The following is a 69,920-nucleotide window of genomic DNA, read 5'->3' on the forward strand; positions in this document are numbered from 1 at the left end:
GGCACTAGGGGGCGCTGTGGACTGGCGTCCACACAGAACTGCTCTCAAGCAGCGCTTCTAAGGGGTGTGGCCAACGGAGGGTGTGCCCAGCCAGAGCCCTAAAGCCACCCCCACCCTCCCACCCGAGCTGCCCTCCCTACTGTCCCCAAAGTGTACTGGCCAAGGGCACCAGCCCAGACACTAAAGGAGCAGGGCTCAGCCTGGGTGTGAGCTTATTTCTCCGTGGATACCAATTCTCTGGTTCCTGCCCCTCCTCTCTAAGGCTCAGGTCTCAGGCCAGAGCCTGGCACCAACTCTGTTGGTTGGGAGGGGGCTCAGAAGCCACCAAGCTCCTGGCTGCCCTTGGCGCTGCTCCCCCATCCTCTGGCGCCAGGGAAACAAAAGATTAGGGGCCCAGAGGGACTTATCTGGCCCCACCACCACTGGGTGGGGGGAGGGGGCAAGAGGGGGCACACCTCTCCTCTCCTCCAGCACTACTGATTCTTCGAGACACTTTCACAGGCGGAAATTCCCAGAGGTCAGAGGAGGGAAACGGTTAATTCCTTTTATTCAATGGCCCCCCTCTCCACACCACCCCCTAGCTTCCTCCCTCCACTTCCCGCCCCCCCCTGTGTGAACAGGAAGTGGAGAGGAAAAGGCTCTGAGCAGAGCAGCTGGGAGCAGGAGGCAGGGAGGGAGTGGGCAGCAGGCCCGGTGCCAGCCCTCCCCTCATGGTTGTTTGTTGGAGGGGGGAACACTGTGGCTGTGTATAGAACCTGAAATCTCGATTGGCAAGGGGCACCTGAACTAGGGCAAAGCCCAGCCTCCAAGCCCCTGCCCTCCAACCTGTTGTCAGGCCAGAGACTGGTGTCCTGCCAGTGCAAGCCACCCTTTGCCCAAACCCTGGCTGCCTTGGCCACTGTATCTTACCCATGCTGCTGGGCTGGTTACCTCAAGGCTGGAGGGCAGCAAGCAATTGTACAGCCTCCAATCCTGGCACAGGGCTCCACCAACTCAGCCCCTTGGCCCTGCCAGTCCTTTGAAGCTCAGTCAAAGCTTCCTGTTTGGGGCAGGCGATGCCAAGGCCCCTCCCCCACCATTGTTCTGTAGAGACCATAGGTCCATCTGTTGCCCCCATGGTGGGGCCCCTAGGCAGTACCACACGGGAGCAGAACCACAAAAGACCCTGCTGGCAGCTTTTCTCATTGGGAGCAAGACTGTCCCCACAGCAGGTTGAGGATAAACAGCCTTCGGAAGCAGGCCCTAGAGGGGCTGTGGGATAGGAGGATGCCAGTGAGTAGCTCTGGAGCATGGTGGGCATCTCCTGCCCTCTGCTTCCTCCTACACCTGCGCGTGGAGAGGAGGAGGTGTGAGCCGCCAGGAAAGGGTCAACATTTTCCTGCCCAGATTTCAAATGGGAAAACTGACTGATGGAGGGGGCAGCCTTTGATGGAAGAGATGCCTCATGGCTGGTGGCTTCCTCTCCCTGAATAGCGTAGCCTTTGCTCAGTTCTTGCCTTGAAGTGATCCTTGAGGCAAGCAGCCAGTACCCATTCCCAGAAATCACAGAATGTTAAACGACCCCAGGTTGGTGGCCAGCAACTGATGCCCACTGAGACCAAGCCAAGGCAGGAAAAGGGAAAAGGTCCTGATTTGGCTCTCAGGACAGTGGGTACTGTTCCTGGTTCCCAGGCTGCTGTGGCCAAATGTGCTTCCCAGACACATAGCAGGTGCCACATTGTCTCTGCATCTCCCTCTTGCTCCTAACTCCCTACCATGGGCTAATTTCACATTGTAGGCTGTTTTCCCCCTCACTTCTCCATAGGAGTTAAAACTCTAAGGTCTACCCCACATCTCTCATCATATCCCCAACTCAGAACTCATCCTGCTCCTGCCTCTCAGAAGCGGCCAGAGCCCTGGAACCTTAGCTAGTGATGTGGAAACTCACCCTCAAAGGGTTTCTGTTCTCTTCTTCCACCATGTGTTCCCGGGGATCAAACCCAGGTTGTCAGATTTGGTACCCAGCACTTTTATCCACTGACCCTCATACTCGGCTTCCATCAGCAGCCAAGGAGGCTTGAGCTGAGGGCTAGGGAGGTGATCCAGAAAGAATAGGTAGAAACCTTTCCCCTGGGTTTATCAGCCTAACCACACCCTGAATACAGTTCTTTTCTCCTGCAAGAGGAGACTATAACTGACCTTCAACAGCCAATAGAAAGCTTCACTGAGTGCAGCAGAGCCTGGTTGGTACCTGAGCAGTCCAGGTGCCCCTTTTCTCGAGGCCCATAGCAACTTTTTTTTTTAAGATTTATTTATTTTTTCATGTATGTGAGTACACTGTCACTGTCTTCAGACACCAGAAGAGGACATCGGATCCCATTACAGATGGTTGTGAGCCATCATGTAGTTGCTGGGAATTGAACTCAGGACCTCTGGAAGAGCAGCCAGTGCTCTTAACTGCTGAGCCATCTCTCCAGGCCTCCCCATAGTAACTCTTGCTTCACAAACCTCTTATCTTGAAAGAGGCTTGCTTGGGAAGGCCTTTCAGGTTTCTCGTAAAATAGTGACTCTAGGAAAGAGAAGTCCAAGACCAGAATGAGGAATCTCTCGGGCATGCAGAGTGCAGCCCCGAGGTGGCATAGGAATGCTCCCTAGGGCAACAGGGTCTTGCTTTCCAAGAGGAGCACAGGGCATAACTCCAGCTCTTCAGGCTCGGGGCCGGGCAAGCATCTCTCTGGCCACTGACCAGGCCCAGCCCCTCTGCCAGCCTGTCCTTGTGGTCCAGCCCAGAGCTTGCACAACAGCCTGACTGGCGGGCACTCCCCTGAGAGCTTCAGGAAGTCCCCCTCATCCCTCTTTGATCTTTGACTCTTGGGTCTGCAGACCGAATTCCAGACAGATGTCCTTTCCTTTACCTTGTGTCCTTGGTCCTTCCTCTGAAGGCTGGAGCTCAAGTTATCTCAGACCCCAACTTACTTCTTTTCCTGGGCCTTTCTCTATAGTTCACTAGAACCTTCAATGGGGAGACTCACCACACAAGCCAGTGAGGCTTTTTGGCATAGACATTTGGTGTGTGATTCTCGCTCACTTGCCATGGGTTCTCCTGACCTCAGTCATTCTCTCAAGTTTTCTGCCCATCTGTGATCCCTGTTCCAAACTGCAACAAGGAACAAGACAGGACCAGCAGACAGAGCCCCTTCCTTCTGTATCCTCTTAACAGTCAAAGCCCCTTGATGCTGTTCCATGCTCAACTGTGCCGAGCCTCATTGGTGGGCGGTTTCACAATCAAATAATTCCCTTCGGTTTTCGAGTGGAATTTTTGCTTTTATTTTTTAGGGTTTCTTGTCTTTTTCCTAAAAGCAATCAGTCTAAATTTGTCATCACACCCCCCATTTCCGTACCTCAGGGCCTCCTTTTCATCCCCTGGAATCTGGAAACCATATGTGTGGGCAGAAACCCCCCAGCATCCCCCAGCACCCTGGCCTAGCAAGGCCCCCATAGAGCCAGCACATTCAATAAGGAAGAGCCTACAGGCCAGGCTGGGACTCAGAAAGGGAGTTTCTCTTTGGACCTTCCCAGCTTAAACCGTGGATAATCCGTGTGGTCTAGTGGTTAGGGCTAGAACACACGAGGTCTGTCCCCAGTAATCTCTTTGACTAACGCCTGAAGTATGGGGAAAGTCCGCTTGTCACCTAGGGGAGACTCAGTTTCCCTACTCATTCAGGGACTCGAAGTTTCCCTACATAGGTCATCTCTTTACCTGCCTGGGTAGAGAATTTTCATCCAGAATATCTCATTACACTCTGGGTCTTACCTGGTGGAGAGGCTGAGGCAGAGTTGAATCACAAATTCATGTCTCACCTGGACATGGAGTAAATTCAGGACCAATCGTGACATCTCAGTGAGATCCTTTCTCAGGATTTTAAAAACTGGGGCGGGGGAGGGGGTGGGGGGAGGAGGAATGGGGCTACAGGCGAGTAGTGTGAGACCCTAGGTTCAGTCCCTAGTACCCCCAAAAGAAATGAAGGAAATAGATTATTTTTGCCAAAGTGTCCCAAGTAGTGTGACAAGCGGCATGACCTGGAACATGACTAAATTGCTTAATCCTGTTTCTGAAGGGAGCAAACTTACTTGCAATGTCCTGCCTTCCACCCCACCCCCACCCGCCACCACCACAGGGACTGAACCCAGGGCCCTATACTTATGAAGTGAGGTAGGCACTATACCACTGAGCCACACCCCCAGCCCCACTTTCTGAACCTCGGTTTTCTTATCTATAAACCAGAGAGTGTTACTGTTACCACTTGATTAAATAAGAACAAATATCCGAAAGGGCCTAGAGCTAAGCATATTGTAAAAGCCCAATAAGTGATAGTTATTCTTAGTGACATGTCAAAAGCCTGACAGACAGTAAGTAGTGTATTCTCAGTGCCTCCCAGACTTTCCTGCTAGGCTGCCCTACCCAGATATTCCCTGGGCTGCCCCCACCCTCCACTCCCACCCCCTCCACCCCCACCCCCACCCCTATCTCTTAGCTTTAGAGACACAAAGATGCAGCCCTAGCCCTTGTGGATCAGGGCTGAGGCCTGGCTGGTCTGTCCAGTCTCCATGACGACCAGAGCCCCTCCCCTCCTTCCTTCCTCCAGAGCTTTCTGTTTACTGTAAACAGCTGGCCCAGCTCAACCCCAGCTGATCCGCCCAGGACCAGCCAGACCCTCTCTGAACTAGGGCCTGGCTTGATGGATGAAGGTCTTATGTTCTGTGTCCCCAAGAGCCATAGGCCTTGAACAGGCCACCTCAACTAGCAGGGAGGGCAAAGGGACTGGGAGGGGAGCCTGTCAGCTCAGGCCTCAGAGACAAGAAACAGATGCAGTGTAATTAAAGAGGAGCGCTCCACTAGAGCCTGGTGGGAAAGCTCTGGCTTGGCCTTAGGTTGACCTGGGTGCAAATTCTGTTTATTGATTTGTAAACTGCAGATAATAATACCTTCCTTGAGGGGGAATGGTTGGCACATGGGCAGATTGGTGTTTACGCCTGCAGTGCTGGCTTGGGTTTAGGTCACACTAAGACACTGGCTGCATTTGTCATCTGACTGCTCCTTTTCTCTTCTGCACAGGGCCCTTGCACAAGTCCTGGCTATTCTTTGACTTGGCATGCCTCAATTACACAAGCCTTTATACACACACACACACACACACACACACACACACACACACACACACACACACACGCAGACGACAGAGAGAGAGAGAGAGACTAGACATGTGTCCACAGCGAGCATGCACACACACTCACATACTACACGCTGGGTATGAAGGGAAGAAGTCAACATGAGAGACCCAAACGGTCTAGCTGTTTCCTGAGCCCATATCTAGCCCAGAGCATGCTGACGTGGGTGATGGAACACGTGTGTGCCATTTAGTCTAGGGCTTCACTCCTTTCTAGGGTTGTACCCACCCTCTTAGTCCGGTGAGTACAATATGGTAGAACAAAGTAATCCTGTTAGGGTAAGGGTTAAGTATTCAGGGCATGATGGTCTGGAATGTGAGGCTGCTGACTCCCAACTTCAAATGGGGTCGATGCTCCTGCAGCCTTGAAAGTGCTGGCTGGTTAGGAGACTCCTGGCCTGAAATTTAGATTTGCCCATCTAACCACCAGACCCACCCAGCAGTCCTGGGGCAGAAGCTGGGGTTAGGCAGGGGCATTCATTGATTTGACTCACTCCCCACAGACCCATGAGTAAGTGCCGCTCTGGATTTTCAGACCCACTCTGCTCCCGGACATCTTGTTTGGGGTCTTCCAGGATTGGGTCCTGGTGGTTCCCACATACAGCCCTGGGGTTCCCTTCAGAGGAAGACTTGGGGGCTGGAGACTTGTGGGTCTAGCTGACTGTGCCTCTCCCACAGCCCTCTTGCCGAAAACTCTGCCCAACTGGAGTTTCTGCCCTCACACCAGCCTAGACTACTTGAGAAAAAAAGAGGAGCCCCCAGAACTAAAGTCAGCTGCACAGACTGGACTGGAAATCCCCCACTTCTTACCTTGGCCACTTAGGGAAATGGCCTCCGAGCAGAGGGCTGCCTCCCGCCAGGGACTTTTCTCCTAGTGATGACACACAGAATACAGGGCAGCCTTAGGGACCCCAGCATCGACAAGCTGTACTTCACATGGTACTGTGGCCTGAGGGGAGGCAGGGAGAAGGTAGGCCCAGGGAACCAGTGAGGTGCAGCACGGCAGCCCCTCCTCCTTGTAGCCAGTCTGATGGGACAGAAATGGCATCAACCTTGCAGGCTGTTGTTTCAAATTATTAGTTTATGTTTAAAGACTTATTTTTATTTTATGTGTATGAGTCTTTGCCATGTGTGTGCCTGAGGTGTCCGAGGAGGTAAGACTATTGGATCCCCTGGATGTGGAATTACAGACTGGGAACCCAACCTAGGCACTCTGTAAGGACACAAAGTGCCTAGCATCAGAGCCATCTCTCCAGCCCCAAACGCCCCTTATCTTCCTCTTTTCTCTTTCCCTTCCCTTCAGTACTGGAGTTTGAATCATTCCTAGCTCTCATTTCTCTCTATCTTCTCTCTATCTTCTCTCTCTCTCTCTCTCCCCCTACCCTCCCTCTCTGTGTACATGCACAAATACATGAAGAGAGAGAGAGAGAGACACTAAATTTCCAAGACTGGCATTTAACGTCCTGCCCTGCTGCTTCAGACCCCCCCTCCCCCCATGATTACAGGCTTGTACCACCAGAACCAGCAAAGAAGAAGGTGAAAAATTTTTAATTTTTCACCTTTTGATTACTATATATGAGTGCATGCACACACCTGTGTATATGATGTACATGTATGTTGTATGTGGTGTATGTGACAGGGACTCTCGATGAATCTGAATTTTTCTTTTTCTTTCTCTTTCTCTCTCTTTCTGCTGGGAATCTGAACTCAGGCCCTCATTCTTGTATACACATCAAGTGCTATTGTGTGGCAAAACTTCCCTTGGGAAGATGCAACACACAAATCAGATAGGGAACCCGTGACAGACCAAAGTACAGATAACACCAAAGTCCACCTTGGTACCAAAGAGCTCTATTGGAGTCGCTTACAGGAATATTCATGAAGGGTAATTTATAGGAACAGAAATGACTCAAAGACAGCTGCATCATCAAAGTTCACCCCAGTATAGGTGACAGCTCATAAAAACCTGGGACCTGGAGCACACAAGTCACACAGGTCACGATGTCGTTTCTTAGTGGCTCAGTTGATCTAACCCTCTTCTAGGCAGCTGGCCTGGTCTCAAGAGTGTTTTGTTGTTTGTTTGTTTATTTTGTTGTGTTTGGTGGGGAGTTTCAAGAGTGTTTTTTGTTTGCTTGCTTTTGCAGGTTGATTTGTCTGAGAGTCTTCCTTGCAGCTTGGCTTGATTTCTTTGGAGTGACTGGGCCGGGTTCTAGTGAATCTGGTTAGTTTCAGGGATTTCCTGAAGCTATTTTGAGTTGCTTCCTTCTTAATGAGATTGCTATGGGATGTAATGTTTCAATCTCAAAAGGGACTGTTACAAAAGTGCTTTTAGCCGGGCGTGGTGGCACACGCCTTTAATCCCAGCACTCAGAGGCAGAGGCAGGGGGATTTCTGAGTTCGAGGCCAGCCTGGTCTACAAAGTGAGCTCCAGGACAGCCAGGGCTATACAGAGAAACCCTGTCTCGAAAAAACAAAAAACAAAAAAACAAAAAAAAACAAAAAACCAAAAGTGCTCTTACCCACTGAGCTATCTTCCCAGCTCCCAGTTACTGTGTGGTTTTGTTATTGTTGTTGGGACAGGATATCATTACGTTGCCGAGATTCACCTTGAACTCCTGGACCTGAGGATATTTGTCACTTCAGCCTCTTGACTGATGGGGTAAAGGGATTCTAGCCAGCCAGAGCATTGCAAACATGGCTCTGGCAGGCCTGGCCCTTTTCCCTGATTCCCTCTTCCTTGCTAAAAACCATTAGATTCCATTCCTAAAGCTACCCACCAAGTTCTAGTCCCTTATTTGGCTACTTCTTCATCTTTAGGCTGACTACCAAGTTCCAGCTATCAAAGTATTGGAGTCCAACAATTAAAAGCCCCCTTTTGCTCACATAATTAATAGTAATATGCCAAATTAAAATGAAACACCTCGTCCTAATATGGGGTTCCCCCTTTACCTTTATAAACTTTATAAACTGCCATTTTTTCCGATGTTCCATACCTGTCTCTATCCAGAGTCCCTCTGGGACAAATATCTCTGCTCCCTCTCTCTTGTTCCCTTCCTCTTCTCCCTCATCCTCTACCTCCTGTCTTTGTCTCTTATTCTCTGCCTTCTGTCCCTTTGGGGCAAATAAATTTCTTTTGTGTTGAGAACTTGGTCTCAGGGTCCTAAACCAATACTGATCCCTTTCTTTAAGTGTGCACTACCACACCAGTGAAAACAGTACCTCGTATTTACTTTTAGCTTTATTTATTTACTTATTTATTTATTTTTGTGGTTCCGTGGGTGGAACCTAGGGCTCCAAGCATGTTAGGCAAGCATTCTACCACAACTACATCTTCAACCTATATGAATATTTATAAGCACAAAGGTCAAACAATGGGTATGGTGCCTTCTTTGTGCCTGTAGCATTCAAGAGGAGGGATCCCGAGGATCAGAACCTGAAGGTCATCTTCAGCTGCACGGAGAGTTCAAAGGCAGCCTGGGCTATGTAAAAACTTGTCTGAAATAAAAATGAAAACTTATAAAAGAGCTAAGTTTGTGCATGGTGATACACACCTGTAACCTGGGCACCAGAGGCAGGAACATCAAGAATTCAAGGTCGGGGCTGGTGAGATGGCTCAGCAGGTAAGAGCACTGACTGTTCTTCCAAAGGTCCTGAGTTCAAATCCCAGCAACCACATGGTGACTCACAACTACCCACAGTGAGATCTGACGCCCTCTTCTGGTGCATCTGAAGTCATCTACAGCATACTTATGTATAATTATAAATAAATCTCAAAAAAAAAATTCAAGGTCATCCTTGGCTCCAAAACAAGTCCAAAGATAGTTTGTGTTATACGAGACACTGGCTCAAGAGTAAAATAAAATTAATTTTTTTAAAAGAGAGGGCTATGGATCTACTTTAGCATATGTGATAAAGTACCACAAATAAAACAGAGAGAAGGAAAGAAAGATTTATGTTAAATGTTACTAGAATTCAAGAGGTTGGAGAGATGGCCTGGTGGCTAAGGGCACTTGCTGTTCTTCCAGAGGAACCGGATTCCCTTGCCTGCATTCACATGGTGACTTACAACTCTAACTCAAGCTCCAAGGTATCAGATATCCTCTTCTGCTCTCCCTGGTATCCATCCCGCTTATGGAGAGCACACATCGCCTTGAAGGAGATTACAAGGCACGAGTGGACCAGTCATCTTCTTGTACTTTGGACTGTGATCTAGAAAGCCACACCTGAAGTCCTTCTGTGTGTTGACATTTTCCGTTACATTTATTTCTGTATTTTGTGTGTGTGTGTGCACACATACAAATGCACGTGCTGTGGGGCACCTGTGGAGGGCAAAGGACCTCTCTCTCCATGTGAGTTTCCCCTTCACCCCTGAGCCACCTCCCTGGCTGTCAGTTGTCATTAAATTGAAGGGGACTTAATCATCATAGGCAAACCCTGTTGCTGGAGCACTGCAGGTTCTCCACCCCAAAGACCTAGGCAGCCTCACCCTAGCACTAACTACCCCAGTGCTGCAACTGGGAGTTTATTGCTTTGGGGATGTGGTAGTTCAATTGGTGAAGGGCTAGCCTAGTAGACACAGAGCCCTGGGTTAAGTCCCTAGCACTCAGTAAACTGGATCAGAAATTCATAGTCTTTCTTGGCTACAAAACGAGTTGAAGTCCAGCCAGGAATACATGAAACAGTGCCTCAAAGATATAAGAAGCCGGGCAGTGGTGGCGCACGCCTTTAATCCCAGCACTTGGGAGGCAGAGGCAGGCGGATATCTGAGTTCAAGGCCAGCCTGGTTTACAAAGTGAGTTCTATGACAGCCAGGGCTACACAGAGAAACCCTGTCTCAAAAAACCTATATATATATTAAATCATATATATATAAATATAAGAGAAAGTGGGAGTTTATGGAGGAAGGATGTACACACAATGTTGATGGTGTCTGCTCCTGGCTCCTGCTTTCTGGTCTGTTCTCTGTGGGGCCTTCGTGAAGGCTAGAGAAAATAGAGGTGTTTGCTGTTAGCAACTTTCAGTGTATTTGTGTGTGTGGTGGTGAGGTGGGGTTGCCTTCCCCCAGCCCTTACCATGTAGTGTAGGCTGACCTTGAACTCACTGTGTAGCCCAAGCTCCTGCCTTAGCATCCTGAGCGCTGGAATTATTCACTTGAAGCACGATACCCGGCTCATGTCCAGTCAGGAGAATCTTCTGACAGTGAATCAGATCGTTTCATCTGTGTCCTCACAACAAGACCGTATGGGTAAGTGAGGCAGGAAATCAATGTGGCCATGTTGGAGACGCACAGCCTAAAACATAGCAGGGTGCAAGCGAATTGCCTGGTGCCACACTGGTGAGCAGAGCTGAGATTCCTGTGTGTGCTTGCTCTTGTTTACATTCTGCCACAAGGCTGCCTGGTGGTTTGGAATTCTGACATGGAAGCTCTAGTTCCCAAGGGACACAGGAGTCCCGTCCCATGTGTGAGGAGAGGGGGAAGACTACCTCCCTGTCACTCTAGGGAGAAGGCCAACCCAGGGCCTTCTCCCTATCTTTGAACATGTAGCCTAGCTTTCTGGTCTGCTGTCTGTGCAGGCTTTGTGAAAGCTACAGAAAACAGAGGTGCTTACCATTAGCAACTTTTCATGTGTCTGTGTGTGTCTGTATGTGTCTGTGTGTCTGTGTGTCTGTATGTGTCTGTGTGTGTCTGTATGTGTCTGTGTGTGTATGTGTGTGTGTGTGTGTGTGTATGTGTGTGTCTATATATGTATATGTGTGTGTTGTGTGTGTTGGTAGAGTGTCTCCATAGGCAATACTTCTAGAAGGGAGCTGAGGAGAGGACAGGTGTGCACTTTTTCCAGCCCAGCACTAAGTCAAAGTTGCCCAGTGTCCAGTCAGCCAGGCCCGCTTGAGGGCCAGACTTCCTCCTTCATTCACAAGCTCAGATCTGGGAGGGTGGTAAAAGGAGAGTGAAGGGCAGCCTCAGCTTCCAGCCCCTCCCCCCTCCCTGACAGCTGTAATCTGCTTGGGAAAATCTCCCCCCCCCCCGCCACCCCCCCATCCACACAGGAAAAAATATTAGTTGTCCCGATAACAAGGAAAACAAAATCCAGTGCAGGGCATCAGAGACTTCCTGAGGCGGGAACAATGTCCAGGGAGAGCTCCGTGGAGAAGGGCTAAGTTGGAAAGCTGAGTGGGAACCCTAAGGACACTGGTCCAGTCCTATCCGGCCGGCGGGGGAGGGGGATGACAGATCGAGGAACTTGGAAAAAAGATTTCCACCCCCCAAAACCTTGAAGTCTGGGCCGGTTTAGCTACATCCGGGAAATGATTCACGACAGGGTCACGTCCCCACACAGAACTCCAGCCCCTTTGCTCAGGTGCTTTGAGCCTGCCTCTCTTCTCACTTGGACCCAGCCTGTTTTCTCAAGAGATAGCTACAGGCCCTAAGGGATTGTGAGTAAGGCAGGAGAGGCCCTTCCAAGTGACCACTCAACTGAAGCCCCTGGGGCCCTATCAACACTGCTCTCCTTGCCCATATCCACTTCCCTGGGTAACTTTCCACAGGGGTAAAAAGAGCTGGACACTTGTGAGTGTCTTATTCCTCATCCCTGGGTGAGAATACTACTCTATTGCCTGTGTCTTCTGGGGCAGCACTGGCTCCTGGGCCCAGTGGGTGGGTGTGATCTCTGAGCACTATATGCTTTGGGGGTGGGTGCCCCACCCAGGGGATGCCTTTAGAAACAACTACCCCTAGGTCTTGTCTCAGACCAGGCCCATCAGAATCTCCAGAAACCTGTTCTGGTGACTCCCATGTGTGGCCTTGCTCTGTGCCCCTGTTCTGGTGACCCCCGTGTGTGACCTCGCTCTATGCCCCTGTTCTGGTGACTCCCATGTGTGGCCTTGCTCTATGCCCCTCCCCTTCCCATCACCACCCTCAGAACTGGACCCCTGAATCCAGCGGGAGTCCCTCAGAAGTGGCCACAGAGGCCAGTGGTCTCTGGGGGTGTCTGCAGAGCTCCCGGCCCCAGCTGGAGGCCAGCTGCCCAGCCCAATAGCAGGTTCTGGGTTACTCCAGCCCCTCCCTCTGCTTCTCCTTCCCCCTGGGCAATGAAGCCTTGGGCCTTTGTTCTCAACCAACAGGAGTGTGACCAGAAACCCACCCACAGTTTAATTACAGTCCCATTCAGTGGCCACAGGCTGGCCACCAACCTCACTCAACCTGCTCAGCTTTGGCCCCATGGGGCCTCCAGCCCAGGCCAGCCCAGTGCAGCTCCTGCCATGTTCAGGGTCATGCCAGCTTTGTTCTCAGAAGAACCTACATCTCCCCAGCCCTAGGACCTTCAGCCCTTATTCTGCACAAAACATAAATGCTGTGACCTCCCTGGGGCTCAAGTGACCCTGATACAGTGCTGCTGTGTGTGACAGGCTGCTGGGCCAACTCCTGGGCTTCGCTGAAGTCCTCAGAGTCAGATGTGATTTCCAGCTCACTTTTGAAAAACATTATTTTATTTTATATGAGTCTCAGTTTGCCTTCCCGTATGTATGTATACCACAGTGTGTGCTCACAGAGGTCAGAAAGAGGGCATTGGGGTCCCTGGCACTGAAATCATGGAGGGTTGTAAGCCTCCATATGGGTCCTGGGAACTGAACTCAGGTCCTCTGCAAGAGCCTTGAGTTCTCTGCTGAGCTGTCTCTCCAGCTCCAACTCACTTTGTATTGTTTGTAAGTCTGTGCCTGGTCACCTGCTAATGTCTGGGGGTGGGAAGGATCTGTACTCAGAAAGTTAGCCTTGTCAGACTGAAGGAAGCACCAACGCAAGGCTGTGTCATTTACAGTCCCTCAGATTTTGCCAAGAGCTCCTTCCAGGGTGGTTGTGGAGTGTTACACACTTTGTTCAGTGACTGCTTGGTTGTAGGGAACTTTCCAGCTGAGGGAGACATCTCAGGAGCAGGGCAGCATGGCTTCCCCACACAGCAAAAAGCTGGAGAAAGAGAAAGACAGAACTGGGTGTCACCTGAAGCACCTGGCTAAAAAGAAGCCATTAAAGTTACCTGTTTGACTCCTGCTCAGGCATTTGGCATCTAAGGCACTTGCAAGTGAGAGCCGGTCGGTTGCCATACTCTCTGCTCAAGTAGTCCTGTTCACCTGCAGGGCAAGCTGGAGGGGCTGGACCCTAGAGAAGATTTGTGTTCTCCATGAGGGGACTACCTTGGGTCTCTACTTTCCCTTTGCAAGAGGCAGACTCAGTCCCCAGTCCCCATCACAGTATTTTTCAAACAGGTGAAAGATGCTGTGGACCAGTGGCCACCTGGTTGTGGTCAAGGGGAAGCCCTCGATATGTCCCCAGGGATATGTCGCTGGTGAAGGCGCTGCATGCAGCCTGTCTCTCTGTAAGCGTCATCCTGACCCTTGGCCTGGGCAGTGGGGACCAGTCCTCAGAAGCTTGAAGTGAGGGGCCTAGAAGGGGGGAAGGGTCTCGTCCCAGCTGCCCAGCTCTGGGTACTAAGAGGCCACGCCAGGGGAGGCAGAGATGGGGGGGACCACCACCTGCTTTTCCTTGTTTTGTTTTCAGGGCGCTAATTACTGTGCTGAGCTTGGAGCTGCCTAATGAGGCCGTTTGGATTTCCTGTTGTTCTGGCTTCCCAAGACCCTTAAAGGGCCAGCATCTAACTGGGAATAGGCCCTGGGTGGGACAGCACAGTCTCACAGGGGTGAATACAGAAGGGCTATCTCTGACTCAGCCTGAGCAATGAGCTAAGGAACCTGTTCCATTCACTGCTCCCCTACCCCCTAGGAGTGCCCACCCAGAAGTGCCCTCACCGGAAACAGGAGCCTAAGAACCTTGTGGTTTGGCCAGGGCTCAGGGTGGGGTGAGGGAGGCAAGAAGACCAGAGCTGGGGAGGAAAGGCCGGTGATGTCACCAGTGCCCAGACTGTGAGAACCACTGCAGCACCAGGCAGGAGGGAAATGCTGTGACGTCCTGTCGTGTCCACTGCCCCCCTTCCCACTGAGAATAAACACTTGTTGTCTGAGAAACCTGAGCCACTTCTGAAGGGCAAGCTGTGGACCAGGCTACCCCTAACTCAACTCTGTACCACACCAGCACGGGCCTGCAGAAGGCATCTCATTCTTCTGCACTTTGGGGTTCTCTTTGGCTCCCCCTAAGAAGCTGAGCACTGGAGTGTCAGGGAGTTCACCCACGTGCATAGTGCATACTGCAGACTGCAGCAGGGCTAGAAGGAAAGCGAAGAGTCTCCATCTGTCTGTTTGACTCTCCCTCATATCTGAGGCACAGCCTTGGCTCCAGGACCTATCCTAAGTCCTCCCTGTTCTGAAATGTCCAGGCTGCAGATCCCCCTGGGTACCTAGGTGGCCAGGCCTGCAGCACCCTCCCCTACAGACAGGGTGACGACATTGTTGTTCTTATACTACAGGGCCTTCCGCCTGAGGTTCCGGCTCCTAAATGGTGGGAATAAGGGTCCCCAGGACAAAGCCGGCCTGGTTCCCGCAGTCACCTCAGAATGGACGGAATCCCCATTGTGTATGGTCGCCCCATGCCCGCCCTCACTTACCCTCACCGGACATGCCAACAAACAGCTCATTGAGCCTGGGGAGGGGCCGGGGAGACAACAATGCCCCCCAGAAGGCAATGGTAGTGAGCTCAGCTGGGGGTGGAGGCTATCATGGAGAGCGATGATCTCAGCCTTGGGTGAGCTGGCCACTGTGACAGGCTGACCTGAGCCTGGCACCCCAGTGAGGCTGAGAAAGGCTGACCCTGCAGCCTCACTCTGACTGCCTGGGAACAGACCAGGACTTCCCATATCCTTAAGCTGGCCCTGTCCTGAGTGCCAAGCAGGTGCAGCTGGCAGGTCCTTAAACGCAGGAGAGATATCTTGGACCCAAGAGATTGGTGGACACTTCCTCTGCTGTTCCATTCCAGAAAACATCATGGAGGGTCAGAACAAACAGCTCTCCTATACCAGCTGCCCACACTGATCACAGTAGAACTTATGGATCAACCAGCAAATGTGCTTTCTATGACCAAAGCGTCTAAAGAGACTGGGATAGTCTTGCAAAGTGTTGAAACCTAGGCAGGAGGAATTCAAGCCCTTAAACAGCCCAGAACTGATCTTAGTGTTCCTGAGAGCTCACCTAACATTAAGTGTATGTATAGATATGTCCCAATATATGGCCTCAGGGCATTCTCCCAAAATACTTTTGTGGATGCTAGGCTTGAGTAAACACTTTCTCCTCTGTTAGACAAGTCTCAGCCAAACTGTCAAGCAGGACAGCCTTTGACTGCAGTAGGAGCTGGGGTGCTCCAGTATGCGACCAAGCTGCCTCTACTCTACAGAAACTGGACAAGCCAGAGGCAGGTTTGCAGAGGCTGATTTGGGAAATGGGGAAGTGTGTTTTTGGGGGTGAGTGGTTGGAACCGTGCCTGCATAGAAGGCACAGGGACTAATCCTAGCAGGTCACTGGGGCTCTGGCATTTTAGACCACCTGGCCATCCGCCCATGGAATCTGTCAACTCAGGAACAGACCTGGGCACCCCAGCCTCAGATGCAGGAAAGCTTTGTGCCTTTGGCCTCTCTGACTGCCCCACACTACACTTTTCAGTACACCACTGCCAGTAGGTAGCCATACAAGCACCTCTGCTCAAGTGAGACTGAATTCATTCACCTGGTGAGTTTCCATACCGCAACCACTAAGCTCATATCCAACCTCACAAGTTAGTGTTCTGTCCTCTACCCGACTCTGCCAGGGATACCTGCTAATTCCCTCTCTCACCTGCTAATTCCCTCTCTCATCCTGGGCCTCTCAGTGCCCTGTTCTCCTCCCCTCTTTGTAAGGACAGCTCCCGGGCTGGAGAGATAGCTATGTGGTTAAGAGTTTGCTGCTATTCGAGAAGACCAGAGTTAGGTTCCCAGCACCCAGGCCAGGGAGCTCACAACTACCAAGACAGGTGATCCAGCGCCCTCTTCTGGCCTCTCTAGGCACCTGCACACACATAGGAAGCACAGACACATATACACAAACACATAAGTCAAATAAACACATACTATAAAGTTCTGGGGTTTGGAGTTTTCTTTCCAGGTCCAGTGTAAACCCTGCCTCCCATACAAATCTTCCTCTGAGACTTGGTTCCATCTGCTAGCTACCACACTCTTTTTCTTTTCTTTTCTTTCTAGTTTTCTTCTCATTTTGTATTGTTTAAAGTTTGTTTTTGCAACATAGTTTCTCTGTGTGGTCCTGAGTGTCCTAAAACTTGCTCTGTAGACCAGGCTAGCCTCAAACTCAGAGATCTGCCTGCCTCTGCCTCACAAATGCTGGTATTTAAGGGATGCACTATCATGCCCAGCTTCTCTTTTTCTTTTAAAACTATATTATGAGTTAGCATTGTGTGTAGTGTGTGTGTGCATGTGTGTGTGTGTGTGTGTGTGTGTGTGTGTGTGTGTGTGTGTGTGTGTGTGTGTGTGCGTGCCACAGTGCATATATAGGGGTCAGAGGACAACCTCAGGTTATTAGTCTTTTCCTTTTACCTTGTTTTTTTAAGATAGGTTCTCTTATTGGTCTAGGCCTTCCTTCTTTGTCCCCCTCTTCCTGTAGAGGTTCTGGGACTACAGACACAGACACTAGCCAGACATGACTTGCTTGTTTTTGTGTTTGTGTTTGTAGACAGGGTTTCTCTGTGTAGCCTTGACTGTCCTGGAACCCACTCTGTAGACCAGGCTGGCCTCAAAGATCCACTTGCCTCTGCCTCCAAAGTGCTGGGATTAAAGGCATGTACAACCTGGGTATCTGGGTGCCCCCTGGCTTTTATGTGGGTTCTGGGGGGATTCAAACTCCAGTCTCCCCAATTATACAGTAAATACTTTACCTGCTGAGCCACTTTTTCAACCTCCTATGTCCCTTTACCTGTGCCTCCATTTCATTTCCCTTCCCACAAAGAGTCCAATCCTGTATGTCCTTGTGGCCTTACAAGGTAGCTCTCCTCCCAAGGCAGCTCTTGTACCCAGTCTTTGGGTGTGTGTTTCCTCCATGCTTGTACATGCACACGTCTCAGTGGGTCCTCAGGAAAACGAACCACAAACCTATAGTACCATGTTCTGTGTGTGTGTGTGAGTGAGTGTGTGTGTGAGTGAGTGAGTGTGTGTGTGTGTGTGTGTGTGTGTGTGTGTGTGTTCTACTATGAATTGAACCCAGGGCTTCCTGCATGCTAAGTACATGCTTTACCACTGAACTACACAGCCAGGCTCTTGGCTGCACTTGATGGATCTGTCTCAGCTACCTGGGAGGGAGCTGCAGTGACAAGAGGAGGTATCAAGGCCATAGGAGCAGAGAGGAAGGTGGGCAAGAGGCACAGGGAGATTCTCAGATGCCAAGACAACTCCAACAATAGCAGTGCTCTTGCCACGGAAGCAGGCCCTGGAAAAGCATCAGTGGCCATAGAAGTATTAGGTCTTGCTATTTATTGCTAAGTATACAGAGTTAACTGTACATAATGGAGACCATGACTTTTCACCATAGCTCAGGTATTTCAGTACCCAAATCTTGATTTTCATACAGTGGTCCTCACAGGGCTGCAGGAAAGGAAAGTGCCATTTTGGGCATTTTCCTAGATACGGGGCAGGAGGTTCTCTGTTAACCCCAGACGGGTCAAGTTATTCATTAGCAAACATCAGTATGCAATTCTCATTAACTCCAGGGGAGAGTTCAACCTGGATTAGCAACTAGGATACACAGTGTAGACACTCTGACACAGGAAGTCTTCCCATATGTCTAACCTAAATCCTTCCTGCCACCACTGAAGCTCATTTCCTCTTATTCTGACTGTGCTGGGAGAAAGGGATAGCCGTCCAGACCACTGCCCTCTGCATTAGACCCATCACCTACTTGACCATGGCAGTCAGCTCTCTCTCCAGGCAACAGTGACTTCTTGGCTTAAGCAGCTGTTCAGAGTTGGCACCTGTTCCCAGGCTCTTTCCCCAGTCTCTTTCTCTCTGTGTGAGAAATATGCAAAAGTACTTCCTGGTTCAGGCCTAACCCTTCCTTCCAGGAGACAGTGGGGCACTGGGACTGAGTAAACCCCACTCCTAGGTTCCTGTTGGTAGACAAAGACAAGGGTGTGGCCTTATCCCCCACCTCTTGCTTGTCCTGGGTGGCAGTTGAGATCAGGGATCAGAGATCATGTTGGGAAGTGAGAGGGCAGAGTTGCTTCTGAGAGATGAGTTGGGCATTCGTGGGAGAAGGTGCAGGGCACAGAAGCACCCAGGGACTCACAGGAGTCGGGTAGGGATGAACTTGCAAACCAAGGGAGCTTGAAGGATAGGAGGGTTGTGTGGAGAGAGACCTGGACAGCTTTGCCCTAGGAAAGGCCCTAAGATAAACCTGTAGAGAGGACCACAGGTCAGCCTGGCAAGGGTAGAAGTCAGCCTGGCAAGGGTAGGGGTCAGCCTTGCAAGGGTAGGGGTCAGCCTGGCAAGGTTAAAGGTCAGCCTGGCAAGGGTAGGGTCAGCCTGGCAAGGGTAGGGGTCAGCCTGGCAAGGATAGGGGTCAGCCTGGCAAGAGTGTGGGGGGGGTCAGCCTGGCAAGGGTAGGGTTCAGCCTGACAAGGTTAAAGGTCAGCCTGGCAAGGGTAGGGTCAGCCTGGCAAGGGTAGGGGTCAGCCTGGCAAGGATAGGGGTCAGCCTGGCAAGAGTGGGGGGGTCAGCCTGGCAAGGGTGGGGGTCAGCCTGGCAAGGTTAAAGGTCAGCCTGGCAAGAGTGGGGGGGGTCAGCCTGGCAAGGGTGGGGGTCAGCCTGGCAAGGGTAGGGGTCAGCCTTGCAAGGGTAGGGTTCAGCCTGACAAGGTTAAAGGTCAGCCTGGCAAGAGTGGGTGGGGGTCAGCCTGGCAAGGGTAGGGGCAGCCTGGCAAGGGTAGGGGGCAGCCTAGCAAGGGTAGGGGCAGCCTGGCAAGGTTAAAGGTCAGTCTGGCAAGGGTAGGGGTCAGCCTTACAAGGGTAGGGGGCAGTCTGGCAAGGGTAGGGGTCAGCCTGGCAAGGGTAGGGGCAGCCTGGCAAGGGTAGGGGGCAGCCTTGCAAGGGTAGGGGGCAGCCTGGCAAGGTTAAAGGTCAGCCTGGCAAGGGTAAGGGGCAGCCTGGCAAGGTTAAAGGTCAGCCTGGCAAGGGTAGGTGTCAGCCTGGCAAGAGTGGGGGCCAGCCTGGCAAGGTTAAAGGTCAGCCTGCAAGGGTAGGGGATGAGCAGATGCAGAGGCTTCTTTGGAAACCACAGGATGAAGAAGTCAGGCCGACAGGGTGAGCTGCTCCCCTCCACCTGCCACATTCTTCAGCCCAGATGATGGTCGGAGGCAATGGCCATTTGGACACTGAAGAGCACACGCCCAGCCTGACATGTGCTTTCCGTTCAAGATGCTTGTTTTCTTTTTCTTTCTTTTTTCTCTTTCTTTCTTTTTTTTTCTTTCTTTCTTTCTTTCTTTCTTTCTTTCTTTCTTTCTTTCTTTCTTTCTTTCTTTCTTCCTTCCTTTCTCTCTCTCTCTCTCTCTCTCTCTCTCTCTCTCTCTCTTTCTCTTTTCTTCTTCTTTTCTTTTTTGTTTTTGGAGACAGGGTTTCTCTGTGTAGCTTTGGCTGTCCTGTGTAGCTTTGGCTGTCCTGGAACTCACTCTGTTGACCAGTCTGGCTTGAACTCACAGATCTGCCTGCCTCTGCCTCCCTAGGGCTGGGTTTAAAGGTGTGCGCTACCACACACACACATGGCTAGGATTTTTTTTTCCTTAGACAGGATCTTACTATATAAACTTTGGTGGTCTGGAACTTCTGGACATAGAACAGACTGACCTTGGACTCAGCTGCTTGTCTCTACCTCTTGATTTTATTTTGATTTTTCAAGTGTTTCTATGTGTGGACCTGAGGAAGTTAGAAAAGAGAGTCAGCTATCCTAGATCTGGAGTTATAGATGATGGTGAGCTTCATAACATGGGTGCTGGCAACCACACTAGGGTCCTCCAGTGGCCTTGAACTCCTAATCCTCCTCCTTCTACCTCAATGTGATGGGATCACACTACTTCCAGTTAAACTCGGGGTCCCTCAGTGAGGTACTCCTGAGCCTTCCCCCTGTCCCATGCCTCCCTGCTCATTGGTAGAGCTCGGACAGGAAGGAACCGGGGAAGGGGAAACCAGGGCTCTGGGCAACATGCCACGGAGGCTGCCCTAAGGCCCAGCCTCCTCTGTGGCTGGAAATACCCACCGTGTTGTTCCTGGCCCTAGCTTTCCAGGCATCTCCTGGGTTTGGCAGATGTAGCCGAGGCAGCTGTGGGGTCGTCATCAGGTTGGCCCTTGCTAGCAGGCTTATCTCAGTTCTGCAGCTGCCAAGTCTGTGCCCTGTCCCACCTTCTCTCTTTTTAACCAGCACCCACGAGGCCCTAAGCAAGCTTCCCACTCAGCAGGCACAGCCAAGAAGCTTCTGGAATCCTTAGGTTGTCCTCTCAAGCCTACTGTTGCTGCAGGCCCTAGACACTCTTACCGAGACAGAAAACTCCCCTCAGTGCCAGGCTCTGTGTTCTGGAAAGCCAAGGAAACAGTATGAAACTACTCCAGACACTGTGCCTGGGACCCCGGGAAAGGAGGTGGGAGGCCTTCCAGGCCTTAGGAGAAACCCAAGCAGTTCTCTGCCGTGCCCAGTAATCCTGCCCACTTGGGTATCCTTTATTTGGCATATGTTGAGTCATCAGGCATGAGCAACCAGACAGTGGACAGTGAACCCAGGAAGTAGGGTCTCTCAGAGGTATGAGGAAAAGCCGAGCGCGCCCCCGCGCCCCCCCTCTCTCTGAGGCCAGCACCCTCTCTGATTAGATCCATTCAAGGATGACATCTCTTCCTTTCTGCAGGCCGCTGCTCTGAAAGACTACCCTCCAGCAGGAGAGTTGTCTCAGTGGGAAGGTTTTCTCTAGGCCAGGTTGTTCAGTCAAGAACCTTATCACAGGCCTCCTACCAAAAAAGGCCCCGAAACCTTGACTTTTCACGCTCTGCTCTTTCCCCTCCTCCGTTCTGCTCCTATTGCCTCTTCCCTTAGGAGTGTGTCCTCTGTCTTTTCCTCTACCCGTGAATTTCATTTGTGCCCCGCCCCCGAGGTGGCCTCTGGTTGTCTTCATGTTGCCTAGAGGGAAAGAAAGGAACTAAATTATTCTTTGAATCTTGCAAAATGGATAGTCCAATACAGTCTCCCAGATCGCTATTATTATCACTTTGCAGGGATGAAAGAACAGATGTAGAGCCGTGGTTACGTTTCTTGGCCAAATCCGAGTCATACTCATTCACCAGACTAAGGGGAGAATGGGGTGAGACCCCAGGCCACCTCAGTGCTCGGGCCTCCTCTTCAATCCTCAGAACCCATTGTGACTTACAACACCATGCCCCTCTTCTCTCCTAGCCCTGGGATTTTATCATCAGTTCCTGCATCCTGTTCCTTCCTTGAAGCCCCCCAGCCAGTCCTCGAGGCCAATGCTAAGTCATCATCTTCCTCTCTCCTCCCTCAGCCTCAGGCCTATTCTCTGGGGAATCCACTCTGACCCCGGGCAAAAACTCCAAGTACGCAGTTTCTCCAAGGGGCAGTAGGGAAAAGTGCGCCGCGCCGCGGGGCGCTGCTTGCTAAGCGGGAAACCGGTTCCTAACCGCTGGCGCCCCTCGAGGGGAGGGGAGAGGGCGGAGGTGCTTCTGCGGCGGCATCTGTCCGAGGCGGGCGGGAAGCTGCTGCATTAAATTGTAAAATCGATTTATTGACCGGCAGGTGCGAGCAGCGGCAGATGGAGAGCAGCGCTGCCGGGGCGCATCTGCGGGGAGCGGCGGCATCGATCCTGGCCCCCCTCTCAAACCGTTCGTCTTGTTCCTTTCTGTCGGTTCACTCCTAAATGCGGGGCCAAGGTCCGAGAATCTGCGGCGCCTTAGTGGCTAGAGAAGTTGATTTTCCTTCCCCTACCCCCCTCCCAGCCTCTAGGCCAGAGCTGCGCCCCCACGGCTGCCAGGCTCTGCCAGCCCCACTGCCCCAGTTGGCACGCGGAGGGCCAGCCTGACGCGTGGCAGCGCCCTGCGGCAGATGAGGCACGCGCCGGCCTCATTTCAATGTGAATGGATCGAATGAAGCAGCCATGTGGCAGCAACAGTTTGCAAATCTCCCCGCCTTCTGTGCAGCTCCCCGGCCGCGGCTCGCAGCACGTGGCCCCTTCTCCGCAGCGACCGCAGCAGTGTCTCTCAAGGCTTAAGTGCCCCGCCCCGGGCAGGCCTTCTTCCCCGCCCCCAGCCTGTCCTGCGGGCGCAGTAGCTCAGACCCCACCTCGCCTCTACCCGGGTGCAGTGTGCCAGGTCCAGATCGTTGTCCCCTGGGAAGGGTAGCCGGTGAGAGTTGAGATAACACCGCGCTGGAGGTCTCCGAGCTGCGCTGGTGGCCCTGGGGAGCGCTTGTAGGCTTCTAGCTAAGAAGGAGGCCCGAAGCCGCACCCCAGTAACCTGCAGCCAGTTTGGGGACACCGCTGAAAGACAGCTTTGGCGTTTTTGTTTTTGTTTTTCAGTTCCGGGGGCTGGTTCTGCATAATGGGAGAAACTGAAAAATAGCGTGCACAGTGGCCAAGAGGAGGGAACAGTAGAAGCAGGAGACTTGTAGGGAGAAAGGCTTCGCCTGGCCTCCCTGCTACTCGGGCTTCAGGGCTGGGAAATGTTGAGGACTCTGTAGAGTCGAAAAGCTGTAGGCCCAAGAAAGAGCTGTAGTTTATGGGAACCCAGGTCGTATGGCTTAGAGACCTAGGGGCCATCTACATCAGGGTCAGAGCCAGATGGCCCTGACTAGAGGCCTGCTATGAGCCTCACAACCTTCCATTCCTTTGAGTAACCAGAAGGGTGTTGTCTTTCTTCCACTAGAGAGTTGGTTCTACTAATTACGGAGTGACAGAGAAGGACTCCAGCTGTGTGGTCTGGAGAGACACTGGGCACCACAGCTTGAGCCCTTGGTGCCTAGCAATGTGGGTAAAGATTGATACCAGCAGATGGGAACTCTAGCAGGGACCCAAGGCTAAGGGTGGTGTTCCGAAGAGGAATATTGTAATAGGTGCTTCTGGTAAAAAGAGAGAGAGAAAAAATGAACACTTTTTCCTTCTTAGGTCAGAAATTTTATAAGTGGGTGATTTGTCCATTTCTGAGGAAAATGGTGATTCCAACTTTTGTTTGGCCCTTCACTATTTGCCAAATATTTTGGCATACTAATGTGTATGAGGGTAGGCCACTTCCAAAATAATAGATATCCCGTGTGGGAGTCTCCCTTGAGAGTCAAGCAAGTGCCCGCGTTAGAGTTTCTACTAACTCCCAGGCTAGGATTTTGAGATGAAAACTGTTAGATGAAAACCATTAGAGTCAGGTGGGGTTGCAAGCCCAGCTCCAAGGAGAGAGAGGGAGCACCCTCTGGCACTCCAGGCAGGTCTACGGTGCAAAGAGGATGCAGACAGAGAGGATTTGGAAGTCCACTTGCCAGGACCGCCGGGAGGTACGCCCCGAGCTCCCCGTCCCTCGGGCCTGGGACTCGGCTTGCCCATAACCTACATTAACTCGCTAGTGCAGCCTGGGCCCATCTGCCGGCCCCCGCCTCACCTCGGTTCCCCACGCCAACCCGCTCGCGCCAGATGGTGGCTGGGAGGGGTGGCCGTGCGTGGGGGACCCCGGAGCCTGTCGCCTCACCTCACCCCACCCCCCACCCCACGCTCACAACCTCATGTTTCTTACCCCCCCCCAATTCTCCATCACCACCACCCAAGTCAAAATATCAGACCATGTTCGTCATTGGCAGCTGTTGGGTTCCACTTCCCCCTACCACGGCCTCCCTGGGGCTGGAGCCGCGTCCCTGCTCCCCTCAACCCCCGCCCGCACTGATCTTATCGTCCGACCATAGCCAGCAATCACCACGCGGGAGGGCTGACAGCTGAAGCCACAGGGCCCCCACCGCTCTCACTGTAGGAGAGAGAGAGAGAGAGAGAGAGAGAGAGAGAGAGAGAGAGAGAGAGAGAGAGAGAGAGAGAGAGAGAGAGAGAGAGAGAGAGAGAGAGAGAGAGAGAAATCTAGCACCCCCCAAAACTGGGAGAAGCCAGCCCTCCCCGGTCTGCAGCCTCGGGGGAGCACGACGGGTTCTGGGAAAGCAGCTGCAGGGTTTGCGCTCGGAGGCCACCCGGGAGAGGCGCGCGTGTGACATGGGTGAAACCACCCGAAACTCAAACAACTCTATGCGCCTCCAGTTCCACCCTACATCCTGCCCTATGCAGAGAGATCTAGACCTGATCAGCCTCAAGCTCTCTCACCTTGCCTCTCAAGTGGCCCAAGGAAATTCTGGAATTAAGAAAGTTTCCTCCCTACTCCAGCGGAGCTAGGGGACGCGGGTGGGGGCCAGGATGAGGATATGGAGACCAAGCGCGACCCAGGTGAGATAGGCACTGAGGGAAAAGACTAGAACCTCATTACCATACAGCTGAGGACCCCCCCCCCACTTCGAGAACCACGCCCCCCACCTCTCTTTCGAACCTCTAGTCCTGGCTCTAGCACGAGCCAGGAGGGAGTGGGGGTGGGGGACAAAGAGAGAAGGCACGCGCTGGGCACGCCCTGCTGCTTGAGGTGACACGCCTACCAGGTGCAGAGAAGACCAGAGTCCTAGACGCTTGGCCCTTTGCCTTGCTTGGAATAGCCAGGGAAAGGTTAAGGCGTCGGATGGCTTCCCTGCGGTGCTGGGGACGCGTGGAGGGTGGGCACACATAGGCTGGAGGCCAGCGAGGCAGGAGCTACCTAAAGTCTGGAAAGGAAAGGGAGATCCAAATCCCCTGGTCCTGCTTTTTGCTTTCCTAGTTTAAGCTTTCCCCACCTGCTAGAGGACTGTAGGTATCTAATGCCTGGATCAGGTGCACCGCCTACGGGGACCCCTTAGAGTTTCCACCCCCTGGACCATTCGGGAACCACCTCACCTCCCGCCGCATCACTGGGCTACCCTCCTATCCTCTGGTGGCGAGGGTCTCAGCCTTTAAGCAGACGATCTCTAAGGACTGCTCGCCGGGCACGCGCAGAGCTGGAAGCCCAGAAGTTGGAAGAGGGGCGGGGACCTGCGCCCTACTGGCTGGCTGACAGGGGGAGCGGCGGGGGCGGAGGCCCCCTCCGGTGGGTGCTGGGACTGTAGCCACTAGAGGCCTGGAGGGGAGGGGAGAGTGACCGTGAGTCTGTCTGACTGACAGGCTGCGAAGAGCAGCCAATATATATAAGAAAGGCTCTGGAGCAAGCAGGTTTCAGTAGCGGCGCTGCTCGCAGGCTAGGAACCCGAGGCCAAGAGCTGCAGCCAAAGTCACTTGGGTGCAGTGTACTCCCTCACTAGCCCGCTCGAGACCCTAGGATTTGCTCCAGGACACGTACTTAGAGCAGCCACCGCCCAGTCGCCCTCACCTGGATTACCTACCGAGGCATCGAGCAGCGGAGTTTTTGAGAAGGCGACAAGGGAGCAGCGTCCCGAGGGGAATCAGCTTTTCAGGAACTCGGCTGGCAGACGGGACTTGCGGGAGAGCGACATCCCTAACAAGCAGATTCGGAGTCCCGGAGTGGAGAGGACACCCCAAGGGATGACGCCTGCGTCCCGGAGCGCCTGTCGCTGGGCGCTACTGCTGCTGGCGGTACTGTGGCCGCAGGTAATGTCTCACGTCCTCTCCGCCCCCTCCCGCAGCGCTCCGGGCTTGCGCCCCGGCCCCGGCTGAGCCTGACCGCTCTCCTCCCTCCTTCTCTCGGTCCCTGTGCAGCAGCGCGCTGCGGGCTCCGGCATCTTCCAGCTGCGGCTGCAGGAGTTCGTCAACCAGCGCGGTATGCTGGCCAATGGGCAGTCCTGCGAACCGGGCTGCCGGACTTTCTTCCGCATCTGCCTTAAGCACTTCCAGGCAACCTTCTCCGAGGGACCCTGCACCTTTGGCAATGTCTCCACGCCGGTATTGGGCACCAACTCCTTCGTCGTCAGGGACAAGAATAGCGGCAGTGGTCGCAACCCTCTGCAGTTGCCCTTCAATTTCACCTGGCCGGTAAGCACAACTTAAATGCACCGGGAGATAACCGAAGGGAAAGAAGGGAGCGCCGGGACACCAGAGCTCCTTTCCAAAGCGCTCTCTGGAGAGCCCCAAGGGCTCTTTCTCTTCTGCCCCCGCCCCCCTGTTCTCTCATAGGATCATCCCGGAGAGGCTTTGGTTAGTCTTTCCTCCCAGTTTCTTCCCTTTCCTTCTCCCCAATTCTTGGGATACGAATTTCATTACCAAACCCCCAACGCGGCGCCGCCCGCCCACCCCCCGGCTCTCACTTACACTCCCGCATCCCTCATCCCTCCCCTGCCTTCTCAGCTCGCGCGCAGCGCTGCGCGAACACCAGTTATGTTGAGCCGAGCTCCGTAACTATATCCTGCAATTAGATTAATTAAACAGGCTGCTGCGAGGCACCCCCTCCTTTCCCTCCCTGCTGATATCGCTATCTCTAATGTCCCCCACCCCCCCTTTTGCTTCCCAGGGAACCTTCTCACTCAACATCCAAGCTTGGCACACACCGGGAGACGACCTGCGGCCAGGTGAGTATCTAACTTCTCGGCCACAGGGGGGCGACATCACACAGCGCCGAAAGAGTTAACCAGTTATAGGCGGGGGTGGGGGTTGGGGACGCAGGCTTGGGGGGTGGGGGCCAGGACGCTTAGCTTGGCCGGAGCTGCGCCCCGCGCTGGACGCTCGGATTCCGCTCGCTGCCTGGACTCAGAGCACAATTGCGTTTCCTGCGGGTTATTTTTGGCGTGGGAACGCGGGGAGCACGGCGGTGAGAAAGGCCGAGGCTGCCAGCGCCGCTGACGGGCCTCTTCCTGTATTTTACACCTTTTGCGAATTCCGCTCCTTTGGAAAGGGAATAATGGCTTTGGGATGTTGTTCTGACACAGAGGAAAAGGATATTTCACCAGCACAACAATTCTCACTTTGAAAAGGAAAAAGAAAAACCATTACCTACGTCTAGAACAGAACCCCTTGCTCCCAGTTCTCGAACCAGAAAACTTCCCCCTTTAAATTTTTTCTTTTTTTCCATTTTGACCTCTTTTCCTCTTTCCCCTCCGTATCTGCCTCCACAACCCTAGGATATCTTAACATCCGTCCATTGTACCCTTTTTTGAATGCTATCAAGCCCCCTGCACATGCACACACCCAGGGAGACTAAGTAGCAAGATTCTGGGACCCTCTGGCCTGTGCTTACTTGCAGGTAGAGTTAATCTAGATAATTAGAGTGTGAACTGACCACCATAGTCACAACTAAAGAGAGAGTTGGCAGCAGTCAACTCTCTCTGAATCAGGTTGGCTTTCTGAATCAGGTTCTCTGACCAAAGCCTCTTTCTGCAGAGACTTCGCCAGGAAACTCTCTCATCAGCCAAATCATCATCCAAGGCTCTCTTGCTGTGGGTAAGATTTGGCGAACAGACGAGCAAAATGACACCCTCACCAGACTGAGCTACTCTTACCGGGTCATCTGCAGTGACAACTACTATGGAGAGAGCTGTTCTCGCCTATGCAAGAAGCGCGATGACCACTTCGGACATTATGAGTGCCAGCCAGATGGCAGCCTGTCCTGCCTGCCGGGCTGGACTGGGAAGTACTGTGACCAGCGTAAGTAGCCAGGCCCCCTGTGAGAATAGAAGGGATGGGATTTTCCCAAGAAAGCACTCAGAATGGGTCTGTGCTGGGTCTCAGGACCAGCTGGGGATGCTGTACTGTACCCTTAGTCTCAGAGCCTCCTCCGCAGTGCTTAAGCCTACAGGGTCCTTATTCTTCATCCCATGCAGTGTGATGTTCTCCCACCCCCTCGTCCCCTGGTCCCCTTTAAGATAACCATGGCTCCTCTTGGAGGCCAAGAGCAGGAAGTGAGCCCAGGGGAGCAGGAGAGGAGGTTGAAGCTTCAGAGTCCATGGTACCACAACCTCATCCAGCCCAATTTCTTTTCCTTAGCTATATGTCTTTCTGGCTGTCATGAGCAGAATGGTTACTGCAGCAAGCCAGATGAGTGCATGTAAGTGGGGACAGGAAACGGGAGTAGGGGGGCTCTCCCTTGTGAGCAGGTCTCCCATCTTACACTGGGCTCCCCTCTTGTCTTAACAGCTGCCGTCCAGGTTGGCAGGGTCGCCTGTGCAATGAATGTATCCCCCACAATGGCTGTCGTCATGGCACCTGCAGCATCCCCTGGCAGTGTGCCTGCGATGAGGGATGGGGAGGTCTGTTTTGTGACCAAGGTGAGTAAGGGAAGGAGAGATGGGGTGGCAGGGCCTGAAACTAGAGATGGTGACTGGACACCTTTCTTGGTGGTCAGTAACTGACTTTCCTATTATTCTATTATTGTTCAAGGACAAGTCTCAGGACTTGTCTATGTGCACATGTGTGTGTGTGGTGTGTGTGTGTGTGTGTGAGGTATTAGGAATGGAACTCAGGGTCTCTAACATACTAGGCAAGCACTCCACCTGTGAGCTCTACCCCAGTCCACTCACTGCTTTTAAAGGCTCTTTACAACTGACCTAAAATGGGATGGTGGGACATTCTTCTCCACATCCTAAAGAGCCAGGATGACTAAAGAGGCCAGGGGTAACAGCTTGGCAGCCTGCAGCTCATACTCATAAATTCTAGCAAGACTAAAGAGAAAGGGAAGGTTAGCGCTGTTCCTCTTTCTGCCTTGTAGTTACCTATTAACCCCCTGAGTGTTTGCTCACCTTCCAAGGCTCTCCCCTAAACAGCTGTCTGGTGGGGTGTGCCCACTGGCTGCCCTGGGCTGTAGCCAATCCAGGCCTTTGGATAGAGGGAACATGTAACTGCCTTTTTAGTGTGGCCACAGCCACCTGCCTTTCTCCAGTGACACTTGCCAGGCAGCTGCCTGAGCTCACACAGTCTCTACCTGACATTTGAGGGTTGCCACTCTTTTGCCCACATAGGAGTCTTTGAGCTCCAGTCTTATAGAGAGGGAATCTTTTCTTTTACATCCCTGTAGCCAGCTGCATCCTCCCATTTTCAGGGTCAAGTACTGTGCCTGCTGCCATGGCAACACCACACGGGCCTGGAGAGGATGGGGAGTGGGTTTGCCAAGCTGGAAAAAGCTTGCCTAGGTCCTGACTTATTGCCAGAATGGAATTCAGTCCTTGTATGTTTCCCCCCTTCTTTCCCCTCACTCCTCTCCTCCTCCCCCCCGCATCTCTCTCTCTCTCTGACACACAGAACTTCTCTTCTTTATTTCTGATCCCAACACACACACACACACACACACACATACATACACACACACACACATATACACACACCACACACACACACCACACACACACACACATATACATACACACACACACACATATACACACCACACACACACCACACCACACACACATACACACATACATACACACACGTACACACACACACACCACACCACACACACCATACCACACACACATACACACACACACACACCCTTTCTGCCGTCCACATTTGCTCCCAGGTGACAGTCGTTTACTCACTGTATGCAAACACAACCCTTCCAACCCCTCTGTTTGCTTTGTCTGGCTCTCCCTCCTTGTTCTTCTCCAACAAGAAAACAAATAGCTATCATTCAAAATACACTTTCAACACCTCCTTTAGAAGATGCCGGTCCTGCCTGTAGTGGCTCTTATGCCCCCTCACTCTTTCCACCTGTTGAATTTTTACTCTTCCTTCTAGTCCTTCCAGGCATGCACCTCCTCTATGAAGCCTTTCCTGACTTCCTCATTGGCTAAGGGCCTCTTCTTCATCTTGCTCTGGCTGGAAATGTTTGTGAGCATACCCAGCAGGATGCTGGCCAATTGTGCTTTGTCTCCCACTTTTGGTATACGTATACAGTTTAGATGTAGTTTCAGGCGAGTGAATGCTCAGGATTTCACAGGCAGAGAAAGGAGGGATGCCTGGGCCTGGAAAACTTATGAGTTTAAACTTCTTTGGGCCAAATACAGGGTGATCTTGAGTGGAGGTGGGAGAGTTCCTGGTCCCACTCAGCTGGTTTTTTCCTGTCTCCACAGATCTCAACTACTGTACTCACCACTCTCCGTGCAAGAATGGATCAACGTGTTCCAACAGTGGGCCAAAGGGTTATACCTGCACCTGTCTCCCAGGCTACACTGGTGAGCACTGTGAGCTGGGACTCAGCAAGTGTGCCAGCAACCCCTGTCGAAATGGTGGCAGCTGTAAGGTGAGACCCACATCAGCTCAGGAAGGCACAGGTCTAACCAGGTAGCATCCAGTCAGTGTGGTTGTATATGCATGCATGGATGGGCACTCTGGACAAGTAGAGGCTAGGCACCAACCTCATACATCCTTGTCCCATCCCCCGGGCCCAACTTTAGCCTGTTTATATTCTCTCTCCAGGACCAGGAGAATAGCTACCACTGCCTGTGTCCCCCAGGCTACTATGGCCAGCACTGTGAGCATAGTACCTTGACCTGCGCGGACTCACCCTGCTTCAATGGGGGCTCTTGCCGGGAGCGCAACCAGGGGTCCAGTTATGCCTGCGAATGCCCCCCCAACTTTACCGGCTCTAACTGTGAGAAGAAAGTAGACAGGTGTACCAGCAACCCGTGTGCCAATGGTAAGCTCTTCTGTCACCTTACCAACCTGCTGAAGTGGCCCCGGGGCCAGAGAGCCTGAGAAAATCGTGAGGAGAGAGACCTGTCTGCTATTGTGGTCAGGCTGACTGAAACAGGCTCCTCTTTGGTTTGGAGGGTGAAGAACTTTATGCATTATGGAGAGTAGGGCTTTGGAGAAGAAGGTCATCGATAGGCTGTAGGTGAGGGTAGTGCCCATCTGTATGACCTCTGTTCTTATTCCATGGGTGAGCCTCTGCCTGACAAGGCTAGCTTGTGCCCTCCTCAGGAAGCCTTGAATTAGAAAAAAGGATGTTGGAGGCTTCACATTCCCTTTTCAAGGGAGGCTGGTGATAGAGCTCTGTACCTTGAAGCCTCATCTTCCCCGACATTCACCTAGAACAAGTGTAGCACAAAGAATCTGGAATACCCAGTGCTTTTTGATACACAGAACACGTTGGTAGGTGATGGTCTAAGAGGCAGGCAGGCAGGCAGGCAACCATTCAGGAGCTGACAAGGCCCTGGGAGTGGCAATGTGATCTATTCGCACTCTCCTGTGCGTGGTCTATACTATTCTACCTTGCGTCTTCCCTACTGATCCTCAGGGCTACCTGTGAAAGGATCAAATTCTCCAGTTTAGCAGGTGAGGAAACCAAGACTAAGGGATCAGGTGAAGCTACAGGTGTCAGATCCCCTGCCAGAGAGATCAAGCCAAGCATATCTGTCTGACCCTAAATTCTGGAAGACGCCAGTAACTATTATCCAATAGCCCACTGTGGCATAGAGAACCAGGATTACCCCAGAGGCCAGGACTTTGGAGTCTTTGTACAGTTCTCTGTAGAGAGCTCTCTGTCCACGCAGGCTGAACACACGGTGGTAGAAGAGCTTAAGCTCGTGGGGGAGACCTCATTCCCTTCACCCGGGAATCCACAGGCTATTGCTGATGCGGGTCCTGTGCCCTTACAGGAGGCCAGTGCCAGAACAGAGGTCCAAGCCGAACCTGCCGCTGCCGGCCTGGATTCACAGGCACCCACTGTGAACTGCACATCAGCGATTGTGCCCGAAGTCCCTGTGCCCACGGGGGCACTTGCCACGATCTGGAGAATGGGCCTGTGTGCACCTGCCCCGCTGGCTTCTCTGGAAGGCGCTGCGAGGTGCGGATAACCCACGATGCCTGTGCCTCCGGACCCTGCTTCAATGGGGCCACCTGCTACACTGGCCTCTCCCCAAACAACTTCGTCTGCAACTGTCCTTATGGCTTTGTGGGCAGCCGCTGCGAGTTTCCCGTGGGCTTGCCACCCAGCTTCCCCTGGGTAGCTGTCTCGCTGGGCGTGGGGCTAGTGGTACTGCTGGTGCTCCTGGTCATGGTGGTAGTGGCTGTGCGGCAGCTGCGGCTTCGGAGGCCCGATGACGAGAGCAGGGAAGCCATGAACAATCTGTCAGACTTCCAGAAGGACAACCTAATCCCTGCCGCCCAGCTCAAAAACACAAACCAGAAGAAGGAGCTGGAAGTGGACTGTGGTCTGGACAAGTCCAATTGTGGCAAACTGCAGAACCACACATTGGACTACAATCTAGCCCCGGGACTCCTAGGACGGGGCGGCATGCCTGGGAAGTATCCTCACAGTGACAAGAGCTTAGGAGAGAAGGTGCCACTTCGGTTACACAGGTAAGCCACACCTGGAAGCCCATAGCTTGGTCACAGACCCTTCCATAGTTTGACAGGATCTCCTAGGCTGAGTGGGAGGCTGGCATCAGGCCTTGGCAACTTTTAATCAAGTAAGATTGTAGTACTGACAAGAAGACACTCTAGTTACATTTATTTTTTTTTGTGGGGGGTGGGGTGGGGTTTTTTGAGACAAAGTTTCTCTGTGTAGCCCTAGCTGTCCTGGAACTCACTTTGTAGACCAGGCTGGCCTCCAACTCAGAAATTCACCTGCCTCTGCCTCCCGAGTGCTGGGATTAAAGGCGTGCGTCACCACGCCAGGCTTCTAGTTACATTTCTATAGGGACCCAGGCACAGTGGCACAGACTTTGTAGCCCTACCTACTTAGGCTAAGACAGGAGGATTGCTAGTTTGATGCTAGCCTGGGTAACATAGCAGCAGATCATGTCTCAAAAACATTGAGATGGCTCAGAGAGTAAAGGCACCTGCTGCCAAGCCTGGTGACTGAATCTGACCTCCAGGACCTACATATTAGAAGTCCTTTAACTTCTGAGACGGTGCAGTCACACACACACACACACACACACACACACACACACACACACACACACACACACACACTAATTTTTAAGAATTCTGCTAGGTGGCCGGGTGTGGTGGCGCATGCCTTTAATCCCAGCACTCGGGAGGCAGAGGCAGGCGGATTTCTGAGTTCGAGGCCAGCCTGGTCTACAAAGTGAATTCCAGGACAGCCAGGGCTACACAGAGAAACCCTGTTTCAAAAAACCAAAAAACCAAAAAAAAAAAAAAAAAAAAGAATTCTGCTAGGAATCTTTTACTAGGGAAGTCCCTCTCATTCATTCATTCATTCATTCATTCATTCATTCATTCAGTCTTAACTCCCAAATACCAAGTGTCCACAGTATATCTCTCGTGGTTTCCATCTTCCCACAGTAGGGCTTGTCTCTAGTGGCAATACTGGCTTTTTTCTGGTTTGGTCGGCTCCTGTAGCTCCCTTAGAGGCCTATTCTAACCCCCTGCCCCTGAAGGCCAGCACTGAGCATCCTCCCCGATGCCCTCCCCGAACCCCTCCGGACCCCTGCAGCACATACCCTAAAGGGGATCTCTGGGATCTAGACTGACAGCTCCTTGCTTGTCCCCTCCCTATTCCTTCCTTCTTACCTCCCTGTCTTCTGTTCCTTCAGTGAGAAGCCAGAGTGTCGAATATCAGCCATTTGCTCTCCCAGGGACTCTATGTACCAATCAGTGTGTTTGATATCAGAAGAGAGGAACGAGTGTGTGATTGCCACAGAGGTGAGTTCTTCCCTCTAAGCATGTCCCCTCCTGCTTTGTGTGGTGGGAAAAAAATGTCCTGTTCACTAGCAATCTCATTCCTGAAGGGGTGGGTCAGAGATCTCTTCTTTGGTGTGTAGTGGCTCTTGGGTGCCCTGCTGGCCCCATTGCCACAGAGGGAGTGATACTGGAGCCAGGTGGTATGCCTGACTTGGCAGCTGTGCCAGGGAAAGGGACATAGTCAAGGAGCAGGAGAAGGCTCAGGCAGAGCTTTCAGGAACTATTTCCCACTTGCCTTTGGGTGAAGACACAGGGTTACCTGTGTCTGCTTCCTCCATTGAACTCCTCTTGTGTGTCTTAGAGCAGGAGGCTGAGGGTACTAACTCCCTCAGTGGTGTCTCCTAGAGAGGTCCAGAGCACCTCTGGATCATTGCATACCGCCCCCCCCCACCCCCGGTATAACCATTTTCCCATTTTGTATGTGATCCCCAGGTATAAGGCAGGAGCCTACTCAGACACCCAGCTCCGGCCCAGCAGCTGGGCCTTCCTTCTGCATTGTTTACATTGCATCCTGTATGGGACATCTTTAGTATGCACAGTGCTGCTCTGCGGAGGAGGAGGAAATGGCATGAACTGAACAGACTGTGAACCCGCCAAGAGTCGCACCGGCTCTGCACACCTCCAGGAGTCTGCCTGGCTTCAGATGGGCAGCCCCGCCAAGGGAACAGAGTTGAGGAGTTAGAGGAGCATCAGTTGAGCTGATATCTAAGGTGCCTCTCGAACTTGGACTTGCTCTGCCAACAGTGGTCATCATGGAGCTCTTGACTGTTCTCCAGAGAGTGGCAGTGGCCCTAGTGGGTCTTGGCGCTGCTGTAGCTCCTGTGGGCATCTGTATTTCCAAAGTGCCTTTGCCCAGACTCCATCCTCACAGCTGGGCCCAAATGAGAAAGCAGAGAGGAGGCTTGCAAAGGATAGGCCTCCCGCAGGCAGAACAGCCTTGGAGTTTGGCATTAAGCAGGAGCTACTCTGCAGGTGAGGAAAGCCCGAGGAGGGGACACGTGTGACTCCTGCCTCCAACCCCAGTAGGTGGAGTGCCACCTGTAGCCTCTAGGCAAGAGTTGGTCCTTCCCCTGGTCCTGGTGCCTCTGGGCTCATGTGAACAGATGGGCTTAGGGCACGCCCCTTTTGCCAGCCAGGGGTACAGGCCTCACTGGGGAGCTCAGGGCCTTCATGCTAAACTCCCAATAAGGGAGATGGGGGGAAGGGGGCTGTGGCCTAGGCCCTTCCCTCCCTCACACCCATTTCTGGGCCCTTGAGCCTGGGCTCCACCAGTGCCCACTGCTGCCCCGAGACCAACCTTGAAGCCGATCTTCAAAAATCAATAATATGAGGTTTTGTTTTGTAGTTTATTTTGGAATCTAGTATTTTGATAATTTAAGAATCAGAAGCACTGGCCTTTCTACATTTTATAACATTATTTTGTATATAATGTGTATTTATAATATGAAACAGATGTGTACAGGAATTTATTACTTCTTGGGTCCTATCTGTGTAATAGCAGAGTGGGGATCTTTTTCCTGCCTCCCTATCCCAAATTCAAAGCCCCTTATCTTCTCACTGTGGAGTGGCTCTGCGGGAACCCCAGGGCCTGTGTATGCTTGGGTTTGCCATGTTGTGTAGAAGGGTGGTCTTTGGGTAGCCTGGCCTTGGCCTCCTGTGCCTGGTGACTTTAAGCCTGGGTGTTCCTACTCCACTTTAAGTTCCATGGGGCTATTTTCCCCTGCCTTGATTTTCTCCCATTGAGGAAGAGCCTCTCATTACTTATTCAAAAGTGCTCTTTTATTAGATCATGAGTGTCGTCCCCTCGGGTACTTCCTCCTGCCACTGGGGCATTTGGGTTGTACTGGCACCTGCACTTCTGGTACTAGTGTGGAACTGGTCTGGGTTGAGGAAGGGGAGGGGATCTGCCCTAGATTTATCTTTTTCGAAGTTGGGCAGAGCTGAAGGGATGGCTGAGGCTACAAGGGGAGGGTCAGAGCCTTCCCCGAGTCTGTTGCTCAGGCTGAGACACTGATGAGGGAGTTTCCAGTCTACTCCATGCCCAGCTTCCTCTAAGGCACAGGATACTCCCCTGGGTGCTGATTCTCTCTCTGCAGCCACCAATGTCACCCCATGTCAAGCAAATTGAGAGAAACAGCAGCAACCACCACCCAAAGCCAGTGAGAAGCTATGCAGAGGCTCCTAGTCAGTCCACAGTAAAGCAAAAGCAGACCCAACAGATGCCTTTCTCTTAGTGGAATCCAACTTCAGGAGGCAAACTACTCCCCAACCCCGGCTCCAGTATGGTGGACAGGAGCTGGGTGCCCACTGGACTCCTCATGTCCCAGGAGTGTGCATATGCTCCATCCACGGCTTGGTCATCATTCCCTGTTGCTCTCCTGCACACACAGGGTATCAAACAGGAAAACATTCAGGGAACCGTTCCCACAGCCTGAGCCGACAGCAGGGGGAAGAACAACAAGACCTCACTCTTCCTGCCCAAAATGAAACAGGAAAGCGGCTTCTAGGCTCTGGGGGGCGGGGGAGGCTGGGCTGGGACAGAAGTCGAGATGACGAGGCTCCCATGTGGGGGACAGGTAGGACACCCGCAGGCCTGCACGTCCACACCACCCGGCTAGGCTATATTGCCAGATGGTCAGAGAAGAGCCCTGGAGGGGTCCTGGTGGCTCTCTCAATCCATTTTACCACCTCTGATACCCTAGCCAAGGAGCTGAGAGAGAGCCCAACATATGAACACTGCCTTCTGGTGCAAGTTGGAACTCAGAGCAAGGGACTTAGTGTGGAATGCTTGTAGGGGCTCCAACCTGCGCCCACGCCACACCCTCTTCCCAGCAACTCAGATGTGGGCCCAGTTTTTACATGGAGTGTGAACAAAATATATTCTTTTTCCCAGAAATTCCCGAAGGTCTCTCCTTGAGAGGCCACACACCCCCATCACAGAGGTAGGGTACTTAATGGTCTCTTGATCACTCCAAGAGTCCAGGAGACTTGGCATTCAAACAATATTAGATTATAGCTCTAGAAGCATTGTAAAGCATTCTCAAGAGCCTGGCAAATGCTCTTCTTTGAATATTTTATAATAGAATTAGAGTTTAGCAGTTCCTCAGTAACTTGGAGTTACAGTCCTGTCTAAAGAATTAGTCTGACCTCCTGGTGACCTTCGGGCCTGAGGACAGCTGCTTTTCCAGAGCTTGTTGGCTGGTGACCACCTGGAGATCCTTGTCCTCTAGGTTGGGAGGGGCCGCAGTCATGCCTCTCTTGGCTAGCCCTGGCACAGTTGATCTCAACTGGGGGCAAATGAGTGTATAACGGTTCCGACCCGCTTCGACTCAGGCTAGTTGAGGCCACTAGACTCAAGCAAGGTGTACAGTGTTTCGCCTCTGCCAGGGTCCCTACAGGGCCCTCCTTTGGCTCCCTCTTCCCCTCCCTATGTTATCTCCACGTGGGTCTGCACCATCTGTGGGCCCAACCCTCCGCCCCCGTGTGACCTGCTGCATTCCGGGAAGGAGATGGAAGTGATTCAGTCAGGGAACTGTGACTGTCCCTTCCCGGGGAGGGGATGCTCCTGGGAGACCCCAGAGGTCTTTCCCCAGGGGCCGCGCCCACGACCCCACGCGTCCCAGGGTGGCCTGGACTGGGTTGGGCAGAGGAAGAGGCAGGTGCGTCGCCGGCCCGTCGGGGTCAGCTCTCCACCTGCCGCCACCGCCGGGCGCCCGAGAGCGCTGCGGCTCCCCGCCCTCTGCTCTTTGTTACAGCCTGACTTCCTGTTTGTGGTCGCCGACCCCGGCTTACTTCCCGGGCCGGGAAGCCGCCGAAGGCCGCGAGTTTCTCGGGGACACTCCCACTGGGTCCAGCCTCCTGCCTCCTCCGAGTCCCGCCCCTGGCCCAGGAACCCGCGCGGGGCCGTAGCCGCGGGAAGCGGGAGCCTCGGGCGGGTGTCGCGGCGGGATGGCAGAGCAGTCGCCAGACACTAGAGGGCGCTGCGCGCTTGTCCGTCTGGAGGCTCATGGGACCGCCCCGGACCAAAGCTGGGGACCAGTCCAGGAATCCTAAATCACCTTGTGTCTGTATCCCACGGAGCTCGGTTCTGGTTCTGTACCGCTAAGCTCAGGGAGTAATTGGCGATGCTTTCCTCCAAATATTGTCCTGGTGTTCAGAAAGCAAGGCCTCTTCATCTGCTAAAGCCAACTCTGCAAAATCCCCATCATCTTCTGGCCACCACTAGCAGGTGGTCGGTCATTTTTTGACCTGGATGGAAGAGAGCAGGTCGGAAAGAGTTTGAGTTTGTGGCTAAAACTAAACCTCCTTCCAGTACCATCCCTCACTGCCAAGTGTTCTGGGACACCCATTTCCTCAACACTCTTTGAATTCCTATATTAAATATAGGCCAGACACTGATGGCAGAGCATAGTTGCTTATCTGAAGACACTAACCAATCTGGAGAAGCTAACCATTCACTTATTGATTGATGGTTGACTGACTGACTTATTGAGACAGGGACTTAGATTACTCTGGCCTTAAATTCTTTTTTTTTTTTAAAGATTTATTTATTATTTTGTGTAAGTACACTGTAGCTGTCTTCAGACACACCAGAAGAGGGAGTCAGATCTTGTTATGGATGGTTGTGAGCCACCATGTGGTTGCTGGGATTTGAACTCTGGACCTTTGGAAGAGCAGTGGGGTGCTCTTACCCACTGAGCCATCTCACCAGCCCCTGGCCTTAAATTTTATATAAGTAGCTAAAGATGACCTTGTCTTGGGGACAGGAAAAAGGGCTAAATCCAGTTGAATCCACTTGGAATAACGAGCTACAGTGGTTTCAGATGTAAGCTGCTGTGACTTAAGGATTGGGTCCTACAAAGGACAAGAAATGAAGCCTGGGTACTCCAGAGCTGAACACCATTAATCAGAAAGAAAAGCAGGGCATAATAACTAGCACTTGGGACAAAGAGTGAATGACATCTAGGCCAGAATGGTCTACATACAGCAAGTTCCAGGACAGCCAGGACTACACACACACACACACACACACACACAGAGAGAGAGAGAGAGAGAGAGAGAGAGAGAGAGAGAGAGAGAGAGAGAGAGAGAGAGAGAGAGAGAGGGAGAGAGAGAGAGAGAGAGAGACTGTCTCTAAGACTCATACAACAATAACTATAATGAGAAAGAGAGGCAGCGGCAGAGAGAATTCGGAGAGATTTCAAGAGGGGACACTGCCCAGGTGACAAGGGTTATGTGCTTTTGAATGTTTACAGAGCAAAGAAAAGTGTACTAAATGACCCCTACCTTCTGCTTGTGCACAAGACGACACATTTCTTTCTTGGCACTAGAGCACTGCCGTGAAATACTATGGTTGTTGAACTGTCATCAAGTGTTTGATTCATGAAACACCTGCAAACAGAGAGGGGCTTTGATCCACAGAGCATCTATGATGGCATCAGAGGCTTCCCCTAGCCCTAACTACCCAACTTACCCTCTGTGTCCTGTCTCTATCCATCGTTATAACAGGTGACCCTAAATGACTTTGGGAGGAGGTAGAGCAAAGATCAATGGAACTGCTTCAGGCTGAGGAGGGATGTTGAATACTGACATCAGTTGAGGCCCCTATTAAGAGACTTGTCTAATGGCCCATGGTAGAAGTTAGACTCATCTCAGGTTGTATGGATGTAATATGTATTCCAATAGAGACCATAGCACATCATAAGATCAAACAAACACATATCAAAATCAATATCATGTATGATAGGAAGGACCAGACCCAGAGCATCCTTTCTTCTAGGATCTGACCTTGCCAAGAATCTTGAGCCATTAAACAAACTCATTCACTGTATATTTGGTTTTTGATAGTTGTTTGCCTTCTCCCTACCCCCAAGTCCATATTATTTACTCAGAAGTAATAGGTCTCATTAATAAGACTGCAAGTATCACCCACCTGAGAAGTGAGAACGTCTAAGGCCTTTGCTTTCTTGTTTATTTGTTTTGGTTGTATGTGTATGGGTGTTTTATCTGCACATATGCCTGTGGACTACCAATGGGCCTGGTGCCTACAGATGGCAGGAGACCATGTCAGATCTCTGGAGGTTGGAGTCACAGATGGCTCTGAATAGTCAACTGTGTTCTGGGAATCAAACTAGTGTGGAAGAAGCCAGTGCTCTTAACCACTGAGCCATTTCTCTAGCCCATCTGTGGTGGTTTGAATACACTTGGCCCAGGGAGTGACACTACTTGAAGGTGTCGCCTTGTTGGAAGTGTGTCACTGTGGGTGTGGGCTTTAAGACCCTCATCTTAGCTGCCTGGAATCCAGTCTTTTAGTGGCCTTCAGATGAAGAGGTAGAACTCTCATCTCCTCCTACACCATGTGTGCCTGGATGCTCCCACCTTGATGATAGTGGACTGAACCTCTGAACCTGTAGCCCAGCCCCAGTTAAATGTTTTCCTTATAAGAGTTGTCTTGGTCATGGTGTTTATTCACAGCAGTAAAACCCTAAGGAAGACACCTTCCTTCCAGTTTTGAAGGACTACATCAACTAACAGACGGGTTAAAGCTCTGTTGTTGAGTTTAGGGACTTGAAGGCCCAAGAAACTGTAGGATTTGGGAGAGAGTGTGAATACTTAATTGGAATTTAAATATGGTGAAACTAGTAATCGTGAAGAAACTCTTAAAGCTATCCCAACTGTTATGTATGGATCCACGGAAGAACTTGGAGACACAGTGAATTAGTCACATTTAGGGCGGCATCTCATAGTAAAGAGTACTTGTTTTAGAAAGGATTCCAAGTTAGAAAAGCCTTCTGAGCCGGGCAGTGGTGGCGCATGCAGAGGCAGGCGGACTTCTTTCTTTCTTTTCTTTTTTTTTTTTTTTTTTTGTTTGGTTTTTTAAGACAGGGTTTCTCTGTATAACTCTGGCTGTCCTGGAACTCACTCTGTGGACCAGGCTGGACTGGAACCCAGAAATTCGCCTGCCTCTGCCTCCTGGGGGCTGGGATTAAAGGCGTGCGGCAGGTGGATTTCTGAGTTCCAGGCCAGCCTGGTCCACAGAGTGAGTTCCAGGACAGCCAGGGTTACACAGAGAAACCCTGTCTCAAAAAATAAAAACAAAACAAAACAAAAAACCACCACCACCACCACCTTCTGATGGAGGAAAATTTGAACCTTAAAGGTTCTATGTATTAGGGAAGACATTCACTATGCTATATTGACCCCACCAGAGAATGAACAGTGTTAGGTAAAGGCAGAAGTCATGAAATGAGAGAAAACAAAAAAACAAAAATAAAAACAACAACCTTGTCTCTTTTAAAGCTAAACCCAGTGGCAGGGCCCTAAATCCTAAATATTTTGCTGAAAAATATCTTTGTCTGAATAGCCCAGGATTATCCCAGGGAGCCTGTGGGCTAAAATCTGAAAGTCTGCCCTGGGAATAATCTTCTATATAGAGAGGTTGATCTCAGGTTGAGTGTCTATGAGATCTAGCACAACAAACTCCGAAAGAAAAGCAGCAGGTGTAGTAGATAGAATGCCAACCCAGAGCTCACATTTTGAACTACAAACATTAAACACCCAGAGAGAAACAATGCAAAGTTTTAAACTCTCAAAGCATTCCCCTAATGACAGACTTCTCCTAGCAAGGCCACAACTCCTAAACCTCCCCACCAGCACCCTTAACTGGGGGCCAACGATTCCAGTGTGTGAGATAATGGGGGACATTTTCCATTCAAACCATCACAAGTACTGTACCTGAGTCCCTGTTGGTGAGGGCAGCCAGGTAAGCTGAACAACCTGGGAGGCTGGGTCATCAGAGGCAAAGAGGAATTAGGAATATAGATATAGAGGTATGTAGAAAAGGACACCCATTAATCCATTTGGAGTTCTTTGGGATCTGGGCCAGGAGAGTGGATGATTACAGCTTCATGTGTAAATCTGAGGTCCTAGACTTGTCTACATCCTCTGTAAGGTTTCTCCCTGAACAGATGTGTTATAGGGACTCTTACTAGCCCTGCTTTTAGATAGGGTATGATACAAGCACTGTCCTGCCTCAGGTTTTCTTCATTATTCAGTAGTAGTAGTAGTAGTAGTAGTAGTAGTAGTAGTAGTAGTAATTGTAGTAGTAGCAGCAGCAGCAGCAGCAGCATTGAGATAGGTTTTCACTATGTTGCTGTAATTGGCCTGGAATTTGCTATGTAGACCAGAATGGTCCTGAATTCACAGATTTCACTTGCCTCTGCATCCCAAGAGCTGAAATTAGTCATCACACCTGGCCTTATTTTATATAAGGTATATATATTTATATACACCTTAGTTCAAGCACCCACAGAGACCAGATGGCACTGTAACGCTAAGAATGGCCTCCATGTTTGAATACTTGGTCCCTATTGGTGGAACTGTTTGAGAAGGATTAAGAGGTGTGGCTATTTTGGAAGGGGTGTGTTGATAGGGTTGGCTTTAAGGTTTCAAAAGCCTCATGCCATTCCCAGCGCTCTCCAGCTGCTTCTATTGTGGATGAAGATGTGAGCACAAGATGTGAACTCTCAGCCTTTTCCCCTTTTCTGCCACCATACCCTTGTTCACCATCAAGGACTCCAACCCCCTGAAGTCATGAGGCCAATAAATGATTTCTTTGTTGTTTTGTTTTGCTTTCTGAGACTGAGTTTCTTTGTGCAGCCCTGGTTCTCCTGGAACTCACTGTGTAGACCAGGCTGGCCTTGAACTCAGAGATTCGCCTGCCTCTGCCTCTCAAATGCTGGGATTAAAGACATATGCCACTACCATTTGGCTTAAATGCTTTCTTTTATAAATTGTCTCAGGTGGTGTTTTGGTCTTAGCAATAGAAAAACTAGTGTAATCCCTCTAGAGCTGGAATTACAGGCAGTTGTAATTCTCTCAGTGTGGTCTCTGGGAACCAAACTCAGATCCTCTGTCGGGATGGCAAGCACTGTCAACCACCAACCTGCTCTCCAGCCGTGTGCTCCGGTTTTAAAAGGAAATAGGGAGGGATTGTAAGTGGATTTTAATAGGGGAAGTTGTTTGCCCTTCCACTCTGTCCCTTGATGGCTCATACACTCAGATTAATTTCAGTCTCTATTTAAAAAGGATGAGTCTTCATCCTGGGGCCATAGAGATAAGTGGTCTCCAGGTGGGGCATGATGTTTTGTCCCAAAAGGGGTATAGGACTCTCAGGCACTACAGGAAGGCATCTAAGAAGACGAAATGTGCCCTGGTTTCATCCTGACACAAAGACATGTAGGAGAGGAAGAGTTTATTGACTTACAGTTCTAGGCTGCAGTCCACTGTTGAAGGAAGTCAAGACAGGAACTCCAGCATCTAGTGACATTACATCTATAATCTGGACACAGAAAAATGAACATACACATGCTGTCTGCTTTCTGCCACCAGAATCCACTGCATAGGGAATGGCACTGCCCACAATGGGCTGGTTTGCCTTTATCAATTAATAATTAATAAAACTCCCTAGTGAGGTGAGTGCCTTTAATCCCAGCATATGGGAGGCAGAGGTAGGTGGACCTCTGAGTTTGAGGCTAGCCTTGTCTACAGAGCGCGTTCCAGGCCTACACAGAGAACCCTTGTCTCAAATGAACAAACAAACACCCCCCAAACCCCACCACAAACAACATATGCCCCTCAAAAACAAACAAGCAAACAAAACTAACAACAATCAAACTAAACAAAAACAGGGGCTGGAAAGATGTCTCAGCAGTCAAGAGAACCTGCTGCTCTTGGAGAGAACCTGAATTCAGCTCCCAAAGCAAATACTGTTGCTTAGAATCATCTGTGACTTTAGTTCCACGGGGTTTGATACCCTTCTGGCTTCTCTGGGCACCAGACACACATATGGTACCCACATATACGAGCATGCAAAACACTCATATACATAAAATAAATAATTCTTTTTGAGACAGAGTCTCATTATGTATTTATGGCTATCCTGGGACTCACTACATAGACCGGGTTGGCTTTGAACTTACAAATATCCACCTGCCTCTATAATTCAATTTCTAAAAATACCCAAAAAAAAGTATCGGGAATACAGCTCAGCAGTAGATGATTTATTTGCCTAGCACATAGAAGCTCTGTCCAGACAAATCTGTGAATTTCCTGGCAAGAAAAGAGAATAAGAAGGCTAGAATTTGCCTCCATTGAATCTAAGTATTTAGCGTGATCATATTTCTAAGCCACTCAGTTCTTCAGAGCCGAATCAACAGAGGGATGGCTTGTGACTCTGCCATGTATACAATGGAAAGTGGTAAATCTTAAACGAAAATAATTAGTCAGCCATGCATCAGACATTGGTTAGAGAGCTTCAGCCCTCGTTAAGCCCACAGGTGAATGCCATTCCTATTATTTCATGGTTAAGGACAGAGATGACTAGAGACAACATGGTTAGGGTGGCCCCACTTGTACATGCTGGAGTGGGACTCAAGTCTGAACTCAGAGCCTGTGTCTGGGTAGGCTGGCGTGCTACTGAAATCAGCAGTTTTATAAGGTAACCTCACCCTTAAGCGTGATTAATTTATGCAGTTCTTTATCTCCCAAAACAAATGCTTCTCTGGTCTCAGATAACCAAGCTTTCGAGCAGTGGTTGTTGATCCAAGTGTCTGGAATGGGAAGTGAGTAAAAACAGATCACAAGGAAATGGGAAGTGCCTGCTTTTAAGAGAACAATAAGGAAAGGTTAATTTGGGAAGATCCAAAAGAGGAAGCCACCAGGTGCACGTCATGTGCAAGACACGTGACTGCAGAGGTAATGCTTGGGCCATCATCACTTCCACGGAGCTGGTGCCTCTGTGGGCATGACATCAGCAGCCCTCCTGGAGGGACCCTAGAAGGAAAGCTGAGATGTTGGCTGTGTGAGTGGTTTACTTCCTGAGAGAGAATTCTGACAAACAGAAGCAAGGACTGGGACTGGGCAAAGGTGACAACAGGAAGGTGTTGGAGAGCCCCTTAGCCAAATAGTGCTAAACTTGAGTGAGTGAGATATTACCCTGGCCTTTTCAAGGTAAGAGCCAGTACTTGATCCCCCTCCTTCCCTTCCTTCTCCCTTCCTCCTCCTTCTCTCCTCCTTTCCTCCCCCCTCCCTTCTTCCCTCCTCCCTGACTCCTCCTCCTTGCCTCCTCCTCCCTCTCTCCTCCTTTCCTCCCTCCCTCCTCCCTCCCTCCTCCTCCCTGCCTCCTCCTCTCTGCCACCTCCTCCCTCTCTTCCTCCTCCCTCCCTCCTCCTTCTCTCCTCCTTTCCTCCCCCCTCCTCCCCTCCGTCCTCCTTCCCTTCATCCCTCCCCCTTCCCCTCCCTCTTTTCTTTCACTGTTCTCACTAAGTCTGTGGATGATCTTCTGCATATCATTATTGCATTGATTCCCCTGGGCCTTCAAAGATGAATACATTTTGGGGAGCTCTCACTTTGATGGAAATAAGGATACCAAGACTAAGTAAGGGGGCTTGGAGCTAGGCAGCCTGTGTAGACTCAGGATCTGTAACTACAGCTATGTCCCTGTGAGTTGTATGTCTGACTTTCCCGTGTGCTCATCTGTGAAATTATATTTACCTTCCAGTAGAGTGAAGAAGTTTATAATTCTTTTTATTTATTTTGAGACAAAGTCTCACTGTGTAGCTCTGGCTGGCCTAAAATTCCCTGTGTAGACCAGGCTAGCCTCAAAGTTCCAGAGACCCACCTGCATCTGCCTCCCAGGAGAAATTTATAATTCGAATGGATGCAAAAGTGTTTAGCAAACTGTCTGGTACATGGAAAAATAGTCAATGAATTATTGTTTCTGGTATGTAAACAGGATGTACAGAGGATGGACAAACAGATATGACCCAAGGGGTTGTGGGAGCAGAGACTGAGTGTCTTCCTCTGTCTGTTTAACATCAGTTTCTAGATCTTTGGTTGGGAAGGACGAAACCTGAAGAAGAACATCATGGAGGTGTTACCCAGGGGATCCAGACACGTGTGCCTTTTCATTTAATTATACATTATAGTGGAATTTCCATGCTAGTACATACAGGCACGGAGAATTATTCCCAATGGATTCACAGATTTAATGGGCTGTATGTATTTTATGTTACCACCTATGGTTGGATGTTTAAGTTTTTCTGTAAATGTGTGCTTATGTGTATGTTTGGACTTCTGGGTACTTTGTGAGTTTTTATTTTTTCCATCCTTCTCTACCCTTTTCCACCAACTTTTCAACCTCCCTAGCATTAGTAAGAGAGAGAAATAGGATAGAGGGGAAAGGGGATAACATTAGCCTTAGACTCCTTCCTGCTGATAAGGGGCATTGAGTTCCTTGGGGCAAGCTTGATCTTTGCTGTCAAGATATCTAATTTCGCTGGGCATGGTGGCGCATGCCTTTAATCCCAGAACTTGGGAGGCAGAGGCAGGTGGATTTCTGAGTTCGAGGCCAGCCTGGTCTACAAAGTGAGTTCCAGGACAGCCAGGGCTACACAGAGAAACCCTGTCTCGAAAAACCAAGAAAAGAAAAAAAAAAAAGATATCTAATCTCTTCTCATCTCTTCTGCACGAACTGAATCCAACCACCAACCAGCCACCCAGCCCCTTCCATAGGGACGCTAGCATTTATACATTCTCTGAAAAATCCCCAGAATTCCAAATGTCACACACTTGACAAAACTATCTAAAGCTGGCAAAACCATACCTCTGCTAGAGCAGGAGGCAAGTCACAGTCACCTGCTGTGAAGTAGCCCCATATCCCCACACCTGGGACTAACAAAAACATATTCCTGCACTATTTCTGTGTTTTTAAAAGAAACCGCTACTAAGATTCTCGCTAAAACATTTCTGCCATGTGAATCGAGCATACTTTACTTGAACAATTAACTATTTTTGGATAGTTTTGTATTTCTTCTTTTGGTGTTTACTACTTACTCATCAGGAAAGCACTAAGAATTTGTTTTTGTTTTTGTTTTTTGTTTGTTTTTGTTTTTCAAGACAGGGTTTCTCTGTGTAGCCCTGGTGGCTGTCCTGGAACTCACTCTGTAGACCAGGCTGACCTCAAACTCAGAAATTCACCTGCCTCTGCCTTCCAAGTGCTGGGATTAAAGGCATGTGCCACCACTGCCCAGCCAAGCACTAAGATTTGAAAGTAACTTTTTGTTATTATTTAAAATTTATGTTTCAGGATGGCAGTCCAGTGCTTGGGAGGCAGAGGCAGGCAGAGCTCTTCAAGTTTGAGGTCACTGGGGCCTATGTAGGGAGTTCTAGGCTAGCCAGAGCTACATAGTGAGACTCTGCCTCAAAAAATAAAAAATAAATTCCAATTGGAGGCGTAGCTCAGTTGCTAACATGCTAGCCCAGCATACACAAAACCCCGGCTCTCATCCCAGAATTGCACAAATCAGAGTTGCTGATACACAGCTGCAACTCAGCATTAAAGGTGTAGAAGAAGGAAGATGGGAAGTTTAAGATCATCGTCAGCTACATTCCAACAGACAAAAACAAACAAAAATGACATTTCAGGAGTGGTGAGCTGGATTAGTGGGTAAAAGGGCTTGCCACAAGCTTGATGACCTAAATTGGAGTCTCTGGGACTCCCAAAAGTTGCCCTGTGATCGTCACCCATGGCTGAGTGCATATACCTACCCACGTACACATGAAATAGGTTAAATATAGCAAAGATCAATCATCCCATTAAACATTTCTTAATTGCAACGCCCACTATTTGTTTGTTGCAAAGGGATTTCACACAGTAGAGTAGGTTCACTTGGAACTCACTATGTAGCCAAGACTAGCCTCCTACTTGTAGCAAGCCTCCTGCCTCAGCTTCCACAGTGCTGGGGTTCCCGGTCCTGAGCCATCACACCCTGTCTGTTGATTTTGGTTGTTTTACCATTGCTCACTTGACTGTCTGTATCCTGCATTTTTGGTTTACTGTGCAGTCATCGGCATTTTTACTAGAATATCTTCCTAATACATACTGATTTTAAATGAAGGAAAAATAGCCTTGTTGTTTTGAGACAGGATCTCACTATATAGCCCAGGCTGACCCTAAACCCACGATCCTCCTGCCTCAGCTTTCCCCTGTGCTGGGATTACAGATGTGGGCAATCACCCTTGGCAGAAGATCTAAGCTTCTTTTAAAAATATCTTATCTTTTCTTTTTAAAATCCCTACCAGAATATAAAACGACAAAGTCCAAATTTCCTGCCATTCTGTCCTCAGGCCATGTAAAGACTTGGAGGTGCTCACTCTGAGCATTTTAATGAGCTTTTCCAGATTCTTCCATGCACATAAGCGCACATACATACTCTGCTTCTTTTCTGAGAGCTGAGAATGAGGCCCAGGCTTCACGCATGCTAGGCAAATACTCAACCACTCAGTTCCATCTCAGACTTTTTTTTTTAAGTTGAAAAATTATATTAGGTTATTTTACAACCTGCTTTTCATGTAATTATACACCATAGCTAGTGTTTCAATGCCAGTAAGCACAGCTATATAGAACTGTGTCTAATAGCTTCACAGATTTAGTTAAGTGTAGTGACTTTGTTATCATATATGCCTGGAAACTTGTTTTCTCTGTGCTTCTTTGTGCAACTCTGTATCATGTGGACTGACACCTTACTCAGTGTTTAGGTATTTAAGTATTTCCTCCTTTGCTTTTGCTGCCATAAATAACAAACATTAAAATTTCAGGCGCATGGCTTCTGTTCATATTTTGAAGAATTCCCTGGAGTGGAAAGAGGGGGTCACAGGATTGTTTTCCCTACTGATTCATATCTTCAAAGGAGCATCAGTTTTCCATCTCCCACCTGAGGCATGAGGGAAGATTCTCAGGGGGTATTCTTTGTAAGACCCGGCCGAAAGGCAGTACTAAGAGGGACTCGCAGAGTGGAAAGGAAAGAAAGGGGAGAATAAACATGCACAGTGGTGGCAAGCAGGAAAATTACCAGATACCACCATTTTTCTCAACAATTTTCCATTCAGAAAAGTAGAATGTGCCGGGCGTGGTGTCACACGCCTTTAATCCCAGCACTTGGCAGGCAGAGGCAGGCAGATTTCTGAGTTCGAGGCCAGCCTGGTCTACACAGTGAGTTCCAGGACAGCCAGGGCTACACAGAAAAACCCTGTCTCGAAAAACAAAACAAAACAAAACAAAACAAAACAAAACAAAACAAAACAAAACAAAACAAAACAAAAAAGTAGTGCATGAGCCTCACAGGGAGCCCAGGCCTGGGGTAGGCACACACATCAGGCATAAGGCACACCGGTGTGCGGACTCGAGTTCTAGTCCCGCCAACGAAACAAACACAAGTTCCTCCAACTTTTAAGAGTATTTCTTTCCACTCCGTTCATCCATACATTTATTCATTTAGAGACATGGTTTTGCTTTGTAGCCCATGCTGGCCCGATTCTCTAGGTCTCTATCCTCGGCCTCCTGAATGCTAGGCTTGAGAGTTTCTCTGTGAATCTCAGGCATGTATGTATAGTAATTCCAGGTCAGTCCAGCTAGAGGATAGTGGAAGAGAGAGAGAGAGAGAGAGAGAGAGAGAGAGAGAGAGAGAGAGGCAATTGTGTAGACACTTTTGGGATGGATCTCTTTTGGGATGGATCTACCCTGTGCATACAATTTTGAGTTAAATAAGGAGACTCACTGAGTTTCCACTTCCAGGGAGCTCACTCTTGTTTGTTCACCCTAGTGAAAGGCCTTCTGCTCTTTGTTTCCCTTTCCCAATGAGAGATGCCCAGAGAGGCTGCCTCTTGCTGCTGCCTAGGAAGCAAAACTCGACCTCTCCTCCATCCTGCAGTTTGGGGTGGCACTGGCTCCACCAGAGAGGGTGAGCTCTTGGGGAGACAGATCCTGAGACCTGCCAATGGTGACTGTTTTTTTTTTTTTTTCCCCTCTATTTTTTGAGACAGGGTTTCTCTGTGCAGCCCTGGCTGTCCTGGAACTCACTCTATAGACCAGGCTGGCCTGGAATTCAGAAATCCACCTACCTGCCTCTGCCTCCCAAGTGCTGGGATTAAAGGAGTGTGACACCACTACCTAGCCCAATGGTGACTCTTGCAGGGTTCAGGCAGAGAGGAACTTCCAAGGAGATGGCTGGTGCCTGGTTGCCCACGTCAGTGCCAGGGCCCATACCCACTGCCTGGCAAGAAGCTATGGGAAAAGGCTGCAGGTGCCCTTAGTCCTCTGTGCTGTCCTTAACCAACGTTTCTCCAAACTTTGGTACCTATGTAAATTGCCCACTGCTGCAAGATCTCAAGCTAGAGAGAATGAAACCCGTACCCATGGGGTGAAAGTGGCCTGGCATTCTTCTCTTTGTAGCTTTGTACCACAGGTACTAACAGTCATCCTCAATGTGACTACTCTGCCCAAGGCTGTCTAGTTTTGACTTTTCTTCTAACCCGCCTGAACTCAGGGGTCTCACATTTGGCCCGGGTGTAGCCGTCACGTGAGGCCTGCATGCTTGTGCCAACCAGTCTGACTCAACTACAGCCTTTGCAAAACCCCTTACCACCCCGTGACTCAGTTTCTCCAGCTGTTCACGTGGGCAACAGTATGAGGCACCAGAGTGGAATGCGGAGGGTGTCCAAAACAGCTTCTCTGCAGTGCGTGCTTTTAGGCGGGGCCCCAAAGGCAAGAATTCGTGCCGCCCAAAGTATTCCTACTGGTCGTGCCCTGCACTGGCCACTGCTTTGGGCGGCAATGATTCTGCCAGGTGCACCGGCTGGACTGCAGGGATGACACCGTTTAGACCACTGAGAGGGCCTTCCCGGGAGACGGCGGGTGCCCGCGCCCATTCTAAGGCCCGTTCCCGGTGCCAGCAGCCTGACGCAATCTGACTCGCCCTTGCTGCATGCCAGTTCTGGGGAAACCTTCCCTGCCGTTGCATCACTCCTGCCAGGTCTGCCACGGGAGGAGGAGCCGAACCAATCAGCACGCGCGTTGGCCCTGGGGCGGGCTGCTCTGGTACCCACTCGGAGGGCGGCGCGGTTAACCGAGAAGCAAAATCTAAAGGTGATTGGCCAGAAAGAGATTTGCCCCGCCCCAATCATAGGGACAGCTGGAGGCAGTCTGAGGGCCTTCCTGGCCGGAGGGTTTAAAGAGCGCCTCTGGAGGGACCACTCAGCTGGAACGACCGATCGGTGCCAGGCCAGGTGTACGCGTCCGTCGGTCCTTCCGTGCCCGTGCCGGAGACCAGTCTCGGAGGCCACCCGGGTCCGTCCCTGCGCCCGGCACCATGAAGCAGGAGTCCGCATCCCAGAGCACTCCGCCTCCTTCACTGTCCCCTGCACCATCATCCGCGCAGCCTTCCTGGGGGGATGGCGACCCCCAAGCCCTGTGGATTTTCGGGTACGGCTCCCTAGTGTGGAAGCCGGACTTTGCCTATAGTGACAGCCGTGTGGGCTTCGTTCGTGGCTATAGCCGACGGTTCTGGCAGGGAGACACCTTCCATAGGGGCAGCGACAAGATGGTGAGCATCCTTCTGTGCCCAGAGGAGTGGAGTGGGGTTGGCAGGAGAGTGGGCACTCGTATCCTGGAGTGGCAGGGACCCTGGGCTAACTAAGAGAAAATTGTAAACCTGGTTTGTGGTTTAAATTTGTGTGCCTGGAAATCAGGTTGGTGATTGCACCTGTGGATTCTTGTGCTGGTTACTAATCTGGGCCGCTCGTTGTTTGTCTCTTCCACATCTGCCCATCACTCCATGTCACTCGATGAAAGGTCCTCTCCCAGGCTTGGGGCTTAGGCTGGCACTCTTTCCTCCTCTTCCTTCTCTTCCTCTTCTTCCTTTCCCTCTTCCTCCTCTTCCTCTTCTCTTCCTCTCCCTCTTCCTCCTTGTTCTTCTCTTCCTCTTCCTCCTCCTCCTCCTTTTCCTCCTCCTCTTCTCCCCCCTCTTTTTCCCCCTCCTCCATCTTACCTATTTCTTGCTATGTGGCCTCAAACTTGTGACAAATCTCTCTCTCTGGTGCTGAAGTGCTGGAACTACAGGTTCAAGTCACAACAGGACTAAAGGTGTGTGTGTGTGTGTGTGTGTGTGTGTGTGTGTGTGTGTGTGTGTGTGTGTTGCTGGAGATTGAATCTAAGGTCTTGTGCATGACAGGCAAGCCCCCCATGTCAATAAGGTTCATTCATAGTCCTTTCGGAAGTGCTAATATCTAATTTGTCTTTTTCAAAACCTTTCTTCCCTGTCTAGCCTGGCCGAGTGGTGACCCTCCTTGAAGACCGTGAGGTAAGTGTGCAGTCAAGAAGAGAATCCTGGGGTCTGATGTATCAGGGTGCAGAGGGTCAGAGCTCTTGTGTGGGGAGAGTGGAAGTGTAGCTAGCTTACTCCATGCTTCTTGGAGAATCACTTGAGGGAGGGTCTTATTAAGATGGATTTCTGTGAGTTCAGAGTTATTCTTGGTTACATAATGAATCCTGGGTCAGACACCCTGTACTATATGAGACGTCTCAAAATAAACAAAACTCAAGGGAAATAGGGTGAAGGGTATTGCTTCTGGGTGGCTCAGCAGCCAGTCAAACACGTTAGTTTTTTTTTAAAGCTTCATGGAGAAATGGCTCAGGAGTCAGAAGCACCTTCTGCTTCTCCAAAGGGCCTGGATTTGATACCCAGCACCCACACAGTAACTCACAATCTGTAGCTCCAGTTCCAGGGAATCAGACTCTTCTGACTGACCACCAAGATCACAGGTCGCCAGGCACACACGTCCATACACATAAAACTTCAAAATTACATCTATTTGTACATGCACGCATGTGCACACGCTGTAGGTCAGATGTGGAAGCAAGACGACAAGATGGAAGTCGATTCTTTCCTCCGACCATTCATGTCCCAGGGATTGGACTTAGGTTATCTGATCATCAGGCATGGTAGCAACTACCTCTATCCCTTGAGACGTCTCCCCACCCCCTCCACCTCTTTTATAGAACATAGGTGTGGAATGTGTCTAGGGGAACATTCTAGAATGAACACAGGACCAGCATCAAGCTCTGTGACTGACTGGAGTGTCTCTGTTTTTCCCTAGGGCTGCACTTGGGGTGTGGCATACCAAGTTCGAGGGGAGCAGGTGAACGAGGCCCTGAAGTACCTGAATGTGAGGGAAGCCGTGCTTGGTGGCTATGACACTAAGGAAGTCACCTTTTATCCTCAAGACACCCCTGACCAACCCCTCACAGCACTGGCCTATGTGGCCACCCCACAGAACCCTGGCTACCTGGGCCCTGCTCCTGAAGAGGTCATTGCCACACAGATCCTTGCTTGCCGAGGCTTCTCTGGTCACAACCTTGAGTACTTATTGCGTTTGGCAGACTTCATGCAGCTCTGTGGGCCTCAGGCACAAGATGAGCACCTGGAAGCCATTGTGGACGCCGTAGGAACCCTGCTACCCTGCTCTTACCTACCTGAGCAGCCTCTGGCACTGACCTGAGGAGCCAAGCTCCTGCAAGAAGTGTCTGAGTGGTACTGGTGGACATCAGTATGCAGTACTTGAGATAGACTTGATGGAGCAAGAGAGAGTTGAGAAGGCATGCTGGGTGGCCAGGGGCTTTGTGTCTTATGCCCCGCCTGTCTGCTAGCCTTCAGCTCTTCCTTCATTGACCCTTACTCACTACTTGAACCTTTATTTATTGCACCATGTTGGTGTGGTGGGCAGGGCAGGTGGGGGACCTGCCCTGGATGTGGGCCCTGCAGTGCGGTGGCTCTGCCCTAGTCCTCTGGTATGTAACCAGAATCCCCCCATTGCTGCTGCCAATTCCACACCACCCAGGCCTCCGTAGCCCCAGGGACCCTCCAAGATCGTTGCTCCTCTGTCCACCCAGACTACCCCAGCCGTGGTAGTATCACCTGCCCATGTTCCGGGCCTTCTGGATGAGGGACAGCAGAGAAGGAGGCGAAGTAGCTCTTCAAGGGCCAAGGGTCAGCATCCCTCTTCATTGACGGGCCCGGGGCAGAGCCGGATCCTATGCACAGACACAGTTCCTGGGACTGGGCCTCTCCCCCATCCCTCTTTTTTCATTTCCTTATCCTTTTGTCTGTCTGCTTGTTTGTCTGGATCACTTCCTATAGACCCATTGGTCTGTTCCTGGAAAACACTACAGTCCTTGTCCATTCTCAGTTGACCCATACTGTTACCCATAAACTGTCTTTCATTACCTCTGCCAGAATATGGTTTGTCTCTGTACAGGGCTTGGGTAAGTGAGGGATAAACCTTGGAAAGGCTCCCAAGTAGGGAAAGCCTCTTTTCTCTCCTCCGCCTTCTTCAGGCATGAGGGCAGGATCCACTGCTGCTGTGGGCACATTCTAGGGTCTACAATACACAAATAATGCCCAGAGCTCCACCCACAAACCTGTGAGCCATGAGCTTGCCCCTGCTCTGGAATCCTGTGCCTCAGTCCCCTGAGCTGTCCCAAGAAGACTGGTTTGCTTGGAGCTCAGGTTAGACTTAACCTCCATCTTTAGGGCCAGCCACTGTCTTTGTCTGAAAGCCAGTTTAGATCATGGCCTCTTACTGAGGGAGCACTTGGGTTGGGATAAGACAATGACGACTTCTAAGGCAATGCCAATCAAAGGGTTCCCATGGCCTGGAATTGATGTTCCTTTTATTTCCAGAGTGTCACGGGGATATAGTGTTGGCTAACCTTTCTGATCTGATCTATCAGGTCACCCACAGTGGCCCCTTTCCCTCTGCTCCTTGTTTACCCCTACGTGTCCCTAGATGTTGCTTCTCATACCCTGGCTCCTGGGGACACATCACCACTCCCAGCTCTCAGCCTGACCAGGAGTTTCTCCATAGGGAGTGAATGGACCCCTTGAGCCACTCCTAGTTGATTACCTTAACAGAGGACAGTCTGAGTCCAGGCTAGCCCCTCCCCTTACTGCTCAGTGCTAGGGAAGGAAGCTCTCAGAATTGCTCTAAGCTGTCTCTTTAGAGGATGCTGTCTATGAATGGTGGATGGGACAGGTTGGGTGATACATATTGCCCCTGCTTTTGTGGGCAATGCCCCAATGGGTCTGTATGTCTCCATCAGGGTCACCTCTGACCAGCTGGGCAGGCAGTGTGTCTGGGAAGAGTGCCATGCTGTGTTGTGTTGCCTGTGTTTTGACGGCCTCGTGTCTTGGCTGTTAATGGGAAAAATGTGGACGATAGCCATGCTCTTCTGGGAACCTGGTCAGGACAACACAACAGGAGCAGTTGGTATCAGGGAGCCCTTGGCAGCCATGCCCTGGGCATCCTGGGCAAATCAGGATCCAGTTCTGCTCTGGATTGGAAGGCAGCAAGATAAGGTGGAAAAGTCTGCTTGACAACAAACATGGAACATCATTCTGTTTGTTGTTTTGGTTGTGGCAGCAGAGATTGAACCTAGGCCCTCATGGCTCTAGTTCATACTAGACAAGTGCCTACCACTGCACTACATTCTCAGATACCTCTTACCTTTTTAAAAAATAATGTATTTATTTTAATGTGCATTGGCATTTTGCCTGCATGTACGTCTGTATGAGCTCCCTCATCCAGAAAAGGCTGTCTGGGTGAGGGAGCTCCAAAAGGGACCTCTGGGGACAGTGATTCACGGAACACTGTGTGCCTCAGGGGAGACCAGGTCAGATGGGCTAGCACACAGAGGTAACTCGGGGCCAAACAGGTGGTAGCCCAGACGCTGGCCAGCAGGGTGAGCTATGTCAGGCTTGGCTGCACATTTCTCTCGAGTCAGCGGAGGGCCCTGGCAGACTGTGAGCAGCAAAGGGATGCGCATAAGAAGAAGCACTGGCTGCCTGGTCAAATTGTTGGCTGCAGGAAGACTGGTGAGGAGGCACAGGGCAGGGCCCTGGAGTCAGGGGGCAAGTAGGTATCTCAGGAAATCTGGCTGCCACAGGGAAAGAGAGACAGTAACTGAGGGTGTAGGAGGCATATGAGTCTCAGGCCCTTTATAAACAAGACAGAGTGCGTACAGAGCCAGGTGGTAATGGCACAGGCCTTTAATCCCAGCACTGGGGAGACAGAGGCGAGGATCTCTAGAAGTTCAAGGCCAGCCTGATCTACAGAGCAAGTTCCAGATCAGCCAGGACTCCACAGAAAAACCCTGTCTTGAAACACAATAACAACAGAAAAATGGAAATAAACACTAGAAATAGAAATTTAGGACCAGGGAGATGGCTCAGGGGGTAAAAGGCTTACCATCTAAGCCTGATGAGCCAAGTCCAGGGGTAAATGTGGAAGGGGAGAACTGAGTGGACAAAGCTGTCCTCTGACTTCCACATATGTGCACACACACATATATACACCACACCACACACCATGTACACACAAACACACACATACACCACACACACACACACACCATACACCTCATTACACACCACACACACATGCCACACACAAAAACTGGACAAAGCTGTTCTCTGACCTCCACATATGTGCACACACACATATATACACCACACCACATACCACACACATACACTGTATTCACTCACATACAGATACAAACACACACACCACACATTCACACACACTTACACCCACACACCACATACCACACCCCCCACACACACACACCATACACTCACACACACTTACACCCACACACTACACACCACATACCACACCACACACAGAGACCCAAACACACACACATTACACCACATACCACACACACACCATACACTCACACACACTTACACCCACACACCACATATCACACCCCCACACACACACCATACACTCACACACACACCATACACTCACACACACTTACACTCACACACTACACACCACATACCACACCACACACAGAGACCCAAACACACACACATTACACCACATACCACACACACACACACCATACACTCACACACCATTCTCACAATAATAAAAAAGTCCTAGAAGGAAATGGAAATGGAGAAGTTTAAAACACAGTTCTTGCAACAAGAACAGGAAGCCCGGCGAGATGGCGTAACAGGTAAAGATACTTACCACTAACCCTGGGGAACTGAGGTCGGTACCTGGGACTCACGTGGTGGACAAAGGGAACTCAATCCTGAAAGTTGTCACTATTTGTTTGTTTTTGTTTTTATGTTTTGGTGCATACTTTTTTTCCTCCCAACATAATATTTTTATTAATTATTTGGGAATGTCACACAGTGCACCCCAATCACACTTTCTTTCATCCCTCCCAGGACCAAACTCCCACCCCCTCAGCCCTTGCACCCTACAAACAAACAAACAAACAAACAACACCAAAGCCAACTAAAAATAAATAAATAAAAAACCAAGCTGGGCAGTGGTGATGCACATCTTTAATCCCAGCACTCAGGAGTCAGAGATAAGGTGGTTTCTGTGAGTTCAAGGCCAGCCTGGTCTACAGAGCTAGTTCCAGGACAGTTAGACAGACAGACAGACAGACAGACAGACAGACAGACAGACAGACACACACACACACACACACACACACACACACACACACACACACACACACACACACACACACACGATAACCCTGGGTCCTGGAACTCATTCTGTAGACCAGGCTGGCCCCGAACTCAGAAATCTGCCTGCCTCTGCCTCCCGAGTGCTGGGAGTAAAGGCATGTGCCACCACCGCCCGGCCAACTGAGACCTTCGTGACTCCCTAACCCCCTGCCAGGAGCCATCAACTGTGAAGAGCCACACTTAGGCATCTTTATCACAGTTTTTTGTTTTGTTTTGTTTGTTTCTTTGGTTGGTTGTTTGGTTTTTTGAGACAAGAGTTTCTCTGTATAGCCCTGGCTGTCCTGGAACTCACTTTGTAGACCAGGCTGACCTCAAACTCAGAAATCCACCTGCCTCTGCCTCCCAAGTGCTGGGACTAAAGGCGTGTGCCACCACGCCCGGCTTTTATCACATTTTTTGAGGACTCTCTTTAATAGCTTCCCCCTTTGTTTTGGGGGGGAGGTGGGAAGAGGTTGCCACAGAAGCCTTCAATGTCTCTCTCCGTTTGCTATGAGTCTACAGTCATCAATACACTGCAAAAGAAGCTTCCTTGGCCATAGCAGCCAGGAGCAGCTGGGGTCATGGACATCAACCTGGTCCCAAAGGAAGCATGGATCATGGCCATCAATATAACATCCTGCAGCAGCATGAGCCACTGACATCATCAACACAGCCTGTGGCAGCAGAACAGATGACAGACATCAGCATGGTCTCTGGAGGGAGCATAGACCACAATCAACACAGTCCAAGGCAGCAGCGATGACGTGTGTGTATCGGTTCCCCTTACACTGTGCTGCTGAGCTTCGTCTGTGCTAACTTCATAGAGAGAAACTCGCCAAAGAACTTCTTGTTAGGTTCTTGTGGCTTCTTGCCACTTCCCAGGACCTGAGCTGGTTGGCAAGACTCTCCGTTCCTTCTGAACTGCCTTTGCTTATTCATGTGTGATGTCTGCCTAGTGGTCTGGACTGCAGCTGCTGAGTCATGTTTGGTGTTTGCTAGTGGATTGGACTAAGAGCAATGAAGATTGGAATTACCCCAAAGAACTATTTCTAAATAGGTCCAGATACCCTCTACCCTAATAACCTTTCTTTTCCACTACCTCTGCTGGGTGGTGGGCTAGAGGAGAAGTTGAACCCTTATTAAAGTAGGTTGAGAAAAATTGTGCATACGCCGTATCCCTCTTCATCTCAGATATCTCCTTGTTGCTCAGAGGCAGGGTGTCTGTGGGCAGGACCTTCCTGAGCTCCAGGCTTGTGTATGTCACCCTGCCTTTACCCTCCACCTCCACTCCCTGACATCCAAGCATGACCATTGTGTGTGCAGTCCTAGGGCAGTAACATAGCCCTGAAAATCGTTCCTTGGTTTCCACACATGCACTGTGAAATGAGAACACCCACAAGTCACTCACACAAACACTAAGTAAACATAATACAAAAGTTACACACAAGCTGGGTGTGGTGGCACACGCCTTTAATCCCAGCACTCAGGAAGCAGAGGCAGGTGGATTTCTGAGTTCAAGACCAGCCTGGTCTACAAAGTGAGTTCCAGGAAAGACAGGGATACACAGAGAAATCCTGTCTCAAAACCTAAATAAATAAACAAACAAACAAATACAGGTATCACTAAGTAGCTTTTACTGTCCTGGGACTCCCAAAGGTCTGCCTGCCTTCGTCTTCTGGAAGACACTTCAGGTGGGAAGATGGAGTGTCAATCTTAGAATTTCAGAGTTTTCAGGACCTTCCTAAGTCATCTTGTCCATTCCTGTAGGGGTCTTCCCAGAACAGACATTTCAGTGTGGCTTATTGAGTCTGCAGCAGGCCAGAGGGTCCTTGGCTTCCCCTGGGGGGCGGGCAGACAAACAGCTTGGAGACTGAGGCAAAACTGCTTGGTTTTGGTGGGGTCCTGGGTCCTGGAGAAGTAGCAGGGCTTACATGTGGAGAAGACTCAGAACAAAGGAGGAAATGTATAAACTGACAACATGTCTGAGCCATGGTGTGATTAAGGGGAAGGTTTTTTTTGTTTTTTGTTTTTTTTGGTTTCTCGAGACAGGGTTTCTCTGTGTAGCCTTGGCTGTCCTGGAACTCACTCTGGAGACCAGGCTGGCCTCTAACTCAGAAATCCACCTGCCTCTGCCTCCCAAGTGCTGGGATTAAAGGCTTGTGCCACTACGCCAGGCTAGCATGAACTTTGAAATGTGTAACTGCTACTTGAGATGATGAAGGAGCCTGGAGGCCAGCATGCGATTTGTGCTGATAGGCACCACAGATAGCCATTTGTCCCTCTGCTAGTGATAGGGGAAACAACTTCCTTTGGTGGATAGGAATCAGTTTCATAAGTTCCTGAGGAAGGCTGGCTGTTATCTAATCACCAGGAAATCTTCCCTATAGCCCAGGCTGAGCCCATTTGTGGATTTTGGACTGCCTTTTAGGGAATTGGAGTTTCCTTTGGACCTGACAGGGAGGGGCCAGAAGCTACCTTGGGGTGTAATAAAGGAGGAAGTTACTTTTTTTTTTTTTTTTTTAAACAGGGAAGTTGTGTTTTCTGGTGATGTGTTTTTTGGTGATGGGCTTTCTGATAATATTTTTTCTGTGTGATTTTGGTGATGGGTTTGTGTGTGTGTGTGTGTGTGTGTGTGTGTGTGTGTGTGTGTGTGTGTGTGTGTGATATTTTGGTTTTAGCATGCTTTTCCTTTTTTATTTGTGTTCTTTTGTTTGTGTGTGTGTGATGTTTTGGTTTTAGCATGCTTTTCCTTTTTTATTTGTGTTCTTTTTGCTGGTTTTGTCTTCCTTAAAGCCACTAGTATTTATAGTGTGGAGAGATTCATTTGGGACAGGAGTTGGCAGGAATGTATTGTGACCCACAAACCAGGCAAAGGCTGATGTGAACTAAAGGAACCAGGGCCCAGAGGTGGTAGAGATCCCTGCCTATTGGCCTTTGGCTACGAATGTAAGGCAAGCAGAGTGAAGGAGACTGAGGGCTTTAAATTGTGTTTGGGTGGGGGACATTGCCCAATAGGGTCATGGCCAGGGGGGAGGTGGTGACCACATTTGATCTTTGCACTGTCTCAGAGGTGACAATCGTTGGGAAGCTGCTCTGTGTTACCCACAGTGAGCCACAGGCAGGATCCCATTCCGTTGGGAACTGTGTTTTCTTGAAGAGAGTGGAAGTGCCTACGTCAGACAAGCAGGAGGTATGAAGAGCAGCCTATGGTGGGAATACTTCACCTACCCGAAGCCTGATTATGAAGAGGGTCCTAGTAGGCAAGCGAGCCTAAACCTCACTTTAGTGCCTAAGACTGAACTAGGGGTGACAGGGCCATAGAGGGTCCCCGAGGGCCAGAGTGGGAGCTCCAGGCACAGCCTCCTGCCCACAGCAGTCCTAGTTTACTCTGTAGTCCTGCAGTAATTATTACTTTGTCCTCAAAAGTATCCCAGTGTAGACAGTTAATAAGGTGGTGGCCATAGACAACTAGATCCAAACAGAGTAGCTGTGTTAGCAGATTCAGATGTTATCAAAGGAGCTTGACCAAAGCCAGCATTCCAAGGATATCGTTTGCCTCCCTCACCATAGTCACTGGACCTTTATGCATAGCTGAAGGGCAGAGGTCCAGCTCAGGACACTGAGTCGGGGGTGGGGCCTGGGAAGCCTATTCTCCTTCCTCCTTCCTCTTGTACACTATACAGAGTTTGCCCCACTCCTGGCCTCACTCATCCCAGGCATTTCCTGGGTTATAAGGAGGACAACACACCCTGAAGATTCAAGCAGGGCACAGCTTCTGTCCTGTATTTTTGTTGAGGCCATTTCAGCTTTAATCAGAATTTGACCTCCTTGATGGAGAATCCCATAAAAAATTATCAAAATTCTATTCTAGGAACCTAAGGTCAAGATGTCCCAGCTGGCTTAGCTTCTGTTAAACTGCCTGCTTGAGCTGCATGAACCCTCTCCAGCTAACTGCTTATCTTAGCTTCTGTTAACCTGCTTGCTTGTGTGAAACCTCTACCACTCGATGTGTGAAATATCATGATGTAGTCTTTGCTCAACACTGTTCAGTGTGTTTATTTTCTGATGGTTCTACCTGCAATCTACCTACTCACACTGTCAGCCTCAAATAGCTTCTGTCCCTCAGGACAAAGCCCTGGAATCTGGTCCCTGGTCCCCGTGTGACCTCAGCCTCCTTTGGTGCCTGCCTTCTTCTCAGTCCATAATGCAAGCTTCCTGGCGCTGCCTCCCGCTGTCTCTGATCATCCAGCTCTTCCCATTCAGAAACCCTTACAACCAACACCTTCACCCACCTCTGTAGCCTTCAGCTCCCAGCTGGTGCCCTGCTGCTGCTGTGCCAGGCAGGCTGGTGCCCTCTTGTGTGCCACTTCCATCACCTCTGTTTGTTTCTGCCTCATGCCCAGCAGTTGGTGGGCACCAGTTCTGTCTGCAGCCCTGAGCGTAGGAGCTGGGCACCTTTGGTTGAGGCACAGAACTGACTCACACAGCGGACCTGTGAGACATGACCAGGCTGAACACCAAGCCTTTATCTATCACCTTGTCAGGAAGGAGTCCACGGAAAGCTCACCCAGATGCAAAGGCTCTGTGCTGCCTCTCCAGGGTGACATTCAGTCTGAATGTCATGTCAGGCTCGGGAATGTGGACTGGAAGCCACAGGGCCAAGGGCAGACCAAACAGGCATGGGCAGCTCTCTCCTTTAGACTGTATGAGGCCATGACCTTGGTGCCCTAGGTAAAGCAGACCACACCTTACTTACTGTCCAAAGGGTATGACATCCTCCTGCACCCAAAATCAGGGCAGACTCATTGACTAGGTCCAGAATTGGCTCAATTCAAGGATTTCTGGCAGTTTGATAGAAAAGCCAGCTTGCCTCAGAACTTGTGAAACAGGTTCTGTCAGCCAAAAGGAGTCATCTCCCTTGACTCTGGCAGAAGGCACACAGGTCTCTCCATTGAATGATACCATATGGTTGCCTACCAAAGTCGTTACTAGGCCTTCAGGCTCCCTCAGTTCCTACCCGTAGGTATTTGTTAGGCATCTAGGAGCCCACCTGGCTGGCCCCTCTCACCCTGCCTTCTCCTGCTGCTTTGCTAGCCCCCAAGTTGTTCCAGACCCCTCCTCCATTTAGAATGGCAAGGTTCCTCCCCCTCCCCTGCTATTCTGTCCCCTCCCCTCCCCTGCTATTCTTCCCCTGTCCCTTCCCTAACCTGGTCATGTTGTCTCTTTCTCTTTGCTCTCTGCTCTGTACTTTTCCAGATGCCTCTGGATAATAGATGTTCTCTCTCTCTCTCTCTCTCTCCTTTCTTGCCCCCACAAAAAAAAAAAAAACCTTCCCCCAAAACCATGGACCTGCAACTCGAGTGGTTCCTTTATGGCTGAGACTCCTTGCATTCCCAGAGCGGATCTTTTGTCCCATAGTAATTACCGCTTTGACTCTCACTCTCACTGTGGCACCATGTGGTCTTCTCTTTCCCTGTCCTCTGTAGCCTGCTGGTGTTGGGGGAGCAGAGGTCTCAGGTCAGTACCATATCCAGCCTGTGGCTTCATTACAATCAGAACCCAAAGCTAGCAGCAGTCATATCCCCAGCCTTGAGAAGACAGGAGAGGGAGAGGGGCACTGGCTGGGATGGGCACTGGGTCAGGGTGGAGTGAGCTGCTGCTGAGATGTTAGGGAATACTATGTCATTCATCCCTGGTCCAGGGTGTCCCAGAGGAGCAGACCAGGGTCAACAGAGTCTAGGAGGTGTGAAAGAACACCAGTGGGCTGCTGGGGCTCTCTCCACTCGTGCACCTCTGTTCCTTCATCCTGAATGTCTCTTCCTTGCCAGTGTGGGCCTGAGTGACTTGTCACTTAGATGTCACCTCCCCTGGGATGTTGTCCATGAATCTCAACTCTTTGCAACCACCCAGGTCTTGTCTTGGCTGTCACGTATCTCTGACACTTATCCCTTCTCTTTGGGCATTACTCACACCCTGTCTTGTTGGTTTCTACTTATTTGGTACAGTGGATAAAAATATAAGACCTTGAGCCTGCAAGGAGAATATTCTACCATTGACTTGTGCCTGAGCATTCGATCCTTCCTGTTCTTGGTGACTCCTCAGCAGACTATGAACCCTTGATGGAGGAGACTAGATCTGTCTTGAAACGTCTCAGAGAAGCCTGCGCACTTTAGGGACTCATGTCTTAGGTGAATAGAAGGCCACTTCCCTATTTCTGGATGGCCCCCAGTCTGTACTGGGATCATCACTGTTTAGTGTAGGGTGGGGCTGGAGGGGCACTCCAGGCTGCCACTCAGAAGAAAACGCTGCAGCATAGATAGGCTGCAAGAAATAGGGGAAGAGGCAGGTTTACCTAGGAGTATCCCCACTATGAGTGGGCTTGGACCTCACCCTGAACACTGGATATGTATATATTTGCTTGTTTGAGACATGGTTTCTCTGTGTAGCCCTGGCTGTCCTGGAACTTGTTTTGTACACCAGGCTGGCCTCGAACTCAGAGATCCACCTGCCCCTGCCTCCTTAGTGTTGGGATTAATGCTGTGAGCCACCACCTACTTGGCTGAGCTGTGTTTGACAAGGCATGCTTCCTCTCTGGGCATCTCAAATATGAACTGAAAAGCTGGGCCAAAACTAGTTCCTTTAAAGTCTCAGTGGCCTCTTCCCCCTACCACCCAGGAAAAACAAGGGCGCTAATTGGGTGCAGTGAACTGCACCTTTAGTTCTTGCTACTAAGGAGGCTGAGGCAGCCTAGACAACATAGAAAGACCCCTGTCTCAGTGGAATGACAAGGAGGAGGAGAAGAGGAAAGAGGGGAGGGGGAGCAAGAAGTGGGGAGCATGGTGGTTCACCCTTGTGATCCCTGCACTTGAGAGGCTGTGGATGGAGGATAATGAGTTTGAGACTAGCCTGGGCTATAAAGTGAAGCTGTTTTCTAAAACAAACCAACCAATAAGCTCCCATAAGAAAACAAGCAGGGCTCCATTTAGCCTCTGTAGGTCTTGGCTGGGTGTAGCAGTGCATACCTGTTATCCCAACAGGCTGCAATGTCCTTAGCAGCAAAAGAAAACTGCTAACCACAGCTGCTTCAGGTTCTTGGACAGAGATATCCCACTAAGGGAAACTACTGCTGTGCAGACATAATTTCCATGCCAGTGAGCTCTATGATCCATCTCACTAGTGTGATAAGGGCAAGAGCTGTTGTTCCCATATTTGTTTTTGCATCCTTGGTGTCTCAGAGCCTGACCTATCTCAGGCTCTCAAAGGCTGTGCAGGATAAATGGGTAAGAGTTGAACGGAACAAATGGCTACGTGAATAAATGAATCAACTCACTTAGCAGGGCAGACAGTTTTGACCTGTGCGGTGGGATAAGGGCAGAGAGAGAGGTGGCAGGGATCACAGGACTGGCGTGTTCTCTGGGCTTCCCAGGCCCTGGCCTTCCTCTGCTCACCACTCCCAAGCCCAGCTGAGGAGGAGGGCTGCCAGAGGCTACTGGCTTGTTTATCAACAGCACAGTTGTGGGTCACCACACAACCAGCAGCATCTGAAGCAGCTAAATATATCTTCTTGGACCACACAGCCTGCTCCTAAAGGCCACATGGACCAGGGACCACACTGCTCATCATTCTGGGTTGGGCCCTAGACCTTGTCCTAACCCCGGAACCCTGCTGTCCCCAGGGAGCAAAGAGCCAATTCAGATCCCATCTAAACTTCAGTGGCTGGCTGAGTCCATGTGGATGGTTTTATCTTCGACAGAGTCAGAAGATTAAACGGTCCAGCTATGGGAGAGGAAAATGGCTCACCTCCCTTTGTCTGCATGTTTGTATATGAAGAGTATTTATTAGCTTAGAGATGACATTTTACTTTTTTAAAGTACTTATTTTATGTATGTGAGTAGATTATTTAAAGGTCTATTCATTTTTATTTTGTGTGTATGGTGTTCTGTCTGCAGGTATGTCTGTATGTCTGTGTACCATGTGTGTGCTGTGCCTATGGAGGCCAGAAGTGGGCATCATATCCTCTGGACTTGGAGTTACAGTTGTGTGTCACCATGTGGGTATTGGGAAGTGAACCTGGGTCCATCTCTCCAGCTCCTATTATTTTATTTTATTTTGGTTTTTCAAGTCAGGGTTTCTCTGTATAGCTCTGGCTGGCCTCGAACTCAGAAATCCGCCTGCCTCTGCTTCCCAAGTGCTGGCCTCTGCTTCCCAAGTGCTGGGATTAAAGGCGTGCGCCACCACGGCTGACCTATCCATGTAGGTATCTTGGAAGTCAGAAGGCGGCTGCCCTGGAGAGGAGTTAAAGAGAGCTGTAAGTGAGCACTGGAAGCCGGTCGTGGTGGCACACGCCTTTAATCCCAGCACTTGGGAGGCAGAGGCAGGCGGATCTCTGAGTTTGAGGCTAGCCTGATCTACAGAGCAAGTTCCAGGACAGCCAGGACAACCCTGTCTCGAAAAACCAAAAAAAAAAAAAAACAAAAAAAAAAACAAAAAAAAGAACAACCAGCACTCTTAACTGCTGAGCGCTCTCTCTGTCTCTCTGTCCCCTATTCTTTTATTTCTGAGGCAGAATCTCATGTAAACCCACCTGACCTTGATTTTACTGTGTAGCCTAGGGTGATCCTGAATTTCTGGTTCTCCTGCCTCCACTCCCGAAGTATTAGAACTGTCGGTTGTTGCCCACGATGCCTAGTTTTATGTGGTACTAGGGATGAACTCCAGGGCTTTATGGATGCTAGGCAAGCAGCTTGCCAACTGAACCAGATCCCAGGTCCTTGGTTGATGTTATTACTGTATACTGTCAAGTCGAGGCTAAGAGCATTGATTGCTCTTCCAGAGGACTCTGGTTTGGTTCCCACAATCCATGTGGCAACTCACAGCTGTCCATAACTAGTTCCAGAGGATCTGAGCCTCTTCTGGCCTCTGAAGGCACTAGGCAATGGTAGCACACTTATGTACATTCAGGAAAAAATACACATCAAAACTGGTAGTCCTGCTTATCTTGGAGCTCAGTCTCTAGACCAGGCTGGCCCTGAACACACAGAGATCTGCTAGCCTCTGCCTCCCAAGTGCTGGGACTAAAAGCATGCACCAGCCCACTGCCCCCTTTTAGGTTGTGTGTGTGTGCAGAAAAGCCCTGCAGCACATCTCTGCAGTCCTGGTGGGAACGGGGACTGTTTCTAAAACTAGTGTGGAGTCCCAAACTCTTAACAATTTATCCAGGTTCTTGCCCTCCTTGCCTCTTGATTATTTTTACCCAGGATCTACCTTACTTCCTCAGCTAACCCTAGCAATGATCAATCATGGGCCCCAAATGGAAAATCAGCACCCCCTCCCTGCCCTGCAACGCCTCCAGTCCATATGCTCCTATCTGCTCCTTTCTTCAGATGTTCATCCTGCAGATGAGACCTCTCCTCAGTCACTGCTTCCCTCAACACCCTCTTCTGTCTGCTGCTGCCCCCCCTTCAAGCTGTCCCCAACATTTCACCCACCTTCCTGCCAAGCCAAGCTTTTCCTGCCTTTCCCTTCACCTGTCCACTGGTCCTCCAACTGCTCCTCTTAGCCAGCCCCACTCCAGTCTTCTTCTCTGAGCGGCTGCCACCCCCGAGCATCCATCGCATGCCAATGCTTCCTGATCAGACTCGTTATGCTAAGACTGAGGATCATTGCCTGGTCTGTGCTGTGGCAGTTCTGTGCATAATCACAATCAGAATTACCAACTCAATCCAGATCATCTCCAACAACGGGTTGTGACTGCCTGCCTCCTGGCAGGAATGGGAAAAACTGCCCTTTGTGGTCAATTATAATAAAAATCAGAGATTACTCGGGGGGGGGGGGTGACAAGACTTTGGCCTTGATTTTCACTTGCTTATCTGAAACCATGATTAAATAGACTACTAACCCTTGACAGGGAAGAGTGTAGATGGCTGGAAGAAAGCCCTAAAGGTCAAAGGTCAGTTTCATATCGCTTAAGGAGACCTCATAAAAACAGGTCTGAAGTCTTTAATAACAGAAAGGAGGGCATTAAAACATAAGTCCCAATGAGATCAGGCTAAACAGGAGGCAAACATGCAGATAACTCAAATGAAGGCATGATGTCCTCCACACTCAAGTCTAGCCTACGGAGGTCCTGCTTTAAATGTGGCTAAATGGGACACAGGGCAAGAGCCTCCTCCATCTCATGGCCACCACCTCAACCCTGCCTCCCGTGTGCTGAACAAGGACACTGAAAATCAGGTTGTACTCAGAGAGACACCCGTTCTCCTTCTCAACGCTTCTGTTCTCCCAGGTCTGATCTCTGGACCGAGGCTCGGTGAACTTGCTGGCACTGACAACCACTGATTGCTGAGGAGGCCCAGGAGTTGAAGCCCCCACTGCCATTCTCCTCATGGAACCCAGGGCGACACTTCAGTAGCTGGTAAAGTTCTTTTTATTATTCAAAAAATGATAAGTATATGCTGGCTTGGTGCCTTTGGAAGAGGGAGTCAGATCCCCTGGAACTGGAGTTACAGACAGTTGTGAGCCACTGTGTGATGCTGGGAACCAAACCCAGGTCCTCTGGACGAGCAGCCAGTGCCCTCAGACACTGACCAACTGTCCTTTTAATCCACACGTGAGTGAATGTCTTAGTTTTGCCAGAATTTGCGGGACAACCCAGCTCTCTGTTATAGGCAGAAGGCACACCTACCTAGTCAGGCTGCCCATTGCTGTGTGACCCGGCCTGTTTGAGCAATGTTTTGCCGTCCCTTCCTGGTCATTCCCTGTTGTCCCTGACCCTCGGGATGGAACACTGTGGAAGAATTCCATGCTTGTATTATTTTTGTAATCACAAAGGAAGTAAGTTTCCCCCTTCTATACTCATCTTTCCCCAGGAGGCTCTTATATTCTGGTTAGTCCTTGTTCATTGCTTTATTTTTTAAATATTAAAGCATAATTACATCATCCTTCCCTTCCGCTTTCTTCCTCCAACCCTCCCATGTTCTCTTCCTTGTTCCTCAGTGTATCATGACCTTCTCTTTGTTATTGTTACACATATAAATATATAACTGTGACCTACTCAGTCCAGCTGGCATTACTTGTATGTCTCTAATTCTCTGCTATTGTTCATAGTCATGTGTGAGATGTCTTCTCCCTGACTCTACCACACCCCCATCCTGTTTAAACCATAGGACTCCATCACTTTTGAATGCCTAGCCCAATATTCTCTTGACCATCTCCTTCCAGTCTTCAGGGATTTGAACCTACCAACCTACTAGCAAAGACCCGCCAACTCTCCCCACAGCACTGCTGATGCAACAGTCCAAAACCCTAGTCCAAGATTTACGGCTGATGAACCAAACTGCTGTTCCTACTTACCTGGTGGTGCTAACACCCTTTTAGCCCACTCTTCTCCCAACCTTGCATTTCTCAGTCCTAGATCTCAAAAGGCTTTCTGTACCTTTTCCCTTAACCCTTCTTGTCAAGACCCTGCCAAGATTTACCTGGACATCTTTGCTTCCCACAACTGAACTTCTCCAGACTGTTCAATCTGGAGTCTGCTGCCTCTTCTAGCTTTCAAGCCCTTGTCTTATTTTAGCCCATTTCTCTCCACAAAAGGCTAGAAAAGCACCAGCCTCCTGGCAGGTTCTCACTAACCTCCTTACCTGCCATTCTGCCTCCTACTACACAGTCCATGTGGGACCCCGAACTCTGCTAACCTGAGACTTACCTCTACCTGTCATAGACCCCATGCCACCACTTCCCAATCTGCTCCTAAGTGGTCTAGCAAGGACTCTTAGACTGTGTCCCTTCCAATCTGCCAAGCCTGAGGGCAGATTCCAGGACAGACTTGGAAGCTGGGCCTTCCCCATATACCCACACTGTCTCAGTGACTCAGGTGTCTTCACTGAGGTAGACACTCCCAGGCTATAAAGAAGCCCTCTCCCATGTGGTCTGAGAGGGCACAAGAAGACATTACTGGCCCTTCTGTCTCAAATCCTTCTTCATTCTGGCTTGCCTTCCTCTCTGCAACCCGGCAATATACCCTGGTTTCCTTTCTAAGGCTAACCTGACTTATTCCTTATTGTTTTGCCTGGGGTCTTCATTTTGACAAGCAAGAAACCCCTTAGCACTGTTACAGCACAGGCTCATAATCTCTATGTATGCAGGAGGACCATGAGTTTAGAGGTAGCCTGGGCTACTTAAGAAGACCTTATGACCTTACCTCAAAACAAAACCCAAACCAAACCAAACTATCACCATTAACACCCTCCCATATCTAGCAGCCAGAAGCAGGAGTACATCCAGCTTGCCACTAGGGAGGAGAAATGGAAGCAAGTGGGTGGTTCCAGCTTTGAAGAAAAGCCAGCAAGGAAGAAATGAGCAAGACACAGGAAGGGCCTCTACCAAGCCTCCCTTTTCCATTCACCTCTGCTGACACTGGGTTCTGGGGCTGTTTGTCTGATACAGCCTTTGTGGCAATGGTTGGGCCAGTCATTCCCACAAGGTCTGAAACGGGTACAAGTTCAATCTCTCAAGGTCTTTCCCAGGCAGACACTTTCCTTAGAATCTATTGTTTCCTCATAGCAGAAACCTGGGCACAGCCAGAGGCCCTGCTTGCTTTCCCTGCGCTCTCCCTCTC

At 50.5% G+C, this 69,920-nt stretch overlaps 2 protein-coding genes and 2 long non-coding RNA genes across 5 annotated transcripts; 3 read left to right on the plus strand and 1 right to left on the minus strand.

The window, feature by feature from the left end:
- The first annotated feature begins 18,421 nt into the window (after window positions 1-18,421).
- Gm52558 lies at window positions 18,422-22,001 on the plus strand. The gene is made up of 3 exons (XR_003954054.1): window positions 18,422-18,482; window positions 21,617-21,774; window positions 21,974-22,001. It is a non-coding gene; the product is annotated as a predicted gene, 52558 (long non-coding RNA).
- On the minus strand, window positions 20,876-25,874 carry Gm14207 (predicted gene 14207). Its single transcript, NR_030683.1, has 4 exons — window positions 25,658-25,874; window positions 24,845-25,006; window positions 24,522-24,653; window positions 20,876-21,343 (listed from the first exon to the last, which is right to left on the minus strand). It is a non-coding gene; the product is annotated as a predicted gene 14207 (long non-coding RNA).
- Window positions 25,461-35,343, plus strand: Dll4 (delta like canonical Notch ligand 4). 2 transcript variants are annotated; one of them, NM_019454.3, is made up of 11 exons: window positions 25,461-25,883; window positions 25,992-26,264; window positions 26,740-26,797; window positions 27,606-27,869; window positions 28,209-28,269; window positions 28,359-28,489; window positions 30,293-30,462; window positions 30,639-30,858; window positions 31,820-32,522; window positions 33,725-33,833; window positions 34,305-35,343. In NM_019454.3, the coding sequence occupies exons 1-11, from the start codon at window positions 25,818-25,820 to the stop codon at window positions 34,308-34,310; spliced, it is 2,061 nt and encodes a 686-aa protein (NP_062327.2). In that variant the 5' UTR covers window positions 25,461-25,817; the 3' UTR covers window positions 34,311-35,343. The 2 variants fall into 2 exon arrangements, with proteins under 2 accessions (NP_062327.2, XP_030107747.1); XM_030251887.1 differs by lacking the exons at window positions 25,461-25,883; window positions 25,992-26,264; window positions 26,740-26,797 and having other exon boundaries at window positions 30,293-30,394; window positions 34,305-35,341.
- A 15,575-nt stretch (window positions 35,344-50,918) lies between these two features.
- Chac1 (ChaC, cation transport regulator 1) lies at window positions 50,919-54,003 on the plus strand. Its single transcript, NM_026929.4, has 3 exons — window positions 50,919-51,313; window positions 52,034-52,069; window positions 52,866-54,003. Exons 1-3 carry the CDS (start codon window positions 51,080-51,082, stop codon window positions 53,265-53,267), a joined length of 672 nt encoding a protein of 223 aa, NP_081205.1. The 5' UTR covers window positions 50,919-51,079; the 3' UTR covers window positions 53,268-54,003.
- The last annotated feature ends 15,917 nt before the right edge of the window (window positions 54,004-69,920 follow it).

The sequence above is a fragment of the Mus musculus genome, chromosome 2 (assembly GCF_000001635.26).
Source record: "Mus musculus strain C57BL/6J chromosome 2, GRCm38.p6 C57BL/6J".
In the NCBI taxonomy this organism is placed as follows: Eukaryota; Metazoa; Chordata; class Mammalia; order Rodentia; family Muridae; genus Mus; species Mus musculus.

Excerpts from the sequence above, each read along its gene's own strand:
- Dll4 (NM_019454.3), top strand. The coding sequence starts at position 25,818 with ATGACGCCTGCGTCCCGGAGCGCCTGTCGCTGGGCGCTACTGCTGCTG. Across the intron at positions 26,798-27,605 it reads GGGAGACGACCTGCGGCCAG|AGACTTCGCCAGGAAACTCT; the intron begins GTGAGTATCTAA and ends CTCTTTCTGCAG. Across the intron at positions 30,859-31,819 it reads CAGCAACCCGTGTGCCAATG|GAGGCCAGTGCCAGAACAGA; the intron begins GTAAGCTCTTCT and ends GTGCCCTTACAG.
- Chac1 (NM_026929.4), top strand. The coding sequence starts at position 51,080 with ATGAAGCAGGAGTCCGCATCCCAGAGCACTCCGCCTCCTTCACTGTCC. Across the intron at positions 51,314-52,033 it reads ATAGGGGCAGCGACAAGATG|CCTGGCCGAGTGGTGACCCT; the intron begins GTGAGCATCCTT and ends TTCCCTGTCTAG. Across the intron at positions 52,070-52,865 it reads CCCTCCTTGAAGACCGTGAG|GGCTGCACTTGGGGTGTGGC; the intron begins GTAAGTGTGCAG and ends GTTTTTCCCTAG.